Consider the following 70188-nt stretch of genomic DNA (forward strand, 5'->3'; position numbering starts at 1 on the left):
CTCCTTTTTCTGGTTTTATCCACTTTTGGGGCACCCAGCGTGGGCCTGAGGGGGTGGATACACACACATGGCCACGGCCCGAGGGAACGAGTCCAAAAGGGCCCCTGGTCTGCCAAGTTTCTGGGCTCCTCATTCAGGCAGGTGGACGCTGGCACAACTTGAACTGATCACTGCTGTTAAAGGGACGTACCCCTGGAGGACTCGTATTCTCCAATGAGCAATTCAGGACATTGACAGTAAACGTGGCTTTGCAGAGCTTCTGTTGTGGTCACATCCAGACTGTTGAGCTGCTCTGCCCAGCCAGGACTTGTCTGAGTGTCTGATGGGCACGCTCAGCCACACCTTGGCCTGTGGGGACTGGGGGATGTTGGTTTTATGCTCCACTCCCCACTGCTGGACAAACTCTAGGAACTCCTTGGATTTATACACTGGGCCGTCTGGGTCTTGATTTCCCTAGGGATCCCCAGCACTGACAAGGCTGCACTTGGTGTTGTTTGCTGTGCACAGCCTTTCTCCTGCCTGGGCAGAGGCAGAAACCACACCCAAACGTGTGTCAGTGCTTCCATGTACATATCTGAGGCCACCAAACCTGGGAATGTGTGTGATGTCAGTCTGCCACACTTCCCAGCTCCCAAGGCCTCGGGGGTTAACCCCCATGCCCAGCGATGGCGTGGCCTGGAGCTGGCAACTGGGACAGGTGGCCACAATGGCCCAGGCCTGACTCTGTGTTAGCTGGAACTGAGGGATCAGACCTGGCACATTGGGATGGTATTGCTGCAGGCTCAGCTTTGCCTCTTGGAGATGTGTGGGAGATGTGCCTCCTCAGCTGGGGCAGCAAGGGACTCTGCTTTACCATTCCCTTCTGTGATTTCTCCTGGCAAACTCGTGTGTGACCTCACACGCACCACATAGAATGGATGCTCTCGATGTGAAACTACACAAATTAGCTTTGGGAGCAGCCTGAAGAGATGCTCATTCTCAATGTCTTTGAGAACTGCCTGCTCCACCCTGGACACTATCCCTGCCACGTAGGCTGAGTCTGTCACCAAATTAATTGGCTCTGAGAACTTCTCCAAGGCTCTCGTGACTGTGGCCAGTTCAGCGACCTGGGGTGACCCCTCCACAAACTCAACATCAGCTTCCCAGTGCTGGGTCTGGGGATTTCTCCAAGTCATCACCGACTTGTGGGATGCCCTGGACACGTCAGTGAACACTGTGAGAGCTTTGGGTGGCCTACAGCTCCTTTTCCCATGAGGAATGAGCTGGAATTCCTCATTAAACAGCTCGTGTGCCAGAGCATGGACTGATATTTGTCCACTGTAGCTGTCCAGAGATAACTGGAGGTTGGCATTGCTCTGGAGCAGGAGCTCAAACATCTCTTTGGTCAACTTCTCAAGAGACTTCTTCCCCTCCTTAGAAAGTTTAACCAGGAGTGAATGCACACAAAGCCACAACCAGCCAGCTCATGCAGTCTTACCTGGGCTTCCCTGATCAGCTGAGCCATCAGCTCTTGTGGCTTGGTGATGGTCTTGGATCATTGATGGGAGAGGAAAACCCACTCTGTGATTAAGAGTGGATCTTTGTGTCCTTTGACCCATTGGAATATTAAACCATGCAAGTGTGGCAGCTTTGCCAGGACAATGAATTTGAAAGGCAGCTCGGGCTGACAGTGCTGAGCTTAGCCCTTGGCCAAAGCCTTCTGTGCCTTTTGGATTGTGGCTTCTGCCTCTGGGGTCAGTTCCCTGGGAGAGACCAGCTCTCTGTCCCCCTCCAATAAACTGGGGGGGCCTGATCCTCATTGGTGAGGCCTAAGCAGGGTCTGACCCAGTTCAGAGGCCCACACAGGGAATGGAGATGTGCAGGGTCTGGGGATCCCTAACGATTCCCAATTTCTGCAGAACAGCAGCGCACGCAGTGATCGCCAAGGCCAGGCACTGCCCAGGTGACATCCCCTGGCCCTTGTCTTCCTGCAGCTGGAATCCAGTCAGAGCGGAACTGGCAGGGAAAGCGCCCCCAGTTCCTTCCCGGGGCTCTCAGCATCGCTCCCAGTGCTCCCAGTATCGCTCCCAGCGCTCCCAGTATCACTCCCAGGGCTCTCAGCATCGCTCCCAGTGCTCCCAGTATTGCTCCCAGTGCTCCGCAGGGCAGAGCGCGGCTGCTTTTGGGTGTCGGTACCTGCCCGGGCCGGGCTGGGAGAGGAGGGGGAGCGGGAGGAAGAGGAGCAGCAGCAGAGCCTCGCAGTTTCCCCCCTCAGTCCGCAGCCCCCTCGGCTGCATCGCCCCCATCGGACCCCGCGGGTGAACTGGGAGGGGGAGCTCGCCCCAAATCTATGAGGGAGGGGTCGCTGGGAGGGGTTTTTGTGGGACAGGGAATGTTTGGATCTTGCAGAACCCAAAAGCTGAGTCAGAAATGCCCCTTGAGGGATCATGGTGGGGTGTCAAGAATTCTGACAGGAAGGGTTGGCGATGTTGTGTCTGGAGATCCCCGGGAGAACCGGGAGGGAACGGGGGAGCCCTGGAGCGGGGAGAGCGCAGAGGGGCGATCCCGGAGCCGGGGACCCCCGGCAGCCTGGAGGGGTGCGGGAGGTCGGTGCTGAGCGGGCTCCGGGCCCCCCGAGGCTGAAAGGGGCGCTGACTTCTGCAGCTGCCCTTGGGCAGCGGGACCATCGAACACAACGCGCTCAGCCCTTGTTTTCCCCCCCAAATCAGGATTTCCCATTCCCAAACTTTGGCCGCATAGAGGAGAAGGTGGAGGCCATGAGGACGAGGAAGATGGCCCGGGAGCCCCAGGCAGGTGAGGAGGAAGCCCCTGGCCCTTTCCCCCTGTGTCCTGCTCCATGTCCCAGCCCAGCACGGCCCCCGGCTGCAGGACAACCCCCCGACCTGGGGGGATCTCCTTCCCCTTCCCTGTGGCACGGAGGCAAATCCCATCCTCTGCTTGTCCTTCCTGCCCCAGGCAAGGAGCTGAGCCCGGAGAGCAGCGAGGACAAATCCCCGCGGCAGAACCTCGTGGGAGAGGCCGTTTGCAGCGGCTCCACGGCACAGGAATGCAACGGGGAGGAAAAGCCGCGGAGATCCCGCACCAGGAGGGGCTGCAAACCCAGCCCAGTGTCCTCCGGGGAGGACGGACCCAGCCTGGGCCAGAAAGGTGGTCAGAGATCATCCAGCTGCAGCTCAGACCTGGTGTTTTCTGACCAGCTTCGTGGCAGGGAGAAGCCCTACAAGTGCTCGGAATGTGAGAAGAGTTTCAGCCATTGCTCCAGCCTCGCCAGCCACTTTCGGATGCACACGGGGGAGCGGCCGTAGGAGTGTGGGCAATGTGGGAAGAGCTTCATTGCTCGGTCCAATCTCACCTCCCACCAGAAGATCCACCCCGGGGAATGGCCCTTCGAGTGTTCCGAGTGTGGGAAAAAGGCTCGGAGCACTTCGGATCTCTGCAAGCACCAGCGCACACACACAGGGGAGAGCCCCTACGAGTGTCCTGAGTGTGGCAGGGCCTTTTCCAGGAGCTACGTCTTAACCAGACATCAGCAGAGCCAGCGGTAGCTGAAGCCCTGTCAGCGCCCCGAGTGCAGGAAAGGCTTTGTCTGCTGCTCCAACTCCATCCCCCATCAGAGGATCCCCATTGGGCAGAGTCCTGCTGCCCCACATTGCCTGGGATCTCTGTTGGGAAGACACCTGGCTGGTGCTCTCCATGTCCTCCTGGTTCCCCATAAGTGACTGGATGAACTCAGGGGCAAGAACATCCATCAGCATGGAGACTAACATCAGGAATTCATTGGCAAGAGGAGATGGGGCACGTTGGGGATCCTTTGTGCACCTGGTGACTCCACAAGATCTTCTGTAATAAACTTGGTCTGAAGTTCCCACTCTGCCCACGACAGGAATCCCTGTGAATGTCTGTGACATCCCTGCTCTTCAGCAGCCTGGAAACTCTTGGAATGTCCCTGCAGAACTCCTGTGAGTGTCTGTGACAAACCGGCTCCTTAGCATGTAGGGACAGCTCTGCTGTCACCATGGAGCCGCTGTGCCTGCCTGTCACTCCATGATTCCTTGACAGATTAAAGAGTCCTCAAATACCCTGGAGAACCCCGTGACTGCACGAGCTCCTGGCTCCTTAGAAACCTGGAGATCCCTGTGATGTCACTATGCACGCCTGTGACCTCGCAGTTCTTTGGGATGTCATCATGGAGTCCCTGTCACTGCTGGTCCTTTAGAGCCCCAGAGGCAGCCTGGAATGTCACCAGGAAGCCTCTGTGGGTGCCTGTGACAGATCTCTGCCCCAGCAGCTGACTATTGGTGGGAGAAACTCCCTGGAGGGCCTGAAACCTGGAGGTTTCTTCAGGTCAGAGCAGATAGTGCTGGGCTTTGTCCCCATGGCAGGGAAAGATCTGAGGGCAGAGAAAGAGTTCCTGCAGGGATGGCTCCCAGCAGCAGCCACACGGGCAGGGAGCTGTGTGAAACTCCAAGCAGAAATGTCATGGGAGGCAGAACTTGGGAAGCTCCTGTCATCCCCAGCAATGCAGACACCTCCCTCTGAGCCAGAGCCCCTGCTCTCCTCTCCCAGCCAGCAGAGCCTCTGCCCCAGGGTTGTGTGGCCCAGGGCAGGAGCCTCCTGTGCCATGAGAGCTCTGGCACAGCAGGGACACATCTCTCCTGATGCATGGTCATTTCCATCTGCCCAGCACAGCACCTGAGAGGGGCTGCCCCGGGATTTTACCCCTGGGAGGAGCAGGGCTCTGCTGGGTGAGGAGGCTTTCCTGAGTGCCCAGCTGCCTCTGCTCTCCTTGCTTGCCTCTGGAGGGGAGGCACAGAGGTTTGATGTGTTTTTCCAGCTGCTTGTGCTGCAGTTCTTCCTTCCCTCATGGCCCCAGGCACTAAGGGGGTGGTGTAGCACAAGGCGTGGGGCTGTGGAGGGCCTGCTCTGACCCTGCCCTGCCGGGCACTGCCCTGGGGGCGTTTCCGTGGCCACAAACTGCCCCAGCCCCTCTCTTAAGGGTCCTGGGAACCAGGGTTTTTTTCCTAAGGGTAAATGATGCTCATAACCCCTGGTCCCACACACAGAGGGCTGTCTATTGTCCAGGGGCTTTAGATGCCCTGGAGAGGGACAGCAGGCTTTGGGGAAGGTGCTGTTGTTGCTGAGCATGATCAGGAGAAGGGAAAGAAGCTGCAGGCAGAGGGGCTGCTCACCACCAAGTCTGATGGTATGAGGAGGCTTCAGGCAGAGCTGGGTGCTGGAGATGAGAGAGAGGGAATCCCAGAGGGACAATGACAGCGTGGAGAGTCTGTAGCCCTAAACCAAAGTGAACCCAGAGAAAACGTCCAGCCCCCAGCTGGATAAACATGCCATGTGCTGGGTGAGCAGCTGGCTCACGGGTCAGGCACGGGTGACAGCGCCTGGGGTGACACCAGCCTGGCCAGCTGTCACCAGTGGGGTCTGCAGGGCTCCACTGCCAGCCCCGTGCTCTTCAGCATCCTCATGAAGGACCTGGATGCGAGACTTGAAGGAATAATAAGTAATTGGAGGGAGCTGTTGACTCCCTCAAAGGCAGAGAGACCTTAAGAAATGTGAGAGAGGGGCAATCATCAACCACATGAGGTTTAACCAGGCTGAAGGCACTTGCAGGACACCCCAGAGCAGCCTACAGCTTCCTCCTAAGGGGCACTGGAGGGGCAGGCACCAATCTCTGAGCTCTGCTGAGCGGTGACAAGACCCCAGGGAATGGCTTGAAGCTGTGCCAGGGCAGGGTTAGGCTGGAGATCAGGAGAAGATTCTCCCCCCAGAGGGTGATGAGGCACTGAGCAGCTCCCAAGGGAATGGTGCTGGCCCCGAGGCTGCCAGAGCTCCAGGAGCATTTGGACAACGCTTTCAGGCCCTGGGAGGATTATTGGGGCGTCCTGTGCAGGGCCTGCAGCGTGACTTGGTGACCCTTGTGCATCCCTGCCAGGTCAGGATGTTGCATTATTCACTGCAAGTCCCTGCAGGAAGCGCCACGTGCTGAAGCACCAAGGGCAGTTCCCTGCTCCTGGGCGAGCTGCCTGCTTTGCACTTTAGAGATCCCCACGAAAACATTTTGGGTTTCTGTGTTCTGAAAGAACACACAGCAGCGAGAGGGCCTTCAGTTCAGTGCTCTTTGTGGCTGGAGTTGGCCCAGGAATGTCCCATGGTGGGGTGCTCCTTTCCTACAGTCACCTCCATAGCGGGGCCAGGCCTGGAGTGTGGTGGAGGGAGCAGAAAACACAAAAGAAAGTTTCCCTGCATCCTCAGAACAAGCTCCTTGGAAAATCATAGCTTAGAGATAAGAAATGGCTTGTGAAATGACGAATACAAAAGGAATTTAGCTTCCCCCCCTTGGAAGACCCTCTTATCCATCTTCAATATTAGTGGTTCATTTTCTTTTAGTATCCATAGGCCAGCTTTGAATGCAAAATCCCTCAGGGATTGGTCAGAAAGTAGAATTCCCTTGGTAATTGGTGCAAACTGTAAAACCCTCAAAAGTTATAAAAACCCCTGTAAAACAATAGCTGTTGGTATATGCTAGACAGGATGCCTTCACAGAATAAACTCTGGATTTGTGCCTCTCTGCATATTCTGGTCTCTTTTCCCCACTGCTCTGAGAGCTCCCCACGAGCCACAATTCCATCTGGGCAAGGCTCGGGAATTTGCTCTGTCACTGAGGGCTGCAGGAGCAGCCTCAGGGATCCCAAAGGGACCCCAAAACCCCCCCAGTGACAAGTGTGGGGAGCAAGCTCCAGATCCAAGCACCATCCCCTCAAACCACACAATATTAAAGAATCTCCTCGGGAGTGCCAGGGGAAGGGGAAATTTGGGGCAAGGGGGGGACATGGCAACACCCCAAAAAGCCCCTAAATTGTCCCTCTGCCTTTTCCAAACCCGCCCAGGCTCACCCCCAAAACTGCTCCAAACTGCCCCATCACTTCTGCACGGGTTGGGGGTCGTGGGGGAGGCATCAGGGCCATCCCCGTGCCCAGCTGGGAGTGCAGGGGGGCTCCCTGTTGGAAATGATACAACTTCTCCTATTTTCCAATGTAACTTTAATCAGGGCTATGTTCACCTCAGCCCAGGGGGAGGGGAATTGAAATTTCTCTCCAAAAGACTCTGTGCACCAAGGCTCAGTGAAGCCTGATGTGCTTAACAGCAAAAAAAAATGGAAAAAACAGAACATCCAGAGGAGATAAATGAACATTGACAAACGTCACCCCCTGGTGACTTTTGTATTTTTGCCTAGTTTGGTAGTTTGTTTTTACCTGGTTTTGTAGTTTAACTAAATGTTGTATCTTATATTTTATATCTGAGTTTCTTCATTTTTCCTTAAACTCTGTAACTTTGAACTTATAGTTTAGTTTGACCATGTCATCAACATTTAATTGCTATTTAGATCACTAGGTTGTAGTAAAACATTGATTAAAAGGGACAAAAAATGAGCAAAGCTCGACAGTTCTAACTTCACTGGATGTTTCTCCTTCCCAAGCCCATCTCTAGAAGTCACCACGTGTCTGGTGTCCATAAAAACCTCCAGACCACCAAGATTCAGCAAAAACCCATCCACCCAGGAGTTCCCCCTCCCTGGTCTCTCCACTTTGGGGTTCAGGGGGTCCCTCCTGTCTGGAGTGTGTTGGTGTCCCCTCTCCCTGGGCTGCTGGGGCTCCTGGCAATCTTGCAAAATCACATTCGAGAACATTCTGGTATAAAATCACAGATATGAACAGAAGCTGAGCAAGTCAACAACGTTCGAAAACAAGGTTTGAACAGTGGGCCTGGAAGGGCTCAGGCAATGCATGGGACTGGAATGAGCTCTCTGATGTGTGAGCAATGCCATCGAATTTCCCAAACCAGGGAAATCGGGAGCCCAGGCAGCAGCAGCTTCACACACAGCAGTGACACATAACAGGGCAGGGCAGGCAGCTGCCAAAATCCTAACTTCTTTTTGCAATTAAGAATTTTAATTTATAGCCATAATACAGCCAGACTAAAAATACTAGTAATAATAATAATATTACTACTAGTAATAATAACTCTAATGTTAATAGTAATAATACAGGTAATAGCAATAATAAGAATTAATAATGGTAATAAAAACCATACTTATACTAGGTTTGCATGGCCAGATTTTGGTATAGGGGGGCTCCACGAGCACCTTCTGTGAGAGGCTGCTGGAAGCAGCTGCTCCTCATGAATCATGGTTTTAAAGAGTTAAGATTTTTCCTAAGGGTTGAAGTAGTTTCCATGACCAAGATGTAAGTTAGGTAGGTAAACGGTAGGTTAATGATTACTAGATGCTTAGGCTGGAGCTAATTGGTATAATTAGCTGCTATTATAAATTTGCATACAGAAGAACATAAAATAAGTAAATCGTTAACCATGAAGCACGAAGCCTTGGATCGTGCCAGAGGGTCACTGAGACCTGATGAAGACTCTCCTGACTTCATCCTTCGAGACCACCGACCCATTTCGAGACCACCGACCCAATTCAAGGGAAGAACTGTGCACGTGTGAAGGACGAACGGGCTCATTTTAATATGGGGTGGGGATGGGAGGTGCTGGGGTTATGCACATGTATTGTATGTAAGATCTTGGGGAATAAATAGATGGCAAAGAACCTTGTTCGGGGCGGTCACGCCTTTGGGAGGAGACTCCCGTGCCACCCGCTGGTGAACAAACATAGCACTTTGTAACTTTAATTAGTTACAGGGTCTTTGTCTGTGATTATATTGTGTTTTTTTAACGATTCGGTGGTGCTGCTGATCCGTGTTGGGAACAAACACCTGTCTGGAGGCTCCACATCCTCCTGGCTCCCAGGATTTGTTTTGCATTTCTCTTTCTCCTTCTCAAACACCCAGAAGTGGGGCAAAAATAAAGACGTTGAACTAAGACGTGGATGGGACAAGGGGGGATCGTCCAGGGGCTGTGGGGGACGCTGGGCTGGAGGGAGTTGGGGGTTCCTGGGAGGGATTTGGGGGTTGCTCAGGGCTTTGGGCACCCCGGGCCCAGCAGCTCCAGCTGCACTGGGAGACCCTGGCGGAGCTTCTGTGGCAACTGATCAAGGACTCCATGGCCTGGAACTGTCCCCATGTCCCCCTGTCCTGGTCCATGGTGTCCCCTGTCCAGGATCCCCATCTCTCCCGTCTCTCTCCTTGTCCCATGCCTGTTCCTGTGTCGTGCCAGTCTGCTTCCCAGTCCCATTCCCTGTCCCGTAATCTCTCTCTGGCTGCCTTTCCAGTATTTCCAGGGCCATATTCCTTGTCCTGTTCCCATTCTCATGTTCCTGCTCCAGCTCCCATTCCTATATTTGCATTTCTGTATTTCCTGTTCCATTCTCGGATTCCCGTTTCCGATCACAGTCCCATCTTTTTAATGCCCATCCCATATTCTGTGTCCAATCCCTACTTCCATATTCCTTGTCCTGTTCCCATATTGCAAAACCCTGTTCCTATTTTCACATCCATTCCTGTCCCCATTCCCGGTCCCTATCCCCCATTCCCTGTCCCCATTCCCAGTCCCTGTCCCCATTCCCTATTCCCGGTCCTTGTCCACATTCCTGGTCCCTGTCCCCATTCCCTGTCCCCATTCCCGGTCCCCATTCCCGGTCTCTATCCCCATTCCCGGTCCCTATCCCCCATTCCCGGTCCCCATTCCCGGTCCCTGTCCCCATTCCCGGTCCCTGTCCCCATTACCGGTCCCTATCCCCCATTCCCTGTCCCCATTCCCGGTCCCTGTCCCCATTCCCGGTCCCCGTCCCCCCCTCACCGGACGCCGCCGCCATTGCTTCGTCCCCCCACACGGCCCTCACGTGACCGGGGAAAGCCCGCGCTGCTCCCGCCCACCAATCACAGCGCCCGATCGCTCCTTAATTTGCATAACCACGCCCCCCGCCTCTGGCCCCGCCCACCGCTGGCTGCACCCGCCTCCGGGCGCTCTTGGCTCCCAGTTCCCTCCCAGTGCTCCCAGTAAGAGCGGTGCTGGCAGGGAAAGCGCTCCCAATTCATTCCCGGGGCTCTCCCTCAGTCCCAGTGCTCCCAGTATCACTCCCAGTGCCGCGCGGGGCAGAGGAGGAGCGGGAAGAGGAGGACGAGAAGCAGCGGGAGGAACAGGAGGGACACAGGAGGAGCCGGAACAGAACGAGTGGGAGGAACGGGAGAAGCGTTTTTGGATCTACGCGTTTCTCTATCCCGCCCGCTCAGCCTTTTCTCCCCAAACCAGGATTTCCCCTGCCCGAAGCGTTGACCCCATGGAAGAGGAATTGGCCGTGAGTGTGAGAAATGTATGTGCGATTCGTGACACGAGCCGATAGTAGAAATAAAACCATGCCAATGTTATACGCTAATCAGAAAAAGTGCCTGGGCTGATGCGAAGAGTCAGTTTTAAGCTAAATAAAGCATGGAGCAATGTCTGCTTGCATAAAAAGGAGGAACTTGTGGTTATATTCGCTTGCTTCTAGTTATGCCGGCTTGCATAAAAAGGAGGAACTTGTGGTTATATTTGCTTGCGTAGAACAAAAAATAAGAAAATTGTGAAAAATGTATATAACTAGTTATGTAACTAGCTAATAACAACGCATGCGGGGAGAAAAGGTCATTGAGTAAGACATTGAAAAAGACATTGAGTAAGACGACGAGCCTTCATCCAAAAGACCACCGAAAGAGGGCAAACGACCCCCTAGCAACAGCCAGAGCGTGTGCAGAATAAAACCATCGACATGAAATCAAGGAAACGAAAGAAGGCGGGGCGTGCCAGGAAAAGCAGAGCTCAGACTATAAAAAAGCAGAACTAATGCAATGTGGTGTGCGTCCTTGGGGGAGCGGTGACTCCACGGCGCGCCCAGCGCTGTTTGTTTGCTGCTTTTTCTGTTAATGAACAGTCACTGGAGAAATCGTAATTTCTCATGAATTTATAACAGGAGGAGGAGGCCGTGAGGAAGAGGAGGATGGCCCGGGAGCCCCAGGCAGGTGAGGAGGAAGCCCCTGGCCCCTTCCCCCTGTGTCCTGCTCCATGTCCCAGCCCAGCACGGCCCCCGGCTGCAGGACAACCCCCCGACCTGGGGGGATCTCCTTCCCCTTCCCTGTGGCACGGAGGCAAATCCCATCCTCTGCTTGTCCTTCCTGCCCCAGGCAAGGAGCTGAGGCCGGAGAGCAGCGAGGACAAATCCCCGCGGCAGAACCTCGTGGGAGAGGCCGTTTGCAGCGGCTCCACGGCACAGGAATGCAACGGGGAGGAAAAGCCGCGGAGATCCCGCAGCAGGAGGGGCTGCAAACGCAGATCCCGGGGATCCCAGCAGGAAAGACCCAGCCTGGGCCGGGGAGGCGAGCACAGCTCGGAGCTGGGGGTCCATGAGCAGCTTCAGGATGGGGAGAAGCCCCACAAGTGCTCGGAATGTGGGAAGAGCTTTAGGAATAGATCAGACCTGATCCAACATTGGAGAATCCACATGGAAGAACGGCCCTACGAGTGTGGGGAGTGTGGGAAGAGATTCACCCATAGCTCACACCTGACTGACCACCAGAGGACCCACACTGGGGAACGGCCCTACGAGTGTGATAAATGCCAGAAGAGGTTTCAGAGCAGCTCCAGTCTCCTCAGGCACTATCGAATCCACTTGGACGAGAGGCCTTACGAGTGTCCTGACTGCGGGAAGAGCTTCATGGACAACTACAGCCTCATCACCCACCAGAGGATCCACACCGGGGAGAGGCCCTACGGGTGTGATAAATGCACAAAGAGGTTTCAGACCAGCTCCAGTCTCCACCTGCACTATCTCAGTCACACAGAGGAGAGGCCCTTCCACTGCCCTGACTGCGGGAAGAGCTTCAAATACAACTCCACCCTCACCAAGCACCAGCGCATCCACAGCGGGGAGAGGCCCTACGAGTGTGATAAATGCAGGAAGAGCTTTCAGAGCAGCTTCTGTCTCCTCCGGCACTATCGCAGTCACACAGAGGAGAGGCCTTATGAGTGTCCTGACTGCGGGAAGGGCTTCAAGCACAACTCCACCCTCATCACTCACCGGCGCATCCACACCGGGGAGAGGCCCCACGAGTGTCCCGAGTGTGGGAAGAGATTCTCACAGAGCTCTCACTTAACCAGACACCAACAGAATCTCCATTAAGGGAAGCCCTGCGAGTACCCTGAGTGCAGGAAGAGCTTCGTGCTCTGCTCCAGCTCCATCCCCCATGGCAGGATCCACGCTGGATGATCCCCAGTGACCCCCGGTGGGCAGAGCCCCAATGACCCCTGGTGCTGCTGATCCGTGTTGGGAACACACCTGGCTGGGGGCTCCACATCCTCCTGGCTCCCCGTGGCCTGGATTTTCATTGTATTCCTCTTTCTCCTTCCTAAACACCTAAAACTGGGGCAAAAATAAAGATGTTGAACAAACACGTGAGTGACACATGGGGGGGGATCCTCCAGGGGATGTGGGGGATGCTGGGTTTGAGGGACTTGAGGGTTCCTGGGAGGGACTTGGGGGCTGCTCAGGGCTGTGGGCACCCCAGGCCCAGCAACTCCAGCTCGCTGGGAGACCCTCGCAGAGGTCCAAGGACCCCCTGCTCTGACACTGTCCTCTTGTCCCCCCATCTCAGCTCCCACTGTCCCCTGTCCAGGAGTCCCCTCTCCCTGTTGTCACTGCCCTTCTCCCCAGCCCATTCCCATATCACCACACTCCTGCTCTTCTGCTCCTATTCCAATCCGGTCCCATTCCCGGTCTCCTTCCCTATCCCTGTCCCATATTCTCTGTCCACGTACTGTTCCCATATTCCCAGTCCTGTTCCCCTTCGTGTATTCCTGGTCCCACCCCTATTCCCATATTTCCATTTCTATATTTCATTTCCCATTCCCATATTCCCATTCTCAGTTCTGTTCCTGTATTTCCATTTCCGATCCCAGTCCCATCGTCTTAATCCCCATCCCATATTCTCTGTCTGCTTGCTGCTCGCTCATTCCCTGGCCTGATCCCATATTCCCACTCCCGGCCCCATTCCCATTCTTGGTCTCCATCCTGTGGTCCTGGTTCCTGTCCTTTATTCCCGGTTGCCTTCATAGTCTCAGTCTTTTAGTCCATGTCCCTGTCCTCATTCCAGGTGCCAATTTCCCACTTCGTGTCTTGTATTCCGGGTCCCATTCCCGGTACGGGGCCCAGGCCTGAAATTCCTCTCCCTTTCCCAAATTCCGGTCCCGAATTTCGGTTTCCTGTCCCCCACTCCCGGTCCCGGTCCCCATTCCCTGTCCCCACTCCCGGTCCCTGTCCTCATTCCTATTCCCTGTCCCCATTCCCTGTCCCCATCCCCGGTCCCTGTCCCCATTGCCGGTCCCGGTCCCCATTCCCTGTCCCCGTTCCCGGTCCCTGTCCCCATTCCCGGTCCCTGTCCCCGTTCCCGGTCCCTGTCCCCATTCCCTGTCCCCACTCCTGGTCCCTGTCCCCATTCCCGGTCCCTGTCCCCACTCCCGTTCCCGGTCCCCGTTCCCGGTCCCCATTCCCGGTCCCCATTCCCGGTCCCTGTCCCCGTTCCCGGTCCCTGTCCCCTCTCACCGGACGCCGCCGCCATCGCTCCGTTCCCCCCCGGCCCTCACGTGATCGCGGAATCTCCGCGCTGCTCCCGCCCACCAATCACAGCGCGTCTTTCCTCCTTGATTTGCATAACCACGCCCTTGGCCCTGGCCCCGCCCATCACTGGCTGTAGCCGCCTCCGGGCGCTCTTTGCTCCCAGTTCCCTCCCAGTGCTCCCAGTAAGAGCGGTACTGGCAGGGAAAGCGCTCCCAATTCATTCCCGGGGCTCTCAGCATCGCTCCCGGTGCTCTCCCTCATAACCAGTGCTCCCAGTATCACTCCCAGTGGCGCGTGGGGCGCAGCCACTTCGAAACCCCGCAGGGCAGAGCGCGGCTGCCTTTGGGTGTCGGCACCAGCCCGGGCCGGGCTGGGAGCGGAGGAGGAGCGGGAGTAAGAGGAGTGGGAAGAGGAGGACGAGAAGCAGCGGGGGGAAGAAGAGGGAACACAGGAGGAGTGGGAGGAGGACCGAGAGGAGGAGCAGGGACAGGAAGAGAAAGAGCGGCAGGAACAGGAGGAGCGTTTTTGGAACCAAGCACTTCTCCCGCGCTCTCGAGCCGCTGCTCCCCGGGGTCCGACAGCATCGGCCCCGCCCGGGACCCGCAGGTGAGCGGAGAGGGGGAGCTCGCCCCAAATTCGTCACAGGGGCGATGTCCGGGAGGGTTTTTTGGCGGGACAGGGAATGATTGGATCTTGCAGGACCCCAAAGCCGAGCCGGAAATGCCCCTGGGGGGATCTTGGCGGGTCCCACTTGGCGATCGCCCGGTACCGGCAGGGAGGGGCCGATATCGGGTCTGGGGATCCCCGTGTTATGAATGGTTTTCTATTTTTCCAATTAAACAAACAACAAAGATTAAAAGTAACAACAAATTTTTAATAGTAACAATTATAAATGAATACAATCAGAAGTATTAAAGATGATTACAAAAATTATTGAAACTGAATATAATCCAAGTAAAGTATTACAGTTGTATAGTTTGGGATGGATAAAATTTGAGAGTAAGTGTTTTAGTATAATTGAGGTTCGTATAAAGCATAAGCAAAACCGACCGGGGGTACGGGGAGTGGCTCCCATTCCTCACGTACCAAAGCATCCAGGCTAACAATCCCACTTACATACTATAGGCTACAAAAGTTTCTAGAAAGCTCCTCCTAGTTTCTATTCCTAAAATCTACGTAACTATACTGCACGGTGCATGCTCTACTAATGGGTTAGGGGGTCTCTCATCCTTTTGAGGGTCTTATTTCCGATGAAGGCTCATCATCTTCATCAGTGACCGAGGTGTGACCTGCAGGCAGCGCAGGCGCCCTGTGTGACTGAGCAGATGTTTTCCATAACATGACTTTAATTAAGTCCCATGCTTGGAATCATTCCATTTTTGACAGCTTCAAGGTTGAAGCTCTATTTCTAGATGCTGCTTATCAGACCTCCGTCCTTCTACTATTCTTATCTGAATTTCTTCTAACCTCCTTCTTCGACTCCCAACATCTGGAAGATGTCTTTTATCCTGTCTCACCCATCTCCCCCCCTTTCACTCGGTAACAATAGTCTTTTATTGATCTAAATACAATTTTGTTAATATAGTTACAATTTAATTAGCACGAATCACATTTATCACACCCGGGAGAACGGGGAGGGAACGGGGGAGCCCCGGAGCGGGGAGAGCGCAGAGGGGCGATCCCGGAGCCGGGGACCCCCGGCAGCCTGGAGGGGTGCGGGAGGTTGGTGCTGAGCGGGCTCCGGGCCCCCCGAGGCTGAAAGGGGCGCTGACTTCTGCAGCTGCCCTTGGGCAGCGGGACCATCGAACACAACGCGCTCAGCCCTTGTTTTCTCCCCCAAATCAGGATTTCCCATTCCCAAACTTTGGCCGCATAGAGGAGGAGGTGAAGGCCATGAGGAAGAGGAAGATGGCCCGGGAGCCCCAGGCAGGTGAGGAGGAAGCCCCTGGCCCTTTCCCCCTGTGTCCTGCTCCATGTCCCAGCCCAGCACGGCCCCCGGCTGCAGGACAACCCCCCGACCTGGGGGGATCTCCTTCCCCTTCCCTGTGGCACGGAGGCAAATCCCATCCTCTGCTTGTCCTTCCTGCCCCAGGCAAGGAGCTGAGGCCGGAGAGCAGCGAGGACAAATCCCCGCGGCAGAACCTCGTGGGAGAGGCCGTTTGCAGCGGCTCCACGGCACAGGAATGCAACGGGGAGGAAAAGCCGCGGAGATCCCGCAGCAGGAGGGGCTGCAAACGCAGATCCCGGGGATCCCAGCAGGAAAGACCCAGCCTGGGCCGGGGAGGCGAGCACAGCTCGGAGCTGGGGGTCCATGAGCAGCTTCAGGATGGGGAGAAGCCCCACAAGTGCTCGGAATGTGGGAAGAGCTTCAGCCAGAGATCCAGCCTGACCTGCCACTGGAGAATCCACACGGGGGAACGGCCCTACGAGTGTGGGGAGTGTGGGAAGAGATTCAGCCAGAGCTGCAACCTTATCCGCCACCAGAGGGTCCACACCGGGGAGAGGTGCTACGGATGTGGGGAGTGTGGGAAGAGCTTCAAGCAGAAGCCTCACCTGATTGCCCACCTGAGGAGCCACACGGGAGAACGGCCCTACGAGTGTGGGGAGTGCGGGAAGAGCTTCAGGATAAGCTCGGAATTAATTGTCCACCAAAGGAGCCACACGGGGGAGAGGCCCTATGAGTGTGATAAATGCCAAAAGAGGTTTCAGACCAGCTCCAGTCTCCTCCTGCACCAGAGGATTCACACGGATGAGAGGCCCTTCCGCTGCCCCGAGTGCGGGAAGGGCTTCAAGCGCAACTGCATTCTCGTCAGGCACCGGCTGATCCACAGCGGGGAGAGGCCCTACGAGTGTGATAAATGCCAAAAGAGCTTTCAGAGCAGCTCTGATCTCCTCAAGCACTATCGCATCCACACAGAGGAGAGGCCCTTCTGCTGCCCCGAGTGCGGGAAGGGCTTCAAGCAGAACTGCACCCTCGTCAGGCACCGGCTCATCCACACTGGGGAGAGGCCCCACGAGTGTGAGGAGTGTGGGAAGAGCTTCTCACAGCGCTGTAACCTGATCAAACACCAACAGGGTCTCCACTAATGGAAGCCTTACCAGTGCCCCAAGTGTGGGAAGAGCTTCGTGCTCTGCTCCAGCTCCATCCCCCATGGCAGGATCCACGCTGGATGATCCCCAGTGGGCAGAGCCCAAATGATCCCTGGTGCTGCTGATCCGTGTTGGGAACACACCTGGCTGGGGGCTCCACATCCTCCTGCCTCCCCGTGGCCTGGATTTTCATTGCATTTCTCTTTGTCCCTTCCAAAACACCCAGAACTGGGGTAAAGTCATTGAACTAAGACATGGATCAGGACATGTGGTGGACAGTGACATGGGGTGGGACATGGACACGAGTAGGAACGTGGGGAACATGGATGTGGACATGGGAGGACACAGACTTGGAGAGTGACATGGGGCGACGTGGATGGGGACATGAACTGGGACAGCATCAGTGCCACCAGTGCCACCAGCACCTTCATCTTGGCCATTCCCAACGCAGTTCCTGGTGGGAAGGGATTTGGGGTCGTCTTGGGGCTGACTGTGGGTCTTGTCCTCTCTGCAGTGAGGAGCAGCCCTGGCCAGGGAGCCTGGGATGGGCAGGAGCAGGAGAGGTTGGACTCTGGTCCAGATGGGACACCAGAGCCATGGATCCCAGCTGGTCTGGGCAGCCCCTGGCTCTGCCGCCCCCCAGCCCAGATGACCACCAGCCTGGCCACACTCTGGCCACACCAGCCCATCCCAGTACCCCCCAACCCCAAAACCCCCCAAAAATAAACCCAATTCCAGAACATCAGCTCCGGGTGGTCCCTGCAGAGCGAGGGGGAAACTGAGGCACGGGCTGGGGCAGTGACTTTGTGGTGATGGTAGGGGAGCTCAGCACCCACCCTGGAGATTCCAAAACGAGCACCCAGCCCCAAGCCCAGCACGGGGACAATCCCGAAGGTCCCCTCGGGGGATGCTGCGGTGGGGGCAGTGTGGGGGTTGTGGGGTCGTGCAGCCTCCTCGGGGGGATACCGGGGGATGGAAGTCGCTGGAGATGACCCCAAAAATGCTGTCACCACCCCCCCCCCTCCTGTAGGATGTGTGCCACCCCCCCGCTTTGGGGCGCTGATGACAGAATGGTGGGTGGCAGTGACAAAAAGCGCAGGTGCCACCTCGAGGATTGCACAGAGAGGGGGGTCCTGCGGTGGCACCAAGCCCCCCCTCGACTGAGGGGCACCCCAGGGTGACAAAGGAAGGGTCAGTTCAGGGCTGTCCCCAGGGTACGGGGGGAGCAAGGGAGGGGAGGGGAAGTGCGGTCAGGGTGTGACAGAAATGCCTCTGGTCCCACCTGCACAGGGTGGAGGGACACCTGTCCCCCTGTCACCCTGTCCCCCTGTCACCCCGTCCCCGCAGGGGTGGGGACAGCAGTCGGCTGGCATGGGCACCCACTGGGTGGGCAGGAGAACCCAAAAAAATTGGGACCCCTGGGTGGTCAGGGACTTGGCACCCTTCAAAGTTTGGGGTGCTTCCCATCACCACCCCCAAATTATTCTCCCCGTCCTATTAATCCTAATTTTAGCCCCCCAAAATTCCTCTCCCCATCCCACCACCCCCAAATCCAACCCTGGACTCGCCAGAGTGACTCCCCCCATCCAAATGCAGCCCCTGAACCCCCCAAAACTGCCTCTCCCCCCACCACACATGGAGGTGGAAGCCCCCCGGACACCCCCGAGCCCCCTGCCCTACTGAAGACCTACAAGACCGCCACCACCCCCGGAGGGGACCCCGAAAGGGGCGGGGGGTCCCCGGGGAGCCGGCGTTGGGCGCGGCTGGAAACGCCCCTACAGGCACCCCGACACCAAGGGACACCGGGCTGGCCACACGGCTGTCACCAAGGCCAGAGTGTCGCTGTTCCAGAGGGCGTTTTCTGCCCAAGGAGCCGCGGGGACACGCGGGGACACGCGGGGACACAGGGGGACACGAGGGGACGAGGCCACCCCTGCAGCAGGAGGAGGGGCACGGTGACAGCGGCGCCAGGGCAGAGCTGGGGGGGCAGGATGGGGCAGGTGAGGGGGGTACGGAGTGGGAGAGTGTGGGGAATTGTGGGGTGATGAATTTTGGGGTGAAAATTACGGGTGAGGGGTGATGGAGATGGGTTAGTGGTCATGGTTTGAGGGGATGATGATGATGATGATGATGATGGTTGGGGGGGTGAGGAATTCTGCAGTGTGGGGTGGGGACGTGCTGGCCTGGCACAGTGCCCTACCCGGTACCCCCTGTCACTCCCACGACCCCATGTGTCCCCATGCCAAGGTGGCACTGATGGTGGCACCGGGACCCGGCCGAATCGGGTCGGCACCGGCGGGGCCACCCACGGGGCAGGCACGGAGCCACCCCTGCCTGTCCCCAGCCCTGTCACTGTCACACTGCCAGGCCCGCAGGCATTGCCACCCCATGGACACGTGTCCCCTGGCACTGCCATGCTCCTGGTGGCACCTCCGTGAGCATCCTGGCACCTCCAAGGCCACCTGTCCCTTGGTGTCACCACACCCCTGGTGGCAGCTCCATAGCCGTGTGTGCCCTGCTGTCACCACGCCCGTGGTGGCACCTCCATGGCCACCTGTCCCCAGTTCTGGCACCCCGGGTGGCATGGCCAGGCCACCCACACCCTGTTGTGTCCCCTCCCATGGCCGGGCCACACCACAGCCCCTGCTGAGCTGCCCTGCAAATCGCCTCCCTTACGAGCAGCCAGCAAGGAAGGGCACGGAATTGTTACCGTGACACTTAAATGCAATTTGTTTGTTCCGTTCGTCCGAAGAAGTTGAGGAATATTGTAGGTGCTGTACTGCAGGAATCGCTGCCTTGGGACGGTCGGGGCAAACTCAGGAGCTCTCTTTATTCTGGTCTTAAAGTTTGCAGTTTATTTTGTAGGGTGTGGGTTTATATAAGGCCCTGCTGGGAACTGCAGCCACAGCTCAGAGCAGGACGGAGAGAGGGATAAAATGAGAGTAAGAGAAGAAAGCAAGAACAAAGAGAGTAAAAGCATAAGAAAGAGATTTTCCCGTTTACAATACATTAAATCTTCTTCTATGTTGAATATTCTCATTTCCACTAACCAATCTAATACAAGATACAAATTCTCTAACGTTTGCATGCAACCCATAGGAATCACTATATTACCATGTTTTACTGCTTTTCTTATCTCTAAATTTTATCTGGGACCCTTCCTGCCATGCCTAGGGAGGATGTCTGTTTGCTCTTTGGTATTTGCAGCATTTAACTTTATCTAAACAAAGGGGCCTTCAGGCATTCAGTTGCTTTCAGCCACACAGTCAAAAATTGCTGCCATTTCTATTTCACTTATATTTTCCATATTCTCAAAGCCTTTTGCTGGGCACTCGTATTTATAAGGTTTTCCTAATTCATCCTTCCCAACACTGTACTTAGGAGGAGTGGAATGTCCGAGTTCACCAGGCAGGAACAGCTTTATTCTGGAGTGAAATCCGTGTGCTGGATGCTGAAGTAATTTCAGAGAAGCTCAGAATGTGCCGAGTTGGAAGGGCCCCATCAGGATCATTGAGTCCAACTCCCGTCCCTGCACAAGACACCACAACAATTCCTGAGAGCACTGTCCAAATGCTTCCTGTCCCAAGACAGATTTGGGGCTGGGAACACTTCCCTGGGAACGCTGTTCCAGTGCTCAAGGCCCCTCTAGGTGAAAAACTTTTTCCTGATAACCAACCTAAGCCTCCCCTGCCTCAGCTCCAGCCGTTTCCTCGAGTCCTGTCCCTGCTCCTGAGAGTGAAGAGATTTTGGTACTGGCCCCTGCACTGGCCCTCGGGAAGATGTTGAAGAGCTCAGTGAGGTCTGACCTGAGTCTCCTCCTCTCCAGCTGAACAAACCAGGTGTCCTCAGCTGTTCCTGAGTCCTTCCAGACCCTTCCCCATCCTCGTGAGCTGCTCTGGTCGCTGTGCCATGGCTTTATGTCTTTTCTGTGTTGTGCTGCCACTCAGGGTGAGGCCACCCCAGTGCAGAGCAGAGTGTGACAATCCCCTCCCTGGCCCAGCTGCTGCTGGGCCCGCTGCCCCACGACACGGGGGCACTTTGGACTGCCAGGACACTGCTGACCCGTGTTCAACTTGCCCTTGGCCAGGACCCCCAGGTCCCTCCCTGCAGCTGCTCTCCAGCCTCTCCTTCCCAGTCCACACACCAAGGCAGGGGTGCCCCATCCCAGGGGCAGAATCTGACACTGCCCCCCTTCCACTGCACACACCTGGTGACTGCCCACCTGTGGACACACACATTTAGAGAGCTTGGAAATTGCAGCTTGGCAATTCCTTTCAGGCCTGGGTTTCTCCTGACTCTCAGATCCATTCCCAGGCTAAGCTGACTGCAGCTTCAGTTAAGGGAGGCAGTGTTGGGAAGGATGAATTAGGGAAACTTTATAAATACGAGTGCCCAGCAAAAGACTTTGAGAATATGGAAAATCTAAGCGAAATAGAAATGGCAGCAATTTTTGACTGTGTGGCTGAAAGCAACTGAATGCCTGAAGGCCCCTTTGTTTAGATAATGTTAGATGCTGCAAATACCAAAGAGCAAACAGACATCCTCCCTAGGCATGGCAGGGAAGGTCCCAGATAAAATTTAGAGATAAGAAAAGCAGTAAAACATGGTAATAGGGTGATTCCTATAGGTTGCATGCAAATGTTAGAGAATTTGTATCTTGTATTAGATTGGTTAGTGAAAATGAGAATATTCAACATAGAAGATTTAATGTATTGCAAACGGGAAAATCTCTTTCTTATGCTTTTACTCTCTTTGTTCTTACTTTCTTAAGTTCTTTTCTTTTACTCTCATTTTATCCCTCTCTCCGCCCTGCTCTGAGCTGCGGCTGCAGTTCCCAGCAGGGCCTTATATAAACCCACATCCTACAAAATAAACTGCAAACATTAAGACCAGAATAAAAGGAGCGCCTGAGTTTGTCCCGACCGTCCCAAAGCAAAGATTCCTACAAGGCAGTCTCCCAGAGTGATAACTTGGTGAAAAACAGAGTGGAATTCATAATAAAGATTAACACCTGGTGTCTTTCCCAGGGGACATCCGGACATGCTGTCCCAGGGGATGTTTGTCCCAGTTGTCCAATGAACTCCTGTCCTGTCCTAGCTGCACTTTAAACACGGGATGTCCGTACAATAAATTGGCCTTTTTTTCCCCAAAAGAGCTCGGTGTGTGTTGCTGTCCTTTCTCTCTCTTTGCAGCGCAGTGACCACACACCCATCTCTGGTTTTGAGGTCTCTCTGCCCTCCAGGCAGGCGACAGCTCCTCCCAGTTTCGTGTCATCAGTAAATTCTCTGATTATCCCTCCTAGTCCTGTGCTCAGGTCCTTAAGGAAAATGTTGAAGAGCCGGGGCTGACGGTGGAGCCCTGCAGAACCCACTGGTGACCAGTGCCAGCCTGGTGTCACCCCAGTTCCTGCCACCCTCGGTGCCTGACTCAAAGGTTAGAGAGAGATGGGGACACTGAACGGTGATCAGAATCCGAATTTTACTGAGCACTACATGTGCTTATGTACAGGAAGAGTGGTAATATTTTACTACAATCATCAAGTTAACCATCACATAGACAAACCTTACATTTCAGCTGGGTAAAATCTTATTTCCTGTAAGCCAGACTTGATTCAGTCTTCCTGCAGTCAGAGCTCTGCTTGCTCTTGCCATGGCATCCTTATTATCAAGCTGCATGTTCTGATTAAATCTGCAGCACTATCAGTCTCATTTGCTTTATCCATAGCCACAAACTAAAAATACACTCTTAAGCGATTTGTCTACTAAATTTCTAACACACTGTAAAATAGAAGGAATAACTACTACAATGCACAATATGATGCCTAATACATACAAGCCTGCTTTAACTAAATTCCTAACCCAGCCAGTGAGTCTCCAATCCCTAAGATCTGGTTCAGCCAGTCCTACCCATTATCTACCTGCAGTTTATTCACACTTTCTTTGAATGCTGGCATAGATGGACTGGGAGTGGTCAGAAAGGTTAAGGCAACACATCCCATGGAATTCCTTACCCACGTCCCTGTGCTAAAAGCAAAAGGTATTGCTGCTCTATTTTGCATGTCTGACAGAATCAACACCAGCTGAAAGTCCTGTTGTTGCTAAGGATGTAGCATTGGTTTGTTTAGCCAACATCCTAATCGGTTCAGTAAAACCTAAGGCTTTTCCTGCTGCTACAGCAGGGCTGAAAAATGCTGCTGCCCATCGCTGTCCCTTAGACCAAAAATCAAGCTGATCATTACGATCTTTGTCAAAAGCATGTCAGGTTCTCTTAATTCTAGAAGGGATATTTATGTTGGAAAATCACAGAGGTGTTTGGGGTTAAAAGGGACAATTGTCCAAGGCTAATGGTCCTCCTTTAATATGCGAGGGGATTGCAGGCCAGGCCCTGTCCCTGCAGACTAAAAACACTGCAGGAGGTAAAAGTAAAGGAGCATTGGTGGAGCAAGAAATTGTATAATTACACCAAGCACTCGCATTTTTATACACAGACTGGTGAGGGAAACGCTTTAGACTGGGTTTTCCCAGAGTAATTAAACCTGACACAAAAATCCATTTTCACTGAGATCAGAAGTTCTAACTCCTGAGGAAAGAGAAGGGCTCCACTGGTCCCAGGTGTCAGCATGATTGCTGCTCTGCAGCGCTGCATTTACCTGAGGCAGGTGAGGACAATTGTCTAGGGGCAGAGCAACAAGATAGGTTGAAAGGGATTATCTGGGGACCCCGTGGCCAAACACAAAGTACCTTGTCCTGTGGCGTTTGCTAAGGTTACCCAGACATTTGTTTTTGGTTGATTAACAGGCCAGGTTTGAGCACTAGAAACAAATCCCAGTAAATACCATAATATTTGGGAAGTCATTGTTTTTCCTTATTCTCAGTGGCAGTAAGCCACTGCTCTGGAGTAATTTACATTTTTTCAAGTAAACTAAACTCATACTCACACAATTTGTGCGTGAATTTGTGTGTGATGTATAAAACCCAACCCTGTAAAGCCTGATACCCTCAGCTAATCACACCATTCTCCCCAAGGGCACAAGTCAGGAGTTAAATGCTGCTATCACAGATGGGTCCTCAGGAGCTGCACTTAAAGGTGAATCCTTCAGTGTGACAGGAATGTTGGATTTGTCCTTACAAATGTGGATCTGCTTGTAGGTAAGGCTAGCACTGAGAGATACAAGAAGCAATGGGGTGGATTCCACTGATTGATTGTCAGGAAAATTAATCCACAAACATCAGAGGTTTTATGTCCAAAAAGGAGACAGAGGAGTCCTTTTTGCTTTATTCGAATAAAGGGAGAGGCCATGGGACATTCCCTTGGGATCTCTCCATATTTTTGGAGGACGCAGCCTCCTTTTTATCCTATTTTCCCTATTTTCTCTTTCCCCATTGCTGAGGTACTTGAGAGGCACAGACTTCCCGGAACGCCTGATACCTGAAATTCCCCTCTAATGTATAACCCTCCCTTTTCATTTTTAATTCTTACAGAATTCATAGTTTTCCCCCCGTTGCTTCTTTCATCTTTCGATATCCAATTTCATTTACCAGCAGCCCTACAGTTTGTTTGTAAAGGCAAACATCTCTTTCCATTCATCAGTGAGAGGAATGTTGAATTTGTCCTTACAAACGAGCTGTGGATCTGTAGGTAAGGCTAGCACCGTCCCCCCAGTCTGTGCCACCTTTGGGATGCCAGGCCTTGGGCTCCCTATTCCCCCTGGGCATCCCCTGCCTCCCACCTGCCCAGAGTGTCCCAGGGAGCTGCTGCCTCCTCAGCCAGGGGCTCCTGAAACACCTCAGGGGCAGGGCAGGCCCAGTGTCACAATGTCCCCTTGATGCCATCAGGCCCTGCAGGGTCACACTGCTGCCCCACATCACCCAGCCGTGGTTCCAGTCACTCCCAGTATGATCCCAGTGACTCCCAGTCTCTCTCAGTACATCCCAGCTGACCCCAGCATGCTCTCAATCACTCCCACTTCCTCCCAGATGCTTCCAGCAGGATTCCAGTTGCCCACAGCCACTCCCAATCACCCTCAGTGCAGCTCCAGTTGCTCCCAGTATATCCCAGGAGCCCCCAGCCATGCCCAACTATCCTCAGCATGCTTCTAGTCACTCCCAGAATGATTCCAGTCCCCCTCAGTGTGGTGCCAGTTGCTTCCAGCATGGTTCCAGTTCCTCCCAGTATGATCCCAGGTGCACCCAGCTGCTCCTAGCAAAGCCTCAGTCACTGTCAGTACAAACTCTGTGGCCCCCAGTGGAAACACAGCCACATCCAGTTACTCTCTGTTGCCCCCAAAATGGTCCCAGTTGTTCCCAGTGTTGTCCCTTCCAGCATCATTACAGACTCCTGGTATATCCTAATTACCCCAGCCTGCTCATCCTCAGTCACCCCAGTTGCCCCAGTACGGTTCCAGTTACCCCCAGGATGATGTCACTCATTCCCAGTATATCCCAGTTACCTTCAGCACACATCTGTCATTCCCAGTTGTTCCCAGTAGCCCTCAGTGTGGTCCCAGTCACTCCCAGTATTTCAATGTCCGTGCTCCAAGTGCTGCTCCCAACGTGATCCATGGGGATGGGAATGTCTGGCTCCCTTCCCAGGGCAGGGTCACACCTGAGCCAGGTGTGCAGGGCAGGACCTTGCCCTGAGCCCAAGCACTGTCCCACCTGCAGGATCTGCTTCCCCTCAGCCTCTTCCTCCTGCAGCCCCAAGCCCAGCTTGGTGCTGAACAAAGGGGCTGGGCTGGGGTCAGCCCCCTCTGCCCCCTCCCCAAATTCCCTCCTGGGGAGCAGGAGCTGGGGCAGGAGCTCCGGGGGAGGGAAAAGGGGGTGACCCCGGCATGGGGGGACATGGGGGAGTCACACGACCCCCGGGGACCCCCCCCTCCCCTTCTCCCGCAGTGGAGGCCGAGCCCCAGCCCAGGCAGACGAAGCCCCCGAGCCCCGGCAGCGTCTTGGGGGGGGGCGTCCGGCGGCAGCTCCGGGGCCGGGAGGGGCAGGATCCGGGAAACGGCGGCGGCTGCCGGGAACGGACCGGGATGGACTGGGACAGGCTGGGATGGACTGGGACACCGGGATACACCGGGGCTGGGACCCACTGGGACCCCGCAGGACCAGGACTGGGGCAACAGGGATCATGGTGGGATTACCTGGGAGTGACTGGGATCATGCTGGTGGAAACTGGAACCTTACTGGGGCAGCTGGGTGTGACTGGGAATGGTTATGAGTATGCTGGGATATACTGGGAGTGTCTCTAACCATACTGGGGGTAACTGGGTTTACTGGGACCATGCTGGGATTGACTGGGATCGTACTGCATTCATACTGGGATCATACATGGAATGACTGGGTCTATGCTAGGGGCAGCTGAGAGCAACTGGGATCACACTGGGAGGAACTGGAGCTTACTGAGTGGCTATGAACAACCGGAATCATGTTGGAAGCTACTGGGAGATACTGGGAGTGAGTGGGAGCACATTGGGGGCAACTGGGAGAGACCAGGAGTGACTGGGATCACAGAAGAACCATAAAGGAAGTTACTGGAATAACAGTGGGATTATTTGGGAATGACTGGGATCATACTGAGTGACTGGGAGCAACTGGGACCATGCTGGGGGCAAATGGCATCATACTGAGAGTGATAGGGTTCATACTGGAATCATACTGGGAAGAACTGGAGCCATAGTGGGAGTGACTGGATTCATACTGGGAGCAGCTGGAACCATCCTAGTGGTGGATGCAAACACCTGAGACCATACTGAGAGTGACTGGGATCATACTGGGGTGACTGAGAGCCACGGGGCCCATGCTGGGGGTGACCTGGGCACCCCTGGGTGAACTGGCCCAGCTGGGGCTCAGGGCTGTTCCCCCCGGGGTGCCCCAGCTTCTGCTGCCACCCCCTGCCCCAGAGAGCCAGGGACACAGAACGGGCGAGGGACAGGGCACAGCTGCTCCCAGTCACTTCCACCTCCTCCCAGTTGCTTTCAGCATTATCCCAGTTGCTCACAGCCACTGCCAGTCAATCCCAGTATGACTCCAGTCACCCTCAGTGTGATCCCAGTCTCACCCAGCATGGACCCAGCTGTTCCCAGTGTGTCTCCAGTCACCCCCAGTATGGTTAGGGACACTCCCAGTATATCCCAGCTGCTCTCAGCATGTCCATAGTCCTTCTCAAATATTCCCAGTGGCCCCAGTAATGTGTTACTTACCCCAGTATGTAATTAAATTTACAAAAAAAGGTAGCCCAGTATGATCCCAGTCATGCCCAGAATATCCCAGTTGCCTCCAGCATGCATCCAGTCATTCCCAGTTACTCCAATTTGCTTGCAGCATCAGCCCAGTTTCCCTCAGGCACTTCCAGTAGCCCCAAGTGTGATCCCAGTTGCTCCCTTTTTACACCAGTATGATCCTGGTAACCTCCAGTACGATCCTAGTCACATGCCAGCACTCCCAGTATAATCCCAGTTGCTTCCAATGACTCCCAGTATGGTCCCAGTTGCCTCTAGCTAGATCGATCCAGTCAGACCCAGTATGATGCCATTTGTTCCCAGTTGCTGGCAGTCACCCACAGTACAGGGATGACGTGCATGATGTGTTCCCAGTCACTCCCAGTCACTCCCAGTATTAGTTCAGTCCTCCCAGTATCATCCAAACATGACTCCAGTGTGGCCCCACTCACTGCCACTATGAAACAGTTGCACCCCACATGGTTTCATTTCCTCTCTTTCACTCTCACTTTTGTTCCAGTCACTCCCAGTTCCTCCAGCATGATTCCATTTGCTCACAGCCACTCCCAGCCAGCCTCGGTGCAGTCACACTCACTGCGACTACGATCCCAGTCACCTCCAGCATGATCCCAGTTCATCCTAGTGTAAGCCCAGTTGCTTCCAATCATCCCCAGCAGGCACCCAGTCACTCCCAGTTCCTCCCAGTCACTCCCAGTTGCTCACAGTCACTCTCAGGACGACCCCAGTCATTCCCAGTATATCCCACTTGCCCTCATCATGGTTTCAATTACCTCCCGCAGGCTCCTACTCATTACCAGTATGATCCCAGTACGATCCCAGTACAGCCTAGTCACTCCCAGTGATGCCATATCTGGGATCCCCCACCCCGGACCTCCAGGCTCCCCCCGAGAGGAGCCCCAAGGGCTGGAATTTCCCAGCCAGGGTCCCCAGCAAGCCCCAGTTTGGATGTGCAGCCCCCAGTTTCCCTCTCCTTTTCGCCGGGCCGGGTTCCCCCCGGCCCCAGCGGGTGGGAGCAGCCGAGAGCCCCGCGCTGCCCATCCCGACCTGTCCCGGCTCCATCCCCGCTCCTGCCGCGGGCTGCGAGGGCTCCGGCAACGGGGCGGGAGCGATGGGGATGGTGGGGCCGAGATGGAGGAGGGCTGGAGGGATGAAGAGGAGGAGGAGGAGTGTGAGGAAGAGCTGGGATGGAGGAGGAGCAGGAACTGGAAGCGCAGGGAACACGCGGTCCAGCCCTCGCTGTGCCCGCAGCCCCCCCGCCCCTGGGCCATTGTCCCCCCAATCTCACAGGAGAGCGCGGAGGGGGAGCTCGCCCAAATATCCTGGGGGCTCCGTGGGAGAAGATGTTTTTATCCAGAGGGAGTGAATTTTTGGAGCTTGAATGATTCCAGAGCTAAGCCAGAGATGGCCTTTGGGGAGATTTTGGAGGGTTCCCGGGAGGTTGTTTATTGCCGGGGGGGTTGGGGCAGGAGAGGGGAGAACACTGGGACACCGAATTGTGCAGCCCAGGGAGAGGAGACCCCAGATGGAGCCTGGAGAGGGGAACACCCTGGGGAGGGGGAGCCCCTGGAGCTCCCCGCAGGCTGGAGCAGAGTCAGGGGAAAGGGGAACACCGGGACCCCCGGCAGCACAGAGAAGGGGCAGCCCCAGAAGCCCAAGGATGGAAGAGCAGAGATGTAGCCGTGGAAAGGGGTTTTAACCCTTTAAGTGCAGCAGAAATAAGATCCACAGCTACATGGTCGTCTGTCATGACAGGAAGAAAGAGACAAGTTTATTGAGAAACACACTTGGTTTTATAGCATGACTCGCAATTCCAAGAGTAGAGAAAAGGTGATTGGTTCAGAGACAAGACACCCCATTGCCAGGGCCTGGTCAGGCACCACAACAGGTGTTCTATCTTGTTATTAATTCCTTTTTATTTTGACCAAATTATCACCCTGGCAGAAATTCTCCCTAGCCTTGAGCTGGACCAGCTCATGGGCTGGGAACAGAGCTGAGAAGCTGCAGCCTGGAATATTTTCCAGGCTGTAATTTTCTTACTTTCTCAATATGTGTCCACCGGAGAGGGGGGACCCGAGGGATTCCTGAGACCCCTGCCAGCCTGGGAGGGTGGGGACCTGAGACAGGAGAACTCTCAATACATGCAGGACCCCCAGAAGTCCAAACTGGAGAGATCAGAGAGGGAGACATCCTGGGGAGTTTTCTTAGGAAAAATCATGATCCATTCAGATCCATTCAAGTATTGGAGGGCTAAATCTTGCTATTTCTAAGGGGTTTTCCAGCTAAATCTTTTGGTCTGAAGTATTTTTAGACTCAGTCTTAGTGAAGATTTTTATGAAAACAAAATGTCTAGTGACTTCTAGAGATGGTCCTGGGCAGGAGGAATTCCCAGGCAAACGGTCTCACACCTTGTTTTCCCCCAAAACTGGATTTCCTATTCCCAAACCTTGGCCTGACGGAGGAGGCTGCAAGGAGAAGGAGGATGGCCCGGGAGCCCCAGGCAGGTGAGGAGGAAGCCCCTGGCCCTTTCCCCCTGTGTCCTGCTCCATGTCCCAGCCCAGCACGGCCCCCGGCTGCAGGACAACCCCCCGACCTGGGGGGATCTCCTTCCCCTTCCCTGTGGCACGGAGGCAAATCCCATCCTCTGCTTGTCCTTCCTGCCCCAGGCAAGGAGCTGAGCCCGGAGAGCAGCGAGGACAAATCCCCGCGGCAGAACCTCGTGGGAGAGGCCGTTTGGAGCGGCCCCACGGCACAGGAATGCAACGGGGAGGAAAAGCCGCGGAGATCCCGCAGCAGGAGGGGCTGCAAATGCAGATCCCGGGGATCCCAGCAGGAAAGACCCAGCCTGGCCCGGGGAGGTGGGCAGAGATATAATCTGAGCTCTTATCTTGTGGTCCCTGAGCAGCTTCACGATGGGGAGAAGCCCAAAAAATGCCTGGAATGTGGGAAGAGCTTCAGTGACAATTCCTACCTGTGCTGGCACCAGAAGATCCACAAAGGGCTCCTTTGGGACATGGTGGTGTCCACGTGGGGACGAGGGGCTGAAGGTGTCCCCTTAGCCATTGAGGACATGACAGAAGCCATGTGGGGACAAGAGATTCTTTGGGGACATGGCAGAGGCCATTTGACGACACGAGACTTGATGGGGACAAAGCAGAGGCCTTCTGGAGACACAGGAGGTGACAATCCCTGTCTGGGAGGTGACAATCCCTATTTAGGGGGTGACAACTGCTGTTTGAGGGGTGACAACCCCAGTTTGGGAGGTGACAAGTCCCATTTGATGGCTGACACCCCCGTTTAGGAGGTGCCACCCTGCCCATACCCACATAGCACTCGCTGAACTCCCACGCCCAATGAGCCATGGTTGCCACCTTCTGTGTCCCCACGTCCCTCAGGAGCTCCGGGCTGGGAAACAGCATCTTCAGCACCCCCAAAACTTCCTCCTTCTTCAGAACTCTGTGTCCTGCCAGTTCCCCAAAATCCTGGCGCCGGTAACTGCTGACTGCATCCTGCATCTGAGCCATTCCCGGTTCCACAGCAGCTCGGCTTTCCGGGCCAGCCACACCCCCAGGACCACCCCATCCATGGCCCCGATGGCCATAAGGTCCGGGATGGGACTGGGGTCACCTCAAGGTGAAATCCTGGTGGTTGTTCACGTCATCCCAGCAGTCGCTGGGTCCCAGAGCGGTGGCATTGTTGTCACCCCCCCTGCGCAGGAAGGATGTCCCCAAAGCCAAGAGGGGCTCGGCAGCTGCGTCGAGGGTGGGGAGGGGTTGCCCAAAGTCGCCGGATCTCAGCTCCACCCTGATGCCGGCCAGGAGGGGACCAAGGGCCACCGTGGAGCTGACAGGGGCCAGCACCGCCCCCAGCTCCGGTGTCGCCAGGTTGTGGCACAGGAGCTCAGTCAGGAGCTGCCACTGGCTCACAGTGAGAGCCCGGGGGGGTCTGGGGGTCCCAGGGGACTCGCCCAGCACTGCTCAGCACTCCAGGGTGCTGCAGACCCCCAACCCCTTCCCCAAGGCCGCGGGGGTCGCAGGGGAACCATCCCGGGACGGAGACTTGAGGGCATCCAGGATGGCGAGCACCGAGTCCAGGTGGCTTGGGGGGACAGCTGGGGACATGCCCGGGGGGCAGCCGGTGAGGGGGGTTAAGGGGTGGGGAGAGGACTGGAGGAGGGGAAAGGCACCCAAAAAAGTACCAGAAGCAAGAAGGCGCCTGAGTTTAGGGGAAAGGATGTAAAAGGGGGGAAAGGATCCAAAAGAGGAGGAAGGGAACCAAAATAAGGGGAAAAGACCCAAAAGAGGGGAAAAGATACAGAGTAAGGGAGAAAGTATCTGGAATAGGGGGGAAAGTATCCAAAACAGGGGGGAAGGACCCAAGATCAGAGGAGAAAGGGTTTCATGAAGTGTCACAGGGTACAGGGTGTCATGGCGTGTCCCTACCTGTGCCAGGGTGGGTGCAGACACTCAGCGCCAGGAGCAGCTTCAGAAACATCCTGAGGGACACGGGACACCTTGCAGGACACGGGCCCGGGACCTCAGGGACTTAGGCCCCGCCAGGGGTGGGGGACAGGGACACATGGAAGGGGACAGGGACACACTGAGGGGTGACAGGGAGGCACAGTGGAGGATGGGGACAAATGGAGGGGAGGGCACACGATGCCACCAGGACACACAGCAGGGGATAATGTTGCCACACCTGTGGGGACATTGCCACTAGGACACCTCTGGTGACACCCTGAGTGAGGCCACGTGACACTGCTGGTGGCACTGACCCTTGCCCTGTCCCCAGAGGTGGCTGGGTTTCCCTGAGGGTGGTGGCCATCACTTTGCTTCCAGGCCACTTGTCACCAACTGAACAAGCCCTGTCAGCAACCCTCCTGCTCTGGTGGGTGGTGACATTCAGTGACTGCAGTAGTGACAGCGGGGATGTGGTGGCAGAACTGAATTGGGCAGCATTTCGTCATGGCCGAGATGAAGGTCCTGGTGGCATTGATGCTGTCCCAGTTCGTGTCCCAACTCATGTCCATGTCCCCTCATACCCCCAGCTAGTTCTGTGTCCCCATCAATGTCCCCAAGAAAGGCTGTGTCCTGTCGTGTCCTCATCCACGATCTCACCCATGTCATTGTCCACCATGGTCTCCCCATCCAGGCCTTACCAGTTTCAGAATTTTCAAAGGGATGAATGGAAACCTTGGCATTTCAAGGCCAAAACAAAAGGATTTACTTGTCCCTGCTGGCAGAGCATCCACATGCTTGGCTGGGTGGGAAGAAACTTTTTTGGAGGCATTTCCACCCCACTGTCTCCAAAATCAGGGGTTTTGCCCCAGTCTGTTCCCATTTGGCTGTGGAAGGTGCCCATGGGCCAGAGAGAATTGAAACGATGGATTTAAATTGCAGGAGATCTCCAAGGCCACCCAGTGTTGCTTCATGCCACCAGAAGATGCAAAAAGTGAGATTTTTCTGGGGTCAGAAGTCGACAAATGTGCTCTCCACAGTGGATTTCTGATGTTGGTCAGTGGATGTGTCCAGGTGCTCACAGGGAGCCAGGAGGATGTGGAGCCCCCAGCCAGGTGTGTTCCCAACAGGGATCAGCAGCACCAGGGATCATTGGGGCTCTGCCCACTGGGGATCATCCAGCGTGGATCCTGCCATGGGGGATGGAGCTGGAGCAGAGCACGAAGCTCTTCCAGCACTCGGGGCAATCACAGGGCTTCCTTTAGTGGAGACTCCGTTGGTGTTTGTTCAAGTGAGAGCTCTGTGAGAATCTCTTCCCACACTCAAGACACTCGTAGGGCCTCTCCCCGGTGTGGATGCGCCGGTGGGTGACGAGGTTGGAGTTGTGCCTGAAGGTCTTCCCACATTCTGGGCAGTGGAAGGGCTTCTCCTCTATGTGAATGCGCTGGTGCAGGAGGAGACTGGAGCTGGTTGAAAACCTCTTGCTGCATTTATCACACTCGTAGGGCTGTTCCCCTGTGTGGATCCTTTGGTGCACAATCAGTTCAGAGCTCGTCCTGAAGCACTTCCCACAGTGGCCACACTCGTAGGGCATCTCCCCGGTGTGGATCCGCAGGTGGGAGACAAGGCGGGAGTTGTATTTGAAGCCCTTCCCACAGCTGGGGCAGCGGAACGGCCTCTCCTCTGTGTGAGTCCGCTGATGCATAAGGAGATTGGAGCTGGTCTGAAACCTCTTCCTGCATTTGTCACACTCGTAGGGCCTCTCCCCGGTGTGGATCATCTGGTGGCGGAGAAGTTTGAATCTTGTACTGAAGCTCTTGTCACACTCCCCACACTCGTAGGGCCGTTCCTCCACGTGGACTCTCCAGTGGCAGATCAGGGAGGATCTCTTGCTGAAGCTCTTCCCACAGTTTGAACACTTGTGGGGCTTCTCCCCATCGTGAAGCTGCTCATGGTCCCCCAGCTCCGAGCTCTGGCTGCAGCTCTGTTCGCTTCCCTGCCCCAGGCTGGGTCTTTCCTCTTCGGATACCCAAGATCTGTGCTCACAGTCGCTCATCATGTGCGATGTCTGAGGCTTTTCCTCCCCGTTGGATTCCTGCTCCACGGAGCCACTGCAAACGGCCTCTTCCACGAAGTTCTGCTGCGGGGATTTTTCCTCCTTGGTCTCCATCCTCAGCTCCTTGTCTGGGGCAGGAAGGACAAGCAGAGGATGGGATTTGCCTCCGTGCCACAGGGAAGGGGAAGGAGATCCCCCCAGGTCGGGGGGTTGTCCTGCAGCCGGGGGCCGTGCTGGGCTGGGACATGGAGCAGGACACAGGGGGAAAGGGCCAGGGGCTTCCTCCTCACCTGCCTGGGGATCCGGGGGCATGTTTCCCCTTCCTCACGGCCTCCTCCTCCTCTGTCGGACCAAGGTTTGGGAATAAGAAATCCGGTTTTAGGGGAAAACAAGGGCTGAGCGCGTTGTGTTCGATGGTCCCGCTGCCCAAGGGCAGCTGCAGAAGTCAGCGCCCCTTTCAGCCTCGGGGGGCCCGGAGCCCGCTCAGCACCAACCTCCCGCACCCCTCCAGGCTGCCGGGGGTCCCCGGCTCCGGGATCGCCCCTCTGCGCTCTCCCCGCTCCGGGGCTCCCCCGTTCACCCCCGGCTCTCCCGGGGATCCCCAGACCCGATATCGGCCCCTCCCCGCAACGTGGGACCCCTCCCAAGATCCCTCCCGAGGCATTTCCGGCTCGGCTTTGGCGTCCTGCAAGATCCAAACATTCCCTGTCCCGCAAAAAAACCCCTCCCGAAGACCCTCTCGCGAAGGATTTGGAGCGAGACCCCCCTTCCCGTTCACCTGCGGGTCCCGGGCGGAGCCGGGGGAGCTGCGGCCTGATCGAGCGGGCAGGCGGGGAAGCCGCGCGGTTCCACTGCTGCAACTCCTCTTCCTCCGGCACCTCCTCTTCCTCCTCTTCCCGCTCCTCCTCTTCCTCCCGCTCCTCCTCCGCTCCCAACCCGGCCCGCACAGGTGGCGACACCTAAAAGCAACCACGCTCTGCACTGAGGGGGTTCCAAAGCGGCCCCGCCCCGCGCGGCACTGGGAGCGATACTGGGAGCAGTGGAAGCGATGCTGGGAGCCCTGGGCAGAAATTGGGAGCGCTTTCCCTGCCAGCACCGCTCTTACTGGGAGCGCACTGGGAGCGAACTGGGAGCAAAGAGCCGGAGGCAGCTACAGCCGGCGGTGGGCGGGGCCAGAGCCAAGGGCGTGGCTATGCAAATCTAGGAGCGATCGCGTGCTGTGATTGGTGGGCGGGAGCAGCACGGTGTTTCCCGGTCACGTGAGGGCTGGGGTGGGGCCCGGAGCGATGGCGGCGGCGTCCAGTGAGAGGGGACCGGGACCGGGAATGGGACAGGGACCGGGAATGGGGACAGGGACCGGGAATGGGGACAGGGACCGGGAATGGGGACAGGGACCGGGAACACGGGACCGGCAATGGGGACTGGGATAGGGACAGCCCCGTGTCATCCCCTGGGGGGCGAGGAGGGGACAGCGACTGGGCTGTCGCACCGTGACCTTGCTGAACTGGGAGCTCGTGGCGGGGGTCGCATTTTCGGAGTTCCTCTCGTCCTGTTCTGGGGGGGAGCAGTCAGCACCCCCAGCACCCCCCGGTGCCCTCCACTACCTCCCAGTGTCCCCCAGTTCCTCCCAGTACCTCCAGTGGCTCCCTCAGTATCCCCAGTGCCTCTCAGTGTCTCCTGGGGGTTCCTCTCATCTGGGTCTGGGGGTCCGTCAGCACTCCTGGTACCCCTCCAGTAGCTCCCAGTCCTCCCAGTAACCTCAGTACCTCCCAGTATCGCCAGACCAGGCCAGAGGCTTTATCCTGATCCTGGTTTGGTGTCCAGTTCCAGTGCCAGTGTCCATTGTCCTGATCCCCACCCCGTGTCCAGCTGCTGTGCCATGATGCCAAGCACTGCCCCAGGTGGCTTCCATCCCCAGTGCCAGTGTGCAGTCCCGGTTCCCGGGGCCAGGATGCCAAGCTTGGGCTTGGTGTAGGGCCCTGGGCATGGCTGGGGCACGGCGTGAAGGGTTTCATGGGACATGGGACATGGAATATGGGGCACAGGACATGGGGCACAGGACACGGGACATGACCGTGAGCATGGCACAGGACATGGGCACAGGGTACCTGCCCCAGCCTGTGACCCAAGGGTCTCTGTGCCCACATGTGCCCCACATGTGGACCCCCGTGTCGTCACCGGGGACCCTCCTGCCTGCCGGGTTCAGGTTCATGGCCTCGGACGTGGCCTTCTCACTGCGGGTCCTGCTCCACCACGAGCCCTGGGGACACTGTGGGGTCAGGAGGTGCCACCCTGGCACCCCAGGGGACACTCCCGATGTCCCCACTTACCTCCTCATCCCTGCCTAGTGGCACCGGGCGTCCATCCACCAGCTAGAACTAGGACACGTCTCACATGTTGGCATCGGGCAGCACTAGTGCCACTGGCAGTGGGGATGTACCCAAGGGGACAGAACAGGGTGTGGGTGCCCACAGTGTCCCTGTCACCCACAGGGGGATGTGGCATGGCTGTGCCACCAGGGGTGCCAGGATGAGGTGGCCATGGAGGCGCCGCCAGGGGTGTGGTGACACCAAGGGACACGTGGCCACGGAGGTGCCACTGCAGGTGGCGGGATGCCCACGGAGGTGCCACCAGGAGCTTGGCAGTGCCAGGGGACACGTATCCATGGGGTGGCAATGCTGGTGGGCGTGGCAGTGTGACAGTGACAGGCCAGGCCGGGGTGGCCCTGCCGGTTCCGAGCCAGTTTGGTCGGTCTCTGTGCCGGTGTTGTGGGGCCACCGTCAGTGGCACAGGGACACGCAGGGATGTGGGAGTGACAGGAGGAACTGGGCACACCAGGGGGCTGTGCCAGGCCAGCACCTCCCACTCCTGGCCCTCATCCTTGAGAAGGTGGCACGGGGACACCAAAAGGGGTTGGGAACATTGGGGACACAGTGGTGGTTTGGGGACATGGAGGTCCTCAGGCCATGGAGGTGATTTGGGACACCGGGGTGATTTGGGGACACTGAAGTGCCTCAGTGCCACCCCCAGCACTGTTTCCCTGTCCCCACAGTACCTGGCTGTCCTCAACGAGACCCTGGGCCACTACCCCTACTCTGGCACTGGGGGTGGCACCAGGGGTGGCACTGGGCCGTGGCTGTGCCTTCGACATTGACCCCAGCATCATCACCAGTGGGGACACTTGGGGTTTGGGAGTTTGGGGTGCAGGGTTTGGAGTTTGAGATTCGGGGTTTGGGATGCTCTCAGGGGATTTGGGATGCTCTCAGGGGATTTGGGATGCTCTCAGGGGATTTGGGATGCTCTCAGGCCATGTGGCGTGGTTCCAAGAGGTTTGGGAGTTGAGTTTTGGTTTGGGGTTTGGGTTTGAGGTGCAAGGTTTGGGATGGTCCCAGGGCATTTGGGGTTTGGGGTTTGGGATGGTCCTGGAGCTTTCAGAATGGTCCTGGAGCATATGAGATTCAGGATTTGGGAAGTCCCAGGGGCTTTGGGCTCTTGGCATTCCCTGACCCCAGTCCCACACAGTGCCTGGGGGTGCACCCTGGGGACCCCTGGCCACTGGCACTGGACGGCACTGACAGCAACTCCACCCTCCAATTCCACAGGTAAATCCCCAAAACCCCCAAAATTCCCAAAAATCCCACCCAGGGACGTTTCCCATCCATAAAATCCAAGTGTGGGATTTGTGGTCCCTTTTTCCAAATTCCTGCATGGGATTTTGGGGTGGAATTTTCCTTTCCCAGGATTCCCTTTTCCCTTTCCCAGGATTTTTTTTGAGGAATTCTTGGCCAAGTTTTCCGTTTCCTGTTGTTTTTTTGGGGATTTTGGGGCATAATTTTTCCATTTTTAGGGTGTTTTTTTTTGGATTTTGGGAACTCTTGAGGTTTTTTTGGGATTTCAGGTGGAATTTTCCATTCTCCTTGGATTTTTTGAGATTTTGGGCTGGAAATTTTCCTTTTCTCATTGTTTTTTTTTTTGGGGATTTTGGGGTGGAATTTTAATTTTGGGGGATTTTGGGGTCAGATTTTTCCTTTTTTGTTTTTTTTTGAGACTTTGGGAACTCACAGGGGATTTTGGGGCAGATTTGTTGCCTTTCCTGTTCTTGGGGATTTTTTTGGGGGCTAAATTTTCCCTCTTTCATTAGTTTCTTTGGGATTTTGAGGTGAATTTTTCCCTCTTTTTGGTGATTTTGAGGCGTCATGTGATTTTTTTTGTCCTCTGAGGCTGATCTGTGTCACCATGAAGTTCCAGCTCGAGGCCATGGACATCCAAACGCTGCTGAACCACAAAATCCCCGGCTGTTACACCTTCAGTGACACTGACTGTCCACAAGTGTCCCTAAATGTCCCGAAGTGTCCCCTGAATGTCCTTCTCGTATCCTCCCATGTCCCTTTCGTGTGCCTCATGTCTCTCCTGGTGTCCCACTCGTGTCCCTCTCGAGTGTCCCTTGGCTGTTCCCTGGTACCTCTGTGGCCTCACAGCCGGTGGGTGCTGTGACAGTGATGGTGATGATGGCAGTGACAGTGACAGCGTGTCTTAGTTTGAAAGTTTCTGCTAAGAAAGGCAGGAGCTCCTCTTTGAAATGGAAAATGCAGACCCCCCCCCCCCAGGCAAAGATTTGGGGGTAGGAATAACAGTTCTTTACTGATATAATACATATATATATATATGTATATATAAAACCAGGCAAACAAAACAACAACAACTACTAAATTAACAAGAGAACAGAAACCCAGTAACAGTTCTCTCGGCCCTGGACACCTTTCCCCCGTGGTGCAGTTGCCGTTCCAGCCGGCGGGGCAGAGATGTGGCGATCGCAGGCGGCTGCAGGGGCGCTGGCGGTGACGGTGGCTGTGTCCCCACGGCAAGGGTGGAGGGGACAGACGCTGCTCACGGATCTTGGGGGGCAGTGTCGGTCCCGGTGTGCGGTCACTGCGCTGCAAAGAGAGAGAAAGGACAGCAACACACACCGAGCTCTTTTGGGGAAAAAAAGGCCAATTTATTGTACGGACATCCCGTATTTAAAGTGCAGCCAGGACAGGACAGGAGTTCATTGGACAATTGGGACAAACATCCCCTGGGACAGCATGTCCGGATGTCCCCTGGGAAAGACACCAGGTGTTAATCTTTATTATGAATTCCTTTGTGTTTTTCACCAAGTTATCACTCTGGGAGACTGCCTTGTAGGAATCTTTGCTTTGGGACGGTCGGGACAAACTCAGGCGCTCCTTTTATTCTGGTCTTAAAGTTTGCAGTTTATTTCGTCGGGTGTGGGTTTATATAAGGCCCTGCTGGGAACTGCAGCCACAGCTCAGAGCAGGGCGGAGAGAGGGATAAAATGAGAGTAAGAAAAAGGAACTTAAGAAAGTAAGAACGAAGAGAATAAAAGCATAAGAGAGTAAAAGCATAAGAGAGTGATTTTCCCGTTTACAATACATTAAATCTTCTTCTATGTTGAATATTCTAATTTTCACTAACCAATCTAATACAAGATACAAATTCTCTAACATTTGCATGCAACCTATAGGAATCACTATATTACCATATTTTACTGCTTTTCTCATCTCTAAATTTTATCTGGGACCTTTCCTGCCATGCCTAGGGAGGATGTCTGTTTGCTCTTTGGTATTTGCAGCATCTAACATTATCTAAACAAAGGGGCCTTCAGGCATTCAGTTGCTTTCAGCCACACAGTCAAAAATTGCTGCCATTTCTATTTCGCTTATATTTTCCATATTCTCAAAGTCTTTTGCTGGGCACTCGTATTTATAAAGTTTCCCTAATTCATCCTTCCCAACACTGCCTCCCTTAACTGAAGCTGCAGTCAGCTTAGCCTGGGAATGGAGCTGAGAGTCAGGAGAAACCCAGGCCTGAAAGGAATTGCCAAGCTGCAATTTCCAAGCTCTCTAAATGTGTGTGTCCACACCGGTGTTCCAGCAGGCTGCGTGTCGTGGCAGGCTGAAGCCCGAGGGTGTCCGAGCAGGGGCTGCGGGGTTACAGAGCCGAGGAAAGGCAGATCCCGGCCTTGGGATGACAGGGCGAGGTCTCTGCAGCGGGCTTGGGTTCTTCTCCGAGCCAAAGGAATGGGAGAGCGAGCAGAGCAGCTGCGCCCACCTCTCCTTTACCTGCCCCTGATCTCGCCGTGTTCTCCCTCTTCCCACCCCCCCGCCACCCTGCGAGAGAAACTCCAAAAAAAAAGGGACAGGGAGTCCCCTCCCCATGTTACTAGCCATCTTAGCATGTCAATGGGAAAAAATTCCAGACTGAGAGGAGAGGGGAAAAGAAAGAAAAAAACGACCCCCAACACAGTGACACTGACAGTGATGGTGACAATGACCGTGCCACCCAGTGTCCCCAGGTCACATTTGACAACTGCGTCCATAGCAGGCGAGTGCAAATCCGCCTCGACACCCATCTGGGAGTGCCACCACCCCTCGCTGCCCAGCAGAAGGGACAGTGGGTTACAATGGATGACGGGAGACAGGGGGACAGGGGGACACGGTGATGGGGTACCAGGTGCCCCGCCACCTCCGTGCTCTGGGCACAGGCAGGACGAGAGACATTTCCGTGGCGCCCCAACCACACTTCCCTGCCAAACCCGCTCCCCTCACACCTTGGGGACACCCCTGACTCCCTCTGTGCCACCCTGGGGTGCCCCTCAGTCTGGGGGGGGCTTGGTGGTACCGCAGGACCCCCTCTCTGTGCAATCCCCGAGGTGTCACCTTCGCTTTTTGTCACTGCCACCTGCCCATCTGTCATCAGCGCCCCAAAGCGGGGCGTGCCCCACATCCTACAGGAGGGTGGCGACAACATTTCTGGGGTCATGCCCAGCCACTTCCACTCCCCGCATCCCCCTGAGGATGCTGCGCGACCCCGCGCTGCCCTGGATGTAGCATCCCCTGAGGGCACCTAGGGGACTTCAGGGACTGTCCCCGTGGTGCCTCTGCTGCTGCGTCCGCGCTCAGCCCGGGTTCCTGCCGCGACTTCCCCATGTGACCAGGCAGGAGTTTGTCACACCCTCACCTTCTCCTCTTCCTCCTCTTCCTCCTCTTCCTGCTCCTTCTCCCGCTGAGGACGTGATGTCACTGCTCCAGCTGGGGACGCGCCGGTGACACCGGGGGAAAACCGCGGGTCACCCCTCGAAGGGACTGCGGGTTCGCGGTGGTTCCTGGAGTCCCCCCGATGTGACAGCTGTGGGGCTCGGGATGCTCCGGTGACAATTTGGAGGGGTGGGCGCTCGTTTTGGGGTCTCCAGGGTGGGTCCTGAGGTCTCCTCCCATCACCACAAAGTCAGCCCCTGCCTCAGTTTCCCCCTCGCTCTGCAGGGACCACCCGGAGCTGATGTTCTGGAATTGGGTTTATTTTGGGGGGGTTTTGGGGTTGGGCTTCTGGGGTGGGCTGGTGTGGCCAGTGGGGTGAGCCAGGGTGTGGCCAGGCTGGTGGGGGGCTGCAGAGCCAAGGGCTGTCCCGACCAGGGTCCATCTGGACCAGTGTCCATCCAGAGTGGGATCCATGGCTCTGGTGTCCATCTGGACCAGAGTCCAACCTCTCCTGCTCCCATCCACCCCAGGCTCCCTGGCCAGGGCTGCTCCTCACTGCAGAGTGGACAAGAACCATGGTCAGTCCCAAGATGACCCCAAACCCCCTCCCACCAACCTCACCAGGTCACCCACCCTGACCCCGGGGTCACCGGTGTCCCCTGGCAGCCAGGCCAGCTCTGGATCTCTGGGGAGAGGAGATCCACAGACCCGGGCCAAGGACTCGAGGGCATCCAGGATGGTGAGCACTGAGTCCATGGGGTGTGGGGGGACAGCTGGGGAGATGTCTGTGGGGAAGGGGGCTGGGGTGGAGGGGAGTGAGGGCGGCTGAGAGGTGCAGAGGGGGTTGGAGGAGAGGGATGCACCCAAAAATGTTCTGAAGTCAAAAGGAGGGTGCCCAAAATTGGGGGAAAGGATGGAAAGGATCCAAACAAGCACAGAAAGGACCTAAAATAGGGGGCAATGAACCCAAAAGAGGGGAAAAGGACCGAAAATGGAGGGGAGAAGGATCCAAATTCAGAGGACAAAGGACGTCATGGGGTGTTGCAGAGTGTCACAGCGTTTCCCTACCTGTGCCAGGGCGAGCACAGATGCTCAGAGCCAGGAGCAGCCATGGGAACATCCTGAGGGACATAGGGACACATTGAGGGATACAGGGACACCCTGCAGGACACGGGGACACTGCAGGATGGGTCCCCTCAGAGGACCCAGGACCTCAGGGACTTTGGCCCCAGCAGGGCCATTGGGGGAGGGATGGGGACACATGGAAAGGGACAGGGAGACACGGCAGAGGATGGGGACATACAGAGGGGAGGGGACACGATGTCACCAGGACACACAGCAGGGGACAATGTCACCACACCTGTGGGGATGCTGCCACCAGGACACTCCTGGTGACATCCAGCACAGGGCCACGTGACACCACGGGTGGCACTGACCCTTGCCCTGTCCCTTAATGCCGTTGGGGTCCCCTGAGCATGGTGGCCCTGGGACACCCTGGTGGCTGTCACTTGCTTCCCGGCCACTTGTCACCAGCTGAACAAATTCCACCGCCTGCCCTGCTGGGTGGTGACATTTGGCTAGGACACTGTGGTGGTGACAGTGGGGATGTGGTGGCAGGAGCTGCATTGGGCATTGCTTTGCCATGGCCAAGGTGAAGGTGCTGGTGGCACTGTGGTGGCACAGGTGGTGGCATTGATGCTGTCCCAGTTCATGTTCCCATCCATGTCCGTGTCCCCCCATGGCCCTACCCATGTCATTGTCCTCCACATGTCCCCCCCATCCATGCCTCAGTTCAATGTCTTTATTTTTACCCCAGTTTCAGAATTTTCAAAGGGATGAACAGAAATATTTTGGTTTCAAGGCCAAAACAAAAGGATTTACTTGTCCCTGCTGGCAGAGCATCCACATGCTTGGCTGGGTGGGAAGAAACTTTTTTGGAGGCGTTTCCACCCCACTGTCTCCAGAATCAGGGGTTTTGCCCCAGTCTGTTCCCATTTGGCTGTGGAAGGTGCCCATGGGCGAGAGAGAATTGAAACGATGGATTTAAATTGCAGAAGATCTCCAAGGCCACCCAGTGTTGCTTCATGCCACCAGAAGATGCAAAAAGTGAGATTTTTCTGGGGTCAGAAGTCGACAAATGTGCTCTCCACAGTGGATTTCTGATGTTGGTCAGTGGATGTGTCCAGGTGCCCACAGGGAGCCGGGAGGATGTGGAGCCCCCAGCCAGGTGTGTTCCCAACAGGGATCAGCAGCACCAGGGGTCATTGGGGCTCTGCCCACTGGGGATCATCCAGCGTGGATCCTGCCATAGGGGATGGAGCTGGAGCAGAGCACGAAGCTCTTCCCTCACTTGGCTCGCACGGCTTCTGAGGCTTTTTCTGGCCCTAAAATGGGGTTTTTCACCCTTTCCTCTGGTCTAGCTCAGCTGTTAGGGTGAAGCCTTCCGGGCCCTTGCCTCATGGACGTAAATAAGATAACAAAAGAGGCTCTTTCCCCTGATGAAGTTGCCGGGTTTATTTCTTGTCGGTAAAAGAGCGAGGGAGAAAGAGAGAAAGAGGTCAGGGGGCACAGATCTTTTCTAGGGTCTGGAAAGGGGGTGGCGGGGAGAAATTGGATCCCAGCCAGCCAGGTATGGCCAGGAGGGGAGAGGGACCAAGCTACAGGGCATAGCAGGGGTCACGGGATGTACCATTTACAATGCATCTAGGAAACGCAACATCTCCCCGTTTTTTGTTTAACAAAGCTGAAAGAAGGATATTAGTTTGATTCAAATTATGATTTTGCCCCCCACCCTGTGAGTCCCCAGCTTTTGAACAGTCCATTGAACCAATCTTCAGATTCTTGCTTCACTTGTCCGATTAAGTTGTTCATATTTCGGAGGGCAGCATGGATGTTAGGGGCTCTCGAGGTCAGGTCCATACAGCAAAGTCCTTCAAATTCCTGGCACTCATGTCCGTGCAGTAGCAAGAGAAAATCTATAGCAGCACGATTTTGGAGTGTGTGTGCCAGGGTCACCCAGATGTTCTGACGTGGCTGAGGGACGATTCCTGCAGCTGCTAGACTGTTCAGTGTTAACAGGAAGACAGCTTGAATGGGGTTCATCCCAGGACCTAGAGAAGGGAAGCTTTTCTCTAAAAGGAAAGACAAACATTATAAAACCTGTTAAAAGTCTCTATCTGCCGGAATGTCATCCTTTAGGAGGATTTCTTTTCCTTTTTTCCTGTTTCCCACTGTTAAAGTGACGTACCACAGGTGGACTCATGTTCTCAAATGAACAATTCAGGAAATTGATAGCAAACATGGCTTTGCAGAGCTTCTGCTGTGGAGACATCCACGCAGTTGAACTGCTCTGTTTAGCCAAAACCTGCTTGAGCATCTGATTGGCTCGCTCCACTATACCTTGGCCTGTGGGGGAGTGGGAGGTGCCAGTTTTATGTTCCACTCCCCACTGCTGGACGAATTCCAGGAACTCCTTGGACTTATACGCTGCGCCCTGATCAGTTTTGATTTCCCTAGGGATCCCCAACACTGAAAAGGCTTGCACTAGGTGTTGTTTGGCATGCATAGCCCTTTCTCCTGCATGGGCAGAAGCATAGACTGCACCTGAATCCGTGTCAATGCTAACATGCACACATTTGAGGTGACCAAAACTAGGAATGTGTGTGATGTCTGTCTGCCATACCTCACAACTGCCAAGACCTCGGGGGTTTACCCCCATGCCTATTGAGGGCATGGTGTGCAGCTGACAGTTGGGACAGGTGGCCACAATGGCTCGAGCCTGACTCCGTGTTAGCTGGAACTGACGCATCAGACCTGGTGTATTCTGGTGATACTGCTGGTGGCTCAGCTTTGCCTGTTGGAAGGTGTCAGGAAGGCGTGCTGGTTCTGCTGGGGTTGCTGGTTCTGCTGGGGTTGCTTGTTCTGCTGGGGTTGCAAGGGAGTCTGCCTGACGGTTCCCTTCTGCAATTTCGCCTGGCAAATCTGTGTGATCTCACATGCATCACATAGAACGGGTGTTCTCTATGAGAAATCAAATAAATTAGTTTGGAAAGCAACCTGAAAAGCTGCTGATTCTCGATGTTTCTGAGCACTGCCTGCTCTGCCCTGGACACTATCCCCGCTACATAGGCTGAGTCTGTCACCAAGTTTATTGGCTCTGAGAACTTCTCAAAGGCTCTTACCACTGCTGCTAGTTCAGCTATCTGGGGTGATCCCTCCACAAACTCAACACCAGCTTCCCAATGCTGAGTCTGGGGATTTCTCTAAGTCATCACCGACTTGTGGGATGCCCCAGATGCATCCGTGAACACTGTGAGAGCTTTGAGTGGTCTCCGACTCCTCTTCTCATGAGGAATGAGGTGGAATTCCTCATTAAACAGCTTGTGAGACAGGGCATGGACTGATATTTGTCCTCTGTAGCTGTCCAGGGCTAATTGGAGTCTGGCATTGCTCTGGAGCAAATGCTCAAACATCTCTTTAGTCAATTTTTCAGGAGAGTTCTTTCCCTCCTCAGACAGTTTAACAGGGAGGTGAATACATGTGGAGTCACAGCCAGCCAGTTCATACAGTCTCATCCTTGCTTTCCGAATCAGTTGTGCTATTAACTCTTGTGGCTTAGTGATAGTTTTGGATCTTTGGTGGGAGAGGATAGACCCACTCTATGATTAAGAGTGACTCTCTCTGCTCCTTGATCCGTTGGAATATTAACCCGTGTAAGTGTGGCAGTTTTCCTAGGACAATGAATTTGAAGGGCAGCTCGGGCTGGTAACGGTGAGCTTGCCTCTCTCCTAAGGTCTTTTGTACCTTTTCGATTGCAGTCTTTGCCTCTGGGGTCAGTTCCCTGGGAGAAAGCAGCTCTCTCTCCCCCTTCAATAAATTGAAGAGAGGTTCTAGGTCCTCATTAGTGAGGCCCAGCCAGGGCCTAACCCAATTCAATGACCCACACAGGGAATGGAGATCTGCTAAGGTTTTTGGATTACAATTAATTTCCAATTTCTGCGGAACAATGGTCCATGCAGTAATTTCCAGGCCCAGGTACTTCCAAGGTGGCATCCTTTGGACTTTGTCCTCCTGCAATTCAAATCCAGCAGAGGTTAAAACTTTAACCACTAGGTCAAGTGTGTCCTGGAGTAGAGAGTTATCGGGTGCACACACTAGCACATCATCCATGTAATGAAGGATGATGGCCTCCCCTCTCTGGGCACGCACCTGGGACAGCAGTGAAGCCACATACCACTGGCAGATGGAGGGACTACATTTCATTCCCTGTGGAAGAACTCTCCAGTGGTAGTGCTTCATTGGGGCCTCTCGATTGATGGTAGGAACCGAGAAGGCAAACCGTGGGGCATCCTCTGGGTGTAGGGGGATATGAAAGAAACAATCCTTGATGTCTAGAACAGCCAATTGCCAATCTCTGGGAAGCATTGTTGGAGAAGGCATTCCAGGTTGGAGAGACCCCATGTCCTCAATTTGTTTATTTCTCAGAGGTCGTGGAGCAGCCTCCACTTGTCTTTCCCCGGCTTCTTTATCACAAAAACCGGGAAATTCCACGCACTTGTGGTCTCTTCTATGTGGCCTTTAGCCAATTGCTCCTCCACAAGCTCCTCAAGCGCCCTGAGCTTCTCCTTACTCATTGGCCACTGTGCTACCCACTTTGGGGTATCATCTAGCCATTTCAATTTTTGGGTAGGGCGCCCCACAGTGGCCGCTTCTAAAAATCCCGAGGAGTTTTAGGAATAATCAATTTCACCCCCCACTGGGACACGGTGTCTCTCCCCCATAGAGGGCATTTATAATCTGTAACAAATGGACGGATGCTAGCCAATTTTCCATCCGGCCCCTCAATTTGTATGATGCTTTTTGATATTTTTGCCAATTTGACTCCTCCTACACCCTGGATTCTGCCTGCCACAGGCTGAAGTTCCCAATATGACAGCCACATTCTCTCAGGTATGATAGTCACATCAGCACCCGTGTCCAGTACCCCCTCCACATGGAGGTGATCTGATCCACGGGTTAGGTTGCATGCCAGAGAAGGTTTGCCCTCACCCACCATTTCTGCCCAGTAGACTTCAGGTGATTTTCCATCTACTGGAACCTCCACTGGAACAGGAATGGCCTGGGCAAAGATTTGTCCCTCAGCCAGGTAATATGGTGGTAGAGGACATCGTGCCAGGAGAATGAGGCTAGTTATGCTTCCCTTGATGGTCATGGGAACCACCTCAATCTCTAGGGGTGTGTGTGCTGTGTCACCGACAACAAAGTACTCACTGTCCAGTTTCATGTGGTTTAACGTCACGTCCTGTGTACTGTTAGGTAAGTCCACTGTTATGACTGTCCAATCAGGTGACCTGAAATGAAAACCTCTGGTAGTCACAAGCCTAAAACGGCCTAGTGGCTTCCAAACCTTGTTAACTGAACCTTTGATATTTTCATTGACATACATCCCCACACCCTCTAGCCCATCCTCCCCCTTTTTGTTTATGAAGAGAGAGTCTTTTGCGAGTGTGGAGCCCGCAGTATTTATAGCCGAGCGCGCTATGGTGTTAATGGCGGGTACGCGCTGTAAAGTTAGTTTTTTTGTTTGTTGGTCTTCTTCTGTTTCTGGTTGTGTGGACAGTCCCTGGCGAAGTGTCCTGGCTGCTTGCACTGGAAGCAGATGATGTGCTGCAGTTGCTCTGGTGACATTGGTTGCTTCTTGGCTTCTGGTGTCACAGCTGCCATGGTCCTTGGGTGTGCCAGTCCTGGATTTCTTTCGTGTCCACTGAACAGTTCTGCTTTTCTGGCGCAGGCTTCTATCATCTGTGCTAAGCTAGGTGCTGGCTCTAGGGGAAGGCCAAGAATAACCCTATGGCAGGTTTCATTAGCATTCCTCTGAGCCGTCTCTTTAATTAATTCAGCTTGTAATACTGGATCAGACACCTGTCTTTACACTTGCGCACAGAGGCGGTCCACAAACTGTAAGAAATTCTCAGAAACAAACTGTTTAATGTTAACATAACTGCCTTTAGTATCTACTGTTGGTAATTGATTAAAAGCCTTTTCTGCAACATTGTATATTTTATCCAGGACAGACTTGGATAGTACTCTGGTTTGGCTTTCGGGGCAATGCCAATCCTTCTCCCCACATAGGTATTCATATGTTATGTCATTATTATCAGCATCTTTTGCATCATCAGAGCTTTGAAGAAGCTCTTGTAAAAGCACTTTCAAAGATCTTTTCCACAGGCTTTCCCATAGATCATATTCTGAGGGAGTTAACAGACACCGGAAAAGCTCTTTGATATCATATGGAACCAGTTCGTTTGAGTTAAAGGTGGTTCTCATCATGCCTTTAAAGATTACTATTTCTGCCAAATTCTCTCTGTACTTTACAAATTTCCTTTTTATCTTGATAGGACAAAGGTTGATAACTTCTTTTACCGTTTCTTTTATCAAGATAAACTACAAGAGCAACTGATGGTATATACTCTTCTCCCAGGTGTTGACTTCCAGGGCTGGGCATCCCCCCCCCCCCCACCCGGTTTGGGGGGCTGCCCACCCCCCCCCCCCCCCCACCACGGGGACACCATCCGTCCCCCAGGGGCTGTGAGCTGATCCCTCCCCATCCCCACCACCACTGGCACTGAAACGAGCAGGGGCTCCATTGCCCTCCCTCTCCTGCAGTAGCTTGGAGGGAAGGAATGTGAAACCGGAGCAGGGGTGTGGTGGTGGAATTCAGGGTTGTAACACCTGTGGGCGGGGTCGCCAGGTACCGTGCAGGGTGGGGTCTTGGAGGGGGGAGGGGGCGGTGGAGCCGAGGGCAGGGATGGGTTATGGGAGGGGACAGGGTTAGGGGCAGGGACCGGAGGGTGAAGGGGGTTGCGGGATGAAGGAGGAGACACGTGGCTGTCACCATATGGGACCCCCCCTCTCCCTGTACTGCATGGCCAGAGCTATCTGTGACCCCAACCCTGACCTGTCCAGATGTGGCCACGTGTCCGTGGCCCAGAGGGGAAGGGAACAAGGAAGGAGAGCTGATAATTTTCGAAAAATTATCAGAACCGGGATACTGGGGAGGACCCAGGGACTCAGAGCAGCCACAGCCGTGCTGGGCACCCTGCACCCCCCAGGGAGACCCGTGGGTCCCCTCCAGGTCTGGGTTATAGGGTTTTGGGGAAAGGGAAGGTGAGTCTGAACCGTTTTGCTGCTGCTGTCTGTTGTTTTCTGTCTGAATTAAAAGTTTCCGAATTTGTAAGAATATCAGGAGGAATACAGAAGCTGTTTTGTCTCCATTTTCCATTTTTAAAGTTAATAAATCCCGTATTTCATCCCAAAATGAAATCGAATTTATATTTTGCAATTCAAAGTCAGATTTTTCAACAGACAGCCAGCTGGCAAAACGGGCTAATTTTTTCTTAGATATTAAAACATTTCCTGAACTTAATATTTCCCTTAGTTGGTTTCTTATACTCTTTTGTAAGGCAGATTGCTGTAAGCCCATGATGTTTAACAATTTGCCACTGTATCTACCCCACTACAGTTAAAACACAGGAAGAGAGTTAGTTGTTAAAACGTGCCAGGTACACCACGGTTTTCAGGCTTTACTGGATGTGGAGCTGATGTTAATTTTGCCGTTTCTGTCAGTAAAACCCACGTGGCGCCCGCGCTGCTGTAGGGACCGACCCTGCCGCAAAAACCGCAAAAACCGGAAAAAAATGGAAAAAAACCCCGTGCCACCGCTTTGAAACTGACCAAAGCTGTCTGCCTGCCGTGCCGTGCCTGGGGTGGCCGCGTCCAGCTCCACGTGGCCGCGGGCTGCCGAGCCGCGCACGCCGCGCACACGCCCACGCCGCCTTTCGTCCCGAGAACGGCGCCGGGCAGGCAAAATGCCACCGGTGAGACCTCCCTGCAGAGCTCCGGGAACCCACCCACCACGAAAGGAGGATTCCACTCAACTTTTCTCTTGCAGGCAGAGTCGTCTGTGTAACTGTAGTGGGTCTACGTCCAGAACCGGCCTGCCTGGGCTCCTGACAGGCTCACGGTTCGTGCTTAAAAGTCTTCGAACTGCACAAAATGCAGCTAAAAGAAATTTAAGCTAGTTGATCAGCTCCAAGGCTTCTTGAATCCTGAAAATAGGAGTCACAGCCGGTCGTGGGGTGCTCTGTAGAGACCGTCCACGTTGGGGCGCCAACTGTCGGCTTTTTCTCGGCCCTAAAAATGGGGTCTTCACCTTTCCTCCGGTCTAGCTCAGGTGTTAGGATGAAGCCTCCTGGGCCCTTGCCTCATGGATGTAAATAAGATAACAAAAGAGGCTCTTTCCCCTGATGAAGTTGCAGGGTTTATTTCTTGTGGGTAGCGAGGAAAAGAGGGAGAAAGAGGGAAAAAGAGACAGAGATCAGGGGGCACAGATCTTTTCTAGGGTCTGAAAAGGGGGGCGGGGAGAAATTGGATCCCAGCCAGCCCTGTATGGCCAGGAGGGGAGAGGGACCAAGCTACAGGGCATAGCAGGGGTCACGGGATGTACCATTTACAATGCATCTAGGAAATGGAACAGTTCTGGAGGCAGCAGCCTCCTTTATCCTAAACTCCCAGGTGCACATTGCCCTCTTCCTTTCCTCATTGGCTGAGGTACTATGAAGGTACAGCCATCCCAAATTGCCTACCCCATATCCCGTCTTGAACCTGTCATTTTACCCCAAAGTTCATAACCCCAAGCTCATGCAGACCCTTGTCTGTTTCAGGAGCCAAGCTGACTGGGCTCTGTAATAAACCTGTTGCTTGCAGTTAGTAGAGAACTTAAGACCCATTTCAAAGATATTAACATCCATACTTTCAGTCATTGAATTATCTTTAAAGACAACTTACTCGTCAGTCACAAAGGACTCCTCAGTTCCATGAGGCCCCACAGTGTCACAACTGGCCCTTGGTTCCATGAGTCACCACAGTCACTGTCAGAGGCTGGATGAGATCAATGTCCCAGACACCTCAGGATGCTCAGAGTACTCTGTGTAGGGCCAGGGCCGGGTCAGGCCTGGGACTGTGGTGGGACAGAGCCCCGCCCCCAGCCCTGGCCTGGCACAGCTGTCAATCAATCACACAGCAGGGGTGGTGTTACCCAGCTCTGATTGGCTGAGCTGTCAATCAGTCACACATCAGAGGTGATGTTAAGCCAGCTCTGATTGGCCAATCTGTCAATCAATCACACATCAGAGGTGATGTTAAGCCAGCTCTGATTGGCCAATCTGTCAATCACACAGTAGGGGCAGTGTAAACCCAGCTCGGATTGGCTGAGCTGTCAATCAGTCACACACTAGCAGCAGGTACAAACCCTGACTCTGATTGGGCAAACAACTGGAAATCCCACCCAAAGGGCGGGCCCATACAGGCTCAGGGGATTAAAAGCTGGAGCTCCAGGTCAGCTGTGGTTTGGATCCTGTTGTCTGCTGGGCTTCTTCTGTGAGCCATGCTGGAACTTGAGCAGCTGGTACCTGTATGCCTTTCTGTCTATGGATCTTCTGTGCTTCTGTTGTTCTCTATTTCTTTGTCTAATCCTACTTACCTGGAACATTTTTGGGTAATTTAACATCTTCAGGGTTAAAGGGTTTTAGGTTAAATGGTCTTGTGTTAATTAAGTTAATGCTATGAAAAGGGTTTTATGGTGAGTTGGAGCTTGTATAAATCCTTCTGCCCAAGTTCTTTGATTGTTTATATTTTACCAGTAAAATTTTATGTCATTTGGACCTCTTAGCTCAATTGGTTGGAGCAGGGTGCTTGTATCACTGAGGCTGTGGGTTCAATCCCTGTGTGTGCCATTCACTCAAGAGCTGGACATAATGATCCATGTAGGTCCGTTCCTACCAAGAATATTCTTTGCATCTGGCCATATTGAGAATACCTGGCTGGGGTTTCTCCTGTGCACCAAACTTGATTAAAGGAACATTTGGTTACCACCAGCATTTCAGTGTTCTGGGGTGTTACAGCCCTGCAAGCTCACCATGGCCTCTTGTTTCCATCAGGCCCTGCTGTGTCACACTGGCCCTTGGTTCCATGAGCATCTGGAGTGTCACACAGCTTGATGACATTTGTCCTTGCTGCCCCTGCCATCCCACTGCCCCAGGAACAGCCCCGAGCCACCTGTGAGGGACAGGCCCTGCTGGCCCAGGCCTGGGCTCAGGCCTTGGCCTTTCTGCTTCCTCCACCCAGCCCAGGCCTTGCTCAGCATTGCAGTTCCCTGCTCACAGCCTCGGGCTCCTGCAATCCTGCCCTCAAGGATCTGCTCTCACCAGTCCCTGGGGAGCCTTTGGCAGTCCCTGCCCTCAGTGGGGCCACTGATGCTCCAAGGGACTTGGAGTTTTGTTTCTGACTCCTTGAGCAGCTTCTTCAACCTTCTCTCAGTGCCTGGGGGTCCTGGACTCAGCCCCAAATCCACCATGGGGCTGATTAAAATAGAGGAAGCCTTCAGGAGCTCTTTGTCTTACTTCGGGGCTTGTGCAGCTGATTGGAGTCAGTTTGGAGTTCTATTAAGGAGGAAGATTTCAAAGTGAGCCTCATGACTTTTTTTCTTTAATCAAGTCAGTATTTTTCTTTAAATTACAGTTCAGAGAAGAGCTGATAGAAGCATTTCCCATGTGATCTTGATGCTGAATGTCTCCTTAGGAGGTCTGGGCATGCAGAAGAATGAGCCCCTTGCAGGCTGACCCTGTTTGGACAACCTGCTCCTCACCCCCAACCTCACCATGTCTGACATTGCCCACCTGGGACTGACATCCCTGTCCCCTGCAGAAGAACCTTGTCCCCTGAGCTCTGCAGATGGGTGTCCCTGCCCATTGCACCATGTCCCACCTGCTCTCCTCAGGGCTCTGCCTGCACACAGGCCCAGGAGAAATTTTCCTGTTTGTGAGGAAAGAATGGAAAAACCTGAGCAGTTTTCCTAAAGAACAAACCCCACTGAGGAACCACATGCTCAGTCCAGGCTGTCTGGAATGATGTCACCTTCCTACAAGGGACTGTGTGACCAGAAATGATCTCTGCAAGCAGAATTCTGAGTCTTTCAGCTGAACTCTCTGTCCCTGTCCTTTCCCTGGGTCTTTGTTGTAGATGGAATCTGCTGGTGCCACCCTCACCTTTAATCTCACTTTTGAATGCAGACAGATGTTCCCAGGTGTGTTAAGCAGGATTTGCTCAATATTTATGCAAAACCTTTGTGTTCTGTTGCAGAGAAGGGGCCATTTTGACACTGAGGGGGTGACAGGGAAGCAAGGAGTCAGTTGTGACAATGGGGTCCTGTGGAACCCGGGGCTATTGTTGCTCTGCAGAACCAACACAGCTGCTGGACCTTGTTCTGATTTCGAGAATCAGGACTTGACACCGAAATTGTAGAGAGTGTTTCATTGCCAGCTGGGACACCTGGGGGGATATTTCCTCCAAACCATGTGTACCTGGTCAAGACAGGTTCCAGGTATAAATACACATTGATCCCACGAGCCCACACCTCCCTGCCTGCCCATCTCCACCTTCTCTCCCTTTGTATTATTATTAGCTGCCACCCCTCCTGGTGGTTGTGTTTGGTGGTTTTTGGGATGAAGGCTGTATGTCTTCCTCAGTAATCTCTGTCTGAGCTCTGCTTTTGGGCAGGTGCAGTGGAGGTTTGGCTCTCCCTCAGGTCAGCTTGTCCCACTCAAAACCACCTGGCTGGTTTCTGGAGCCACAGGTTTCTGCTTTGTTGGGATTGTACAATAGCTTGGTCTTGCTTTGCTGAGTTTTTGCCACATATTTTAATGTCTTTTCCTGGTAACTAATTTCCTATGTGGTTTGTTACATATGGTTAAGCTATGTGTTCTATTTCCCCTCTACCTGCTTAAACATATTATGCGCTTCTAAAATTCTGAATTTTCAAAACCATAGATGTTCCCCATCTCATTTCCCCCCCTTTTCTTCTAAATGATGCAAATTTTTGCTTTCTAAGATATCTATCATACTCTCTATGACTGTCTTTACCTAGTTAATTCGATAACAGGATAGGCACTGTAGCCATTCTTTGTGACTGTTTCAAATTCCAGAAAATCATTACCAAGAACAAAACTTAAACTCATCAGAACTAACAAAACTACTATCAGATGACACAATCAGTGTAGAAACCCTGCTGCAGTAGGAGACCACCCAAAAAATACATCCCACCAGTGGTGAGATGTGTCTCCCTCCAACCTTCTATGGTCTCCTTATAGTCTGTCTCATGGTGTCTTGTGATCAAGATCTTCACTCCCATACTTCTCATTTCTTTCAGAATTTCCTGAAGATCTGTGTTTTAGTAGCTCTATAACTAGAGTGAGATTCATTCTTATGGGCACAGGCAATCCATCCTGCACAGTTGTCATGTTTGCCTTTATATACTGATGTGATACAACAGGTGCCCAATAGGAAAAATTGCACCCCTCAATTTTGGACAAGTTACAAATGCACAAATCAGATTGTGTTTCCTTTATAATGAGCTCGTCCACTCTTATGGTGGGGCATGCTGTTCTGAGGCATACACAACCCTGACCTATATATACCAGCAAGGTTGTCTGGTTGACTGAATGGATTTTGAAGAGACAGATGCTTTGTTGTGGATCCAGGCAGATATCTCGGTCATTGTTGACATTTCCTTCACATACAAACCTCAGTTGTTTTCTTGTGGCACATAGCTCTATGTTAATAATCTGCCACTTCCCTTTAACCTCTTGTGCCCATGTTGTATGTTCAGATAGATGTAGCACAGTTCCCTCATGGTTTAATTCTAAAAGCCTTGGTTTCACATCCCTCTATTTTAAGCCTGAATTCAGAACAGTTAGTGAAGCATGTGTCACAACATTCAGTACCAATTTGAATGGGTTTTATAAGTCACTGATGGAATCAGTCCTGAACAAATCCAAGTTTGCATCCCCAGACATCTTTCCCTGTCCAGACAGTTGTGTTTGATATTTGTAACACCTGCCACAGAGACTTAGGAGAGTCAAAGTCAGAAGCTTTCCCCTGACACATATAAATGCCAGTCCCATTGTATAGAGGAGGTTTTGCACACATGTCTGTCATAGCCATGGCTATGATCATGAGAGCCACAGCTTTCCAGCTTGCACCTGCTTGATTCTCCATGGTGACTGTAAAGCCTTTTTGATTCCAGTGTGATGTATCTGTGCTGCTTGTTCTCTGATCTTGATGGCAGTGAAGGAGGTGAGGAGCACCTGGTATGGTCCTTCCTACTGTGGTTCCAAAGTCTTTTCTGTAAGAGACTTCACATACACACAATCTCCAGGTTGTACATTATGTACTGGTCCATCCAATCCCCTACACCAGCTTCTTTATACATGTTTCCTGATATTACTGACTTGTTTCCCCAGGGCCACCATGTATTCTGTTACTGTTTCTTCCCCTATTTGTGCTGATGTTCCCTTCTGTATTGCATAAGGTCGCCCATACGGGATCTGAAAAGGACTCAGCCTTTCCTTTGCCCTTGGTTTAGTTCATATGTGTAAAAGGGCTAAAGGAAGGGATTGAGGCCAAGGCAGATTGACCTCCTGTCCTAATTTAACAATTTGCTGTTTGATGAAATGATTCATCATCTCCACTTGTCCACTTGACTGGGGATGATATGGGGTATGTAATTGCCAATCTATACCTAAAATATTACTAACCTGATTTACCACCTTTGCAATAAAATGGAGCCTTCTATCTGAAGAAATGGCAGCTGGACCCCCAAATCATGGTACTATCTCTTTTACTAATGCCTTGACCACTTTTCTGGCCTTAGCAGTTCTAGCAGGGAAAGCCTTAGGCCATCCTGAAAAGGTATCAGTTTATACCAGTAAATAATGAAACCTCCCTTGTCTTGGCAGTTCTGTGAAGTCCATTTGCCATAATTGGTCAGGTACATTTCCCTTCTCAATTTCACCCATTTCTGGCTTTGTTTTTAGGATTAGTCTGGAGGCAGAGATCACATTGTTGAGGTACCTGCTTCACTGTAGTGTATCAGTTTCTAGCCATGATGTTCTGATTTAAGTGTTCATACACAGTCTGTGGTCCCCAGTGTCTTTTCCTATGCTCCTCCCTTATTCCAAACCATATTAGATGGCCAGGTATGATTACCCTTCCTTCTGGGGTATGGGCCCACCCCTCTCTACTGTATGTCTCATCCAAATTTGTAATTAGCTTCAGATCCTCTTTGTCATAATTTGGTTTACCCTCAAGGGAGATTTTCCTGTCTGGGATTAGAGCTCCTTCCAACTTTACCTCTGTTTTTGCTGCTTCTTTTGCCTCCCTGTCTGCCAGCTCATTTCCTTTTTCTGATTCCAAGTATGCTTTTGATGTGCTCTGATGTGCATAATTGCTATTTTCTTTGGGAGCTGTCCTGCCTCCAGCAATTTCAGAATTTCTTCTGCACGTTCAGTGTTTTTCTTTTAAAAGTTCAGTAGCCCCCTTTCCTTTCAGATTGCTCCATAAGCATGCACAACCCCAAAAGTGTTCTTTGGATCCAAGTCTATGTTCACATTCTCACATTGGGTCAATTCCAAGGCTCGGGTCAAGGCAATTTCCACATTTTGTGCAGAGGTATTGACAGGCAATGGTTCTGACTCTATTTACCCCATGGCTGATGGAGATGGCATATCCTGCATGCCTTTTGCCATTCAGGACATTGCTGCTTCTGTCCATGAACCAGTCCTCTGCATCTTCCACAGGAACATCCTTCAAATCCAGGCAGCTTGAGGATGTTGCTTCAATGGTTTCCAAGCAGTCATGGTGTACTGGTTCTCCCGTGTTTCCACTGAGGAAAGACGCTGGATTGACAATGTTAGTGATCACAATCTCCACATCATCCTGTTCTACCAGTATGGATTGGTATTTCAGGAAGCTCTGTGGAGAAAGCCAGTACCTGCCCTTCATTTCTAATACTGCAGACACTGTATGGGACACCAACACAGTCATTTTTTTGTCCCAAAGTGAATTTTCAAACTTTCTGGATATTTAGCACTACTGCTGCTACCACATTCAGGCGTCCTGGCTATCGTTTTGTGGTCACATCCAATTGCTTGGAGATGTAGGTGACTGCTCTGTGATATCTAAATCTAAATCTTGTGCCAATAGTCCCAGGGTGATTCCCTGTTTCTCATGAGAAAACAAAAAGAAAGGCTTACCCAGTTCAGGGAGTCCCAGAGCTGGAGCTGACATCAGGGCTTTTTTCAATTGTTCAAAGGCTCATGTGGCCTGTTTGTCCCATTGCAGATGCTTCTGTTCAGAGTTGATCAGTGCATACAGGGGTTTTAACAAGCAACTGGTAATTATAGATCCAAAGGCGACACCACTCAGTCATTCTGAGGAAAGTTCTCAATTCTTTCACAGTCTGTGGTTTTGGTATTTGGCATAGAGCCTCTTTTCAGGCTTGCCCCAGAGTTCTTTGCCCCACATTAATTTCATGCCCCAAGTAAGTGACTTCCTGCTGCATTACCTGGGCTTCCTTCTTAGACACTCGGTGCCCTTGGAGCCCCAAAGAGTTTTAGAGACTCACTGTCCAAGGCATGCAAATATCTTCTGTCTCAGTGGTGATCAGGATGTCATCTCTGTATTGTAGCAGTCTCCCCTTCCCGGGTGGGGTTTCCCAAGACTCGAGATCCTTGGCGAGTTGGTTGCCAAATATGGTGGGGAAATTCTTGAATCCTTGAGGCAGGACAGTCCAAGTGAGCTGGGTCCTTTGTCCACTTTTCCATTCAAAGGCAAATATCTTTTGGCTGGCTTCATAGAGAGGGAGGCAAAAGAAAGCATCTTTCAAATCTAAACAGTAAACCAGGTTAGTTAAGGTGTCAATACTGTTAACAAAGTGTGTGGGTTTGCTACTACAGGACATAAATCCTCTGTTATTCTATTGACTGCTCTTAAATCCTGGACTACTCTGTACGTTCCATCAGGTTTGTGAACTGGTAATGTGGGAGTGTTAAAATCAGATTCACATTCCCTTAACAGACCCCATTGCAAGAATTTTTCTATTACCAGCTGGATTCCTTCCCTACCCTCTCTTTTTAAGGGATATTATTTTATCCTTACTGGTCATTGTCCCTCCTTAAGCTTTACATCTACTGGTGATGCATTCTTAGCTCTTCCTGGCTTCTCAGTGGCCCAGACACCAGGGTACATCTGGTTGATGATATCTTCACTGATTTTTCCTTCTATGGGAACCTCCTTATTTGAATATATTCTTGAGTATCCACCTCCAGAGTAATCTCCCCTTTTTCAAATCTGATTGTTGCACTCAATTGTTCAAGCAAATCTCTTCCAAGGAGTGCATGTGGTGAATTAGGCATGTATAAGAACTCATGCAATCCTACTGGTTTTCCCAATTTATATTTTAGTGGTCCACAAAAATAAACCTTGTCAGCTTCGCCAGTGGCTCCCTTAACCATAATATAATCTTCCCCCACCTGAGTTAAAGCTGTGTTTAAAATCGAACACATTGCCCCTGTATCAATTAAAATTTTTCTTTGCTTTTGATCTTTTCCTTCCCCTAGCTTCATTATAACCAAGGGATCAGCCAGGGAAGATCCCCCTGGTTCCTGTCAGTCTTCATTTACATTTGCCACTACCCGTGCCCCTTTGTTTCCCTTTCCTCAGCGTTCTGGGCATTCGTTTCTTCAGTGGCCTAATTGCTCACATAGAGCACATTCTTTTCTTCCTAGGCATGGAGGGGGAAGCCCCTTTTTAAATTTTCGTCTTCCTTTTTAACTACTGCTATGACCCTTCCTTGTTTCCCCTTATTCCCTTCTTCTCGATTGCTAAACAACCTCCAGCATTCATCCAATAATATTTCTAAGTTTCTTCCTTCAGTGGGTCTGAATTTCTGAAGTTTATATCTTCTATCACCGGTGGATTGACCTAAAAATGAAGACACTAACTGCTGTATCCCGATATCTGATTCTGGGTCCAAAGGTGTGCTATGATGCATTGTGTCTCAGCCTGTCTAAGAACTCAGGTGGTGACTCAAAGGGACCTTGTTTAATAGCATATAAAGCTGAGCAGTTAATAGATTTGGGGATGGATTTCTCTATTCCATTTGCAATCCACTCCTGATATTCTTGTACCTTCTGTCTTCCTGCCATTCTATTCACATCCCACTATGAATCCTGGGGAGGAAAGAATTCCTTTACATCCTCCCCCATGTCTTACAGTGCTCCTCAGCCAAATCCCAGGGTACTTTTGGGATCAGCTCTTTCTCTGTTTCTGTCATTGCATGGAACAGTAAGTGTATAGCATTCCAATCCGGGTTATGTGATTTCACTATTAACCAAAAGTGTTCAGCTCTACTTAGAGGGTCCTTTCTGTAACCCTTTACATTCCTTTTCCAAATTTCCAAATCATTGGTATTGAAGGGAACCTTTAGAAGCATCATTGCTCCATCTGGTCCCACTTCTTCTCTAAGAGGTGCCTGCAAAACTACTGGTGGTTCCCTGGCTTTGCCCTTGTATGGGAGGATGTTGGACTTTCCACGGGTGCTGGAGTTGGTTCTGGTGCCCTTCCTGGGCTCCCACCCAACTCGAGTGATGGAGGAGGGGAGATCATCCAGATCAGAGTCTTTTTCCTTATATACCCTGTTATTTTTAGTGCACTTCTGACCAAGACTACAGGCTGAGCAGCATTGTTTTAATTTATGTGAGACCCTTCTGTTTTCTCTTTCCATTGCTAGGATCAGTGGGTCTTGTGGAGGGTTAATACCACAATCCCTTTACCATTCTGGGTGGCTCTGTAATGTGAAAAACATCTGCATATGGTGCCTCATCCCATTTTCCTTCCTGCCTTAAAAACAACATTAACTTCAACATGGTGTTATAGTCCCATGTTCCATTTAATGGCCACTTTGCCCCATCTTCTGATTTATAGAGAGGCCACCATTGATTTGAGTATTTGATGAAAACCCTTTTGCTCTCCGTTTCTCCTGTCCCCACAACTTCCTTCCAGTGGCTTAGTATACATCCTAAAGGGCTCCTCCTAGGCACCTCTTTATTTTGCTGGGTCCCCATGATTTCTCTCCTTATTTCCCTTATCTCCTCTCCCAAACCTCTGCTGGCAATATTCTTTCACTTCCTCCCAGTGGTCATCGAAAACGTGCCAATCCTTGAGAACTGAATGACTCTTTCCCCAGATCAAATTCACAATCTCACACTCAACCTGTGTTAATTCCTGAATATGATGCCATGGGTCCGGGGTACACCTGGGGCATGTAGGCGTCCACCTCCTAGATCTGCAGTGCCACTTCCTTTTGCACCAATGACACTGTAGGAGGTCCCAGGCTGGATGCCACCTTGGTGTCCAAATTGCTGGTCCACATGCAAAGCAAAGAATTGGTCTAACCCTTCTAGGTTCCCTTTCGACTAGAGGTTGCTCCCAATCAAAACCCAGATAACTATCTATGGAATCTGAGAATATTCCTCCCAAGTGTACCTGCTCTACTCCCCCGTCCTCCCGTACCAACCGCACAAGTTTCCCTTGATCCCTCAAGAAATCCGGGGGCTCAATCTGGAGCCACCTAGAAAGGGCTTCCTCCTTGCGTGGTCGAGCCCTCTGCACTCACTCCGAGCTTCCATCACCTTTTTAACTCTGACAGTTTCCAAAAAAAATCACTGACCTGTCATTTACAGTTACAGACACAGGAGGGCAGCGTTACATCAGAAACAATAGAATCTCATGCCTCAGAAAAGAAATCTTAACTTGTTGCAATGACAGTTAATAACACAACAGGGCAGTGTTACACCAGATATTGCAGAGGTCCACTACAGAAAACAAAGCAGACATTACTCAAAATCCAAAATCTCCAGCACCAACATTAGAATGATGCAAACACAAAACACCAACCACCATATAAAATACTTACTTCAACCACCCAACAACAAGCACAATTTACACAGAATATTTATGGCAGCTAGGGTTATAGCACTGAGTTATGCTGTTAATAATACTGAGAACACCTTGGTTCCTGTTCAAGTTACCCCCAAACTTGCTAGTGGCCACCTTATGTGGTCAACAGAAACCCCTTTGCCAGCTTCCAAATCCCTTCCCCAAACCTGTCAGCTCTATGTGTTGGATGTCTCTGACACACTGTTAGCCATGTGCAGGCATCCCTAGTGTCTTACACGCTCACCTTATCTTGGGCCACCCCCAAAAATTTTGGTCAAACGTTCCTCTAGGCCATATAGGAGGTTGGTTGCTCATCCCTGCAGAGAGTGACCAGGGAGCAGAGGTCAACTCCAGAAAAAGTCCAGGGTGCACTGGGATGTCGACGTCCCCTGTGCTCCAGCAGACAGACGAAGACCTTCTGGCTGGCTCAACAACTGATTTCGAGAATCAGGACTTGACACTGCAATTGTAGAGAGTGTTTCATTGCCTGCACATGGGGGATATATGGGGGGATATTTCTTCCAAACCATGTGTACCTGGTAAAGACAGGTTCCAGGTATGAATACACATTGATCCCACAAGCCCACACCTCCCTGCCCGCCCATCTCCACCTTCTCTCCCTTTGTACTATTATTAGCTGCCATCCCTCCTGGTGGTTGTGTTTGGTGGTCTTTGGGATGAAGGCTGTATGTCTTCCTCAGTAATCTCTGTTTGAGCTCTGCTTTTGGGCGGGCACAGTGGAGGTTTGCCTCTCCCTCAGGTCAGTTTGTCACACTCAAAACCACCTGGCTGGTCCTGGCTGGTTTCTGGAGCCACAGGTTTCTGTTTTGTTGGGTTTGTACAATAGCTTGGTCTTGCTCTGCTGAGTTTTTGCAATATATGTTATCTGAAAGTTTTTTCCTGGCAAATAAGTTTCTCTATGGTTTGTTACATACCATTTCTGCTGTGTGATCTATTTCCCCTCTACCTGCTTAAGCAATCATAGACTTCTAAAGTTCTGAATTTTCAAAACTGTATATGTTCCCCATCTCCCTAGACCACACTGGGAGCCTCTAGACCACACTGGGAGAAGGTTTGGGTGCATCAGCCCTTACTGGTTTATATTGGGAGCTGCTGCCACAGGTCTCAGGGGCTCAGGAGTGGCTCCCAGTGCTTACTGGTTTATACTGGTGCCCTCTCAGTCTATGCCTAGGAACACCAGTGGGTGCTGGCAGGCAGGCAGGACCCTGAGGCCAAGCTATCCTTTGCTGGGGCACTGCTGAGCTGTGACTTCTCCAACTTCTCGGCCTGGCACCACTGCCTGCAGCTGCCAGGGACTCTAGAAAGGGTAAGGCTGGGGCACTGCCCCACAAAAGGCTGAAGAAATGTGAGCAATTCCCCAGTAAAATTCCCACAATTTCACAGGATCCCCAAAATTTTCCAGGCCCTCCCTCACCTAAAGTGGGAGGTGATGTGTTCTGTTGGGTTGAATGAGTAGAACTGGTGTCTCTAAATCCCCTTTGACTTTAACAGGTACACCTGAACTCTAGTACACTTGAATATTCAGATATTGGGGTGTCCCTCACTGCCCCCTAGAGATTTTGGGGTGCCCCCTTTGCCCCCCCCAGAGCTAGAGCTGGTGCAGAACACTGTCTTCAGCAACCCCACAGACCAAAGCACCTGGGTGTACCTGCACTGCATCCTCTCCTGAGGTAACTCAGGGCTCCCTCCCAGCCTTGGGGCCCTCACCTGGGCTTTTGTTGGGGCTTTTTGCTGGGGCCTTTTTGTTGAATGTTGGGGTGCCCCCCAATAGCCCCTCGGCTGCCAAGGGTCATCTGTGTCCACATCGAATGGGAGGACAGTGGCCATCATCTTCTCCTGGCCCATCAAGGTGAGTCAGGACACTTGGGTGCCCCAAAATAACCTGGAGATCCCCCAAAATTATCTGGGTACACCTGTGTACTCCCCCAAATCACCTGGATCTCCTAAAAAATCACCTGGGTACACCTGAGTACCCCTTGAACACCTAAATCACATGAGGGTCCCCAAAATTGGTGTCCCAAAAATCTTCATTGCTTTGACTGGGTGGACCTGGTGTCCCTGAATCCCCATTGATTTTAAAGGGTACATGTTGAGTCCTGTTTATACCCATTTATCTCTATAAATCCCTCCCAGTGGTCCCACTTATGCCCCAGTGCTCCCAGTAACCCCAGTGTCCCCCCTTAGCCCTTCCCAGTGCTCCCAGTTGAACCACTAACCCCTCCCAATCAAGCCCTAATAATGGGTAGACCTGGTATCCCTCAATCCTCTTCGACCTCAATGGGTAGACCCAATGTCTGAAAATTTTTGGTGCCAAAAATCCCAACTTTGGGCTTGGAATTCCCAGATTTGGGGCTGAAAACAAAGATCTGAGGCTTAAGTGGAGGCACAGCTCCAGCAGAGGCTGAAGGTGTGGGATCAAGAATTTGTGATTAGCTCCCAGGAATTATGGCAGGACTTCCAGAGTGTCAGCACCATGGTCCTGAAATGGAAATTCCTGGAATTCAGCCCAGTATTTTCCCCAAATTTCCCCATTTTAGCACCAAATTTCTGCAAAATCCCCATTGACTTTAATGGGTAAACCTGGTTTCCCTAAATTCCTATTGACTTCAAAAGGTAGACCTGATGTCCATAAGATCTCTATTAGGAGATTAATATTACAAGAGATGGAACAACTGAGAGACATTGTCAAAGATGGTTTATTGCTTTATTTCATCAGTCTCATAGAAGGGTGAGACATTAAAAATGTTACATCCAGTGCCATAATATGAGAAGCTTCCTCATTCTTAGTTACAAATGCCTTATATTAGATTTTTAGCCAATCAAAAACTTCTATGAACTTTGCTGTGTCTTTTTACACCAATCATTAATTGCTTTGCTTCCCATGGTTTTGGTGCAATGCATCATTTTTCAGTATATCATATCACACTGCACAAACCTACATTGATACATCTTAATATCTAATTAACTTTATAACAAGTTAGTTTTGCTAAACTTTAAAATCTTTTACTATCTTACTTAAAATACTGCTTTGCTTACATAATACATATTTCTGTTTTCTTGAAACATATTTTTACTTAAACTACAAACTTATATTCTTGTTTCATGTCTGTTTCACTTTTATGCTCTAATTCTCTAAGCCTTCTCCAAGGTCTTAGGTCAAACCTTTTATCCATCTCTGTCTCTGGGCCTGTATGCCCAAGGCCCTGAGAGCTCTCTGTGCCTGCATTTCCCACACTGCAGTATCCCAATGGACCCTTGGTTTTGTGGGGACTCACAATGGCAGAAGGGTCTCCTTGGTTCCACAAGGTCCTGCAGAGCCCCTTGATTCAACAAGGCCTCAAAGTGTCATCATGGCCTCCAGGATTCCATGAGGCCCCACAATGTCACAATGGACTTTTTGTTTCATGAGGCCCCACAGTGTAACAATGGACCCTTGGTTCCATGAGGTTCCTCAGTGTCACCATGGTCTCCTTGGATCTGCAGTGTCTCAGTGGCCCCATGGTCACAATAGACTTCAGGTTCCATGACCTCTCATACTCTCAGCAACAATTCTGCAGTGTCACCATGGACCCTTTGTTCCACAAGGTTCTGCAGTATAACACGGTCACCTTGGTTCTGTGAGGCCCTGCAGTGTCACAATGCACCCATTATTGCAGGAGGTTCCACAGTGTACCATCAGGTTCCATAGTGTCACAGCTGACTCCTTGGTTCTGTGAGGACCTGCTGTCACCAAATCTCCAAAATATCAAAATAAGACTCCTTAACACTGATTTCGTGTTCAACAGGACATCCTTTTTTTCAGGCCTCAATTCCAATGTGGGATAACTCCTAAACTTATGTGGACACGTGATTCTACAAGTGTGTTGCTTATATTCAGTCACTACATGTGTATTACAATTTACCATTTCTATAAAACCCAATCCAAGTTCTCAGATCAGTCTTTGATTTTTCTATCACTGCACCCTTGAGCCAGATGTCTTCTCGTCCAACCGTATCTGCTGGGAATGTGGGCCTTACATACCATATTCCAGTGCTAAAGGTCCAAAGGCACAGGAAAAATTGAATGAACCCTTTTGGCATCCAGCCCAAGGCTCTGTGTGTCCAGGCAGAGGCAGGCAGGAGGCAGAGCTGTCAGCAAAGGAAGGGGCCAGCGAGGTGGGGCAGCCGGGGGATGACGACAGCCTGCAGGGACAGAGGCGCAGGGCATGGACACCGTAGGACAGCCTGGGCTGCAGAGGGCACAGGGATGGGCTGCAGCTGAAAGGCCCCTGCTTTGCTTCTCATGACTTTGCTGCAATACATCATTTTTCAACCAATCCTATAACATTTCACAAACCTACATTGATATATTTTACACTTCTGATTAACTTTATAACAGGTTCTTTTGCTAAGTTTTACATAGCAATACTTTTTAATCTTTTACTATCTTAGTTAACATACTGCTTTGCTTACATAATGCATATTTCTGTTTGCTTAAAACATATTTCTACTTAAACTACAAATTTATATTTTTGTTTTGTATCTATTTTACTTTTAATGCTATTATTGTCATGGTTTTTTCCAAGGTCTTAGGTCAAACCTTGGATCCATCTCAATCTCTGAGCCTGTATGCACAAGGCCCTGAGATGTCTCCGTGCCTGCATTTCCCACACCACCTGTCATCTCTGCCTCCAATTTCCTGCTCACACTGGAACCTGGGGACCCATTCTCAGTCGTGGCCCTCAGTGGGACCCATGAATGGTATCAGAAACTTTGGAGTTTGATTCTGACTGAATTCTTAGAGGTTTCCCAGCAAACCACGGTTTTGCCTTGATTTTCCTCTGGTCTGGTGCAGTTCATTCAGAAGTTTTTAATTCCAGTTATGGAGAAATATGACAAAGACCTTCTTAGAAATACCCATTCCAATTTTCAAGGGTGTATTTTATTACTGTTGTCTTTAGAGCAGAGGTGATTTCAGCATTCTGTGATTGATATTTCTGAGAAATGGATTTGTAAAGGATTCTCAAAGCCTGACTGAAAGCTCACACAGTCTTGTACATCTGGATGCAAACTCTGAGATAAGGTGTGCTGACTCAGAATGGCCCTGGAGTAGAGAAGACATTGCTGAGAGAGAGATTGAACTAGAAACAAGTTTCAAACAATGGCCTTGCAAAAAGATCAGATATTTAGGAGCATTAGAACTGTGAAAGATGCATTGTGGCCAGACCACGAGGGGTAAAATACTAGGTCATTGGTGTTAGAAGGATTAGCACCATTGTGTGTCAAAAGATAACAGGCTGAAAGGCATTTCTAAGGTATTGTAACCAGGAAATAAGTTGGTTTCTGATGGAATAGCATTGAGTTTTCAATCTCTTGTGCTTCGCCCTTCAAGGAGACTGATAATGGAAGAAAATCTTAAAAAAATAACGCCTCTTAGTTGACCCATCTCTGTAGATCTAGGATTTTCCAACAGTGCTAAATCCCTGGACATCAGTCCCTCAGAGTGTGCTTGAAAAACTTCTCAAGAACTCAAGGTCAGACTCCAATTCCAAAGTTTATTAAAGTTTTAATGGATTCCACTGAGGGACATGACTCAGAAAGTGTCCCCAGGTTCCAGGTAGAGCAGAACACTGGAGGCACTGATGACAGGTGGGGACAAACAAAGGAAAGTTGTCTCTGGTGCTGAGCAAACCTGGATGTGTTTCAGGAATGCAAAGGGCCAAGGGCTGAGCCCCAGCCCCTGGCAAGGCAGATCCTGTCCCTCCCTCATTGCTCAGGGCTCTTCCCGGCCCACTGGGCTCTGGGCATGTGCAATGCCAAGGGCAGCACCATGGGGCGGCCCCTGCCAGGCTGCTGAGCAGGGACAAGGAGGCAATGAGGCCCCAGCACAGCAAGGCTCACTTGTCCCCTGCTGGCCTCAGGCCCAGGGCCAGCCTGCATGGCCCAAGTGCTGCAGGAGTTGGCTGTGTCAGGGCCTTTCAGCTGCTGCCCATCCCTGTGCCCTCTGCAGCCCAGGCTGTCCTACGGTGTCCATGCCCTGCGCCTCTGTCCCTGCAGGCTGTCGTCATCCCCCGGCTGCCCCACCTCGCTGGCCCCTTCCTTTGCTGACAGCTCTGCCTCCTGCCTGCCTCTGCCTGGACACACAAAGCCTTGGGCTGCTCCAGACTCCTTCTTGGGGAGGCCTGCCCTGCGAGAGAAATTCCTTTATCCTTTTGTCAACTCTGGATCACCCTAGCTGCACTTGGCATTATTTCTTTCTTTCTCTGGCTGTTCTCTATGTCAAAAGGATCCACCATCTCTGAAATCACCCTTCAATCCCTCCCAGGGCTCTCCTCTCCTGTCCTCAATCTCCACTCCACTCAGCACAGAGCTCCTTTGTCCCTATACAGTGGTCAAGTGCTTGAGTCCATGGGCACCTGGACAAGAGGTACAGTTCTTTTCTGTGGGAAGGAAACCGCAGAACCCCAGAAGTGAAAGATGAAAGGCGTTCACCAGAGGCCAAGGTCAGCCAGACCTGTTTGTCTTGGCTGTGTTTTTCTGGGAGCAATTCTTGGATAGATGGAATTTTTGAGGCCAAATTCTAATTTTTGCCATGGACACCTGGAAGAGAAGGTTAGTTCTTTTCCATAGGAAGGAAAGCACAGCCCCTGTGTTTCAATGCAGCTGAGAGTGGCCCTCAGGAAGCCAAGGGAAGTTATACTTGTCAGTCCAGGCAGATTTTGTCAGAGCTATACTTAGAATTTTGGAGATGAATTCCCAATTTTGGCCTTGTATGCCTGGACTTGAAAGATTTTTTTCCATGGGAAGAAAAGCACAGCCCCAAAGTGTTTCAAAGGCAGATGAGAGGTGGCCCCCAAGAGGCCAAGTCCAGCCAAAGCTGTCTGTCCTGGCAAGTTTCATATGGGAACAATCCTTGGATATACAGAATGTTGGAGGAGGGACCCCAGTTTTGGCCATTTGTGCCTGGAAGTGAAGGACAGTTCTGTTCCATGGGAAGGAAAGCACAGAGCCCCATTGCTCCAGGTCCATTGGAGAAGAAGTTCTCACCATGCCCAGGTCATCTGAACCTCTCAGGCAGCCCCGAGGGACCCATGCCAGCCAGAGCTGTTCCATGTTCCCTTGGTTCCATGGGGCCCTGCTGTGTCACAAAGGCCTCACAGTTCTCTGGGGCTCAACAGTGCCACAGTGTCCCCTTGGTTCCATGGAACAGTACAGGATCACTGTGTTCCCTGTGGTTCCACAAGCCCTGCAGTGTCACAATGGCCCCTGGCTTCCATGAGCCCACGCAGAGTCACAATGGTCTCCATGGGAAGGGAAGCACCAAGTCCCAGTGGTTCAGAGACAGATGAGACACAAGCACCAGAGACCAAGGCCAGCCACATCTGTCTGTCCTGGCAGGTTTGTCTGAGAGTAGCACTTGGATATAGAGAATTTTGAATGTGGAATGCCAATTTTGGCCATTTGTGCCTGGACAAGCAGGATGAGTCTTTTCCATAAAAAGGAAAGCATGGAGCCCCAGTGTTTGGAAGGCAGGTGAGAGCTGGCCCTCAGGAGGTAGAGCCAGCCAGTCTTGACAGGAATGGCAGCTTTTGTCTGGGAGCAATCCTTGGATATATGGAATTTGGAAGGTGGAATCCAAATTTTGGCCATGGACACCATGTCAGGATAGATGGGCTTTTCCATATGAAAGAAAAGCAGAAAGTCCAAGTGTTTTGGAAGAAGATGAGAGGCAGCCACCATAAGCGAGGGCAGCCAGATGTCTTTCATGGCAGCTTGGGTATTTTATATCAGAACACTTTCCCATGGATCCAGTGTACTGAATGAAAGCTTGGGACCAAGGCCATTCAGCATTATTCTGGCTAGAGGTGCTTTCCAATTCTTGGATTACACTTATGACTACAAGCAAAACAAACAAAACTGTTCTATTGACTAGATTTCTGCAAGCTAAATTACTGAATATTCCCAACCACAATGTATACATTTTGCTCAAGTAAGTTTTAATTTCATTTTCATTGTTACCCAGTGTTACTTTCCAAGGGGCTTCTGGAGCCTTTTTCACTCAAGAATGGTGAATCCAGGCACTCTGTTCCTTGATCATAACTTCAGTGGAGGTGGTGAGAAGCACCTGAACGGTCCTTCCCATAGTGGCTACAAAGTTTTTTGTGTAAGAGACTTAACATACACATAATCTCCAGGCTGTGTGTCATGCACTGGTCCATCCAGCCCTCTGCCCCAAGTTCCAGCCACATGTTTCTCAATTTCTCTGAGTTGCTTACTTAATGCTATCGTATAGGCAGGCAGCCTCTCTTCCCCCCTTGGGTAGACAATCTCTTTTGCACTCCATATGGTCTCCCATAAAGCATTTCAAAGGAACTTAGTTTTTTTCTGGCTCTAGGCTTGGTTTGGATCTGCAGCAATGCCAGTGGGAGAGACTGAGGCCAGGGTAAATTAGCTTCTTGTCCTAGCCTCACAATTTGCTGCTTAATTAAATGATTCATTTTTTCAACTTGGCCACTTGACTGGGGATGATATGGAGTATGGAGCTCCCAGTCTATGCCCAAATGACGACTGATTTGTTGTACTATTTTTTAAATAAAATGTGGCCCTCTATCTGAAGATATTGTGGCTGGAACTCTGAAGAGTGATATTATCTCTTGTAACAATACCCTGGTTACCTCTCAGGCTTTGGCAGTTCTGGTGGGAAAAGCCTCTGTCCACCCTTAAAAAGTGTCTGTTAACACCAGCAAGTATCGATACCCCCCTTTTCTTGGGAGTTCTGAAAAGTCAATTTGCCACTGTTGCCCAAGACCATTGCATTTTCCAATTTGACCAAGTTTTGGTTTGGGGATATTCTTGGGTTTGGTCTGGAGCCAAATGTCAGACTGCTGGGTTACCTGAACGATAATAGAGTATAAATTTCTGGCAGTAATCTTTTCAATTAGATAGTTATACAGGGCATCTGTTCCCTGGTGTGTTTTCTGATGCTCTTCCCTTACTAATGACCATAAGAGATGAGAAGGGATAACCATTCTCCCTTCTGCAGTAACAGCCCATCCCTCTTGGTTATATGTTCCTCCTTGATCCTTAATTAGTTTTCTATCCCTTCTGGTATATACTGGCTTACCTTCAAGGGAGGCCTGTCCATCTGGAATTAAAGCTCCCTCAATCGTCATTTCATCTCTTGCTGCTTCTCTTGCCTCTCTGTCTGCCAGCTCGTTTCCTTCCTCCAGTTCTGAGCTCACCTTCTGGTGTGTCTTAATGTGCATAATCAGCTTGCTGAACTGCTTCCAGTAGCCGCAATATTTCCTGCGCATGTTTGGTGTTTTTCCCTTGTGACTTCAACAGTCCCCTTTCTTTCCAGATGGCTCCATGAGTGTGTGTACAACCCCAAATGCATATCTTGAGTGTCTATAAATATTTATTTTCTTTCCTTTCATGATCTCTAAGGTGTGGGTAAGAGCAATTATCTCAGCTTTTTGTGTAGAGGTATCTATTGGCAAGGGTCCAGATTCTGTTCCCTCTTTGCAGGTGGTAACTGCATACCCAGCACGTTGCTTTCCACTGATGACATAGCTGCTTCCATCAGTGAAACAGGTTTCTGTGCCATCCAAAGGGGTGTCCTTCAGATCTGGGCAGCTGGAGTAGGAGGCTTTGATAGTCTCCAGGCAGTCATGGTGTAAAAAAATCACTTTTCTTGATTTCCACTAAGAAAAGAAGCTGGGTTGATAATGTTAGTCACAATTATCTCTACATTGTCTTGTTCTACCATGATGGCTTGGTATTTCAGGAACCTTTGTGAGGAGAGCCAGTGCCTGCCTTTTACTTCCAGGACTGCAGACACTGGGTAAGACACCAATACAGTC

The 70188-nt window shown here is 52.3% G+C and overlaps 2 protein-coding genes, 2 long non-coding RNA genes and 1 pseudogene across 6 annotated transcripts; 1 reads left to right on the forward strand and 4 right to left on the reverse strand.

Moving 5' to 3' along the window:
* Positions 1–2465: 2465 nt before the first annotated feature.
* On the forward strand, positions 2466–17246 carry LOC148219302 (uncharacterized). The gene is given in 6 exon segments (XM_088157716.1): positions 2466–3541; positions 9784–10282; positions 10919–10967; positions 11130–12191; positions 13743–14164; positions 15404–17246. Coding segments are annotated over 6 exon segments (4437 nt in total). The 3' UTR covers positions 16733–17246.
* On the reverse strand, positions 8515–9549 carry LOC148219303 (uncharacterized). Its single transcript, XR_015799821.1, has 2 exons — positions 8858–9549; positions 8515–8786 (listed from the first exon to the last, which is right to left on the reverse strand). It is a non-coding gene; the product is annotated as an uncharacterized LOC148219303 (long non-coding RNA).
* An 11380-nt stretch (positions 17247–28626) lies between the features above and the next one.
* On the reverse strand, positions 28627–31003 carry LOC148219304 (N-acetylmuramoyl-L-alanine amidase-like; annotated as a pseudogene). The gene has a single exon (XR_015799820.1). The product of XR_015799820.1 is annotated as an N-acetylmuramoyl-L-alanine amidase-like (transcript).
* Positions 28627–34558, reverse strand: LOC148219305 (uncharacterized). Of its 2 annotated transcripts, XM_088157740.1 has the most exons (3): positions 34174–34558; positions 33686–33737; positions 28627–33523 (listed from the first exon to the last, which is right to left on the reverse strand). In XM_088157740.1, the coding sequence occupies exons 2-3, from the start codon at positions 33705–33707 to the stop codon at positions 32601–32603; spliced, it is 945 nt and encodes a 314-aa protein (XP_088013866.1). In that variant the 5' UTR covers positions 33708–33737; positions 34174–34558; the 3' UTR covers positions 28627–32600. The 2 variants fall into 2 exon arrangements, with proteins under 2 accessions (XP_088013866.1, XP_088013867.1); XM_088157741.1 differs by lacking the exon at positions 33686–33737 and having other exon boundaries at positions 31953–33523.
* Positions 34559–43425: 8867 nt separating this feature from the next.
* Positions 43426–50400, reverse strand: LOC148219306 (uncharacterized). The gene is made up of 3 exons (XR_015799817.1): positions 50279–50400; positions 46703–46782; positions 43426–43563 (listed from the first exon to the last, which is right to left on the reverse strand). It is a non-coding gene; the product is annotated as an uncharacterized LOC148219306 (long non-coding RNA).
* Between the last annotated feature and the right edge of the window lie 19788 nt (positions 50401–70188).

This window comes from Sturnus vulgaris, unplaced genomic scaffold (assembly GCF_052056855.1).
Source record: "Sturnus vulgaris isolate bStuVul1 unplaced genomic scaffold, bStuVul1.hap1 Scaffold_155, whole genome shotgun sequence".
Classification (NCBI taxonomy): Eukaryota; Metazoa; Chordata; class Aves; order Passeriformes; family Sturnidae; genus Sturnus; species Sturnus vulgaris.

Bases quoted from the DNA above. Each gene is read 5' to 3' on its own strand.
- LOC148219305 (XM_088157740.1), bottom strand. From the start codon at position 33,707: ATGCCCCCGGATCCCCAGGCAG. The intron at 33,524-33,685 runs GTGAGGAGGAAG...TTCCTGCCCCAG, and splicing joins GCCCCCGGATCCCCAGGCAG to ACAAGGAGCTGAGGATGGAG.